At 33.8% G+C, this 72,089-nt stretch overlaps 1 protein-coding gene and 2 non-coding genes across 3 annotated transcripts; 2 read left to right on the top strand and 1 right to left on the bottom strand.

The window, feature by feature from the left end:
- Positions 1 to 16,687: 16,687 nt before the first annotated feature.
- LOC108465334 (uncharacterized) lies at positions 16,688 to 17,173 on the top strand. Its single transcript, XM_017765663.1, has one exon. It carries the CDS (start codon positions 16,688 to 16,690, stop codon positions 17,171 to 17,173), a length of 486 nt encoding a protein of 161 aa, XP_017621152.1.
- Positions 17,174 to 20,056: 2,883 nt separating this feature from the next.
- On the bottom strand, positions 20,057 to 20,163 carry LOC128283243 (small nucleolar RNA R71). Its single transcript, XR_008273585.1, has one exon. It is a non-coding gene; the product is annotated as a small nucleolar RNA R71 (small nucleolar RNA).
- Positions 20,164 to 35,428: 15,265 nt separating this feature from the next.
- LOC128283339 (small nucleolar RNA R71) lies at positions 35,429 to 35,535 on the top strand. Its single transcript, XR_008273681.1, has one exon. It is a non-coding gene; the product is annotated as a small nucleolar RNA R71 (small nucleolar RNA).
- Positions 35,536 to 72,089: the final 36,554 nt, after the last annotated feature.

The raw sequence follows: 72,089 nt of genomic DNA, 5'->3' as shown, positions 1-72,089 counted from the left end.
GCAGTCGTTTTGAGAATAGGGCATTTTGCCCAATAAGTCCTTTTTGTTTCACAGGTGTTTTAATTAGAACCTCAATTCAGTTTTATTTTTTTCGAAATTCACCCTGTAATCTTAATAAATTTCAAATCTAATCCTATATATATATATTATATTGTTATTTGTTTTATCTTTAATTTTAATTTTTACATTTTATGTTTTATATTTTATATTTTATAATATTATTTATTATATATTATTTTTCACTTAATTATTATTATTTTTTATTATTATAATTTCGCTTATATTATGTATATTTATTAATTATTTATATATATTGTTTTTACATATTACTTTCATTATTTTGTATTATATCTATCACATTTCCTATTTCCTATAAATTTAAAGCATATTTTATTATATAGCATTTATATATTTTCATTTTATATATATGTTATGTATATCATATATTATTTATGTTTATATTATTCACTATATTATTTAAATTTTTAAACTTGTAAATTAAATTATATTTTTAACTCATATTATATACATATTAATTTTTATTTATTTATTTGTTATGTATTATTTTATTTTAAAAATGATATTTTTATATTCTTTTATATACTCTTATTTTTATATTCTTTTAAACTAATATATTTCCTATGCATAATTATTATTCTATTTTTGTTATTATATACTACATATTATATTTTAGAATTATTAATATCATATTTTAATTATGTGTATATTTTGTTAACAATTATTAACTTTATTTTTATTAGTTCATTATATATTATATTGTAGGTATCATGGGTGTGTTAAATGTTATTTTTATAATTCTTATTATATGTTATATTTTGTAAACATGTACATTGGTATTGTTTTTATTTGTATGTCATACATTATTTAATTTTTGCTTATTTATATATCATGCATTATTTAATTATTACTTTGTATGTTTATATATTTTGTTTATTCATTTTCAATACATGCTATACATATCTTTGTATGCACGTTGTTAAGACTTGTTATATATTATTCTTATATGCATGTATTTAGTAAATGATTTTTTTGTATCATTGTCAATGTATCTTTTACATGTATGTTTTGTTCATTTATAATTGTAATATTCTATTCCATAATAATAATATGATTCTTTACGCATCATTATTTGTTTTTAAAAAAAAAAAGACTCCAAAGTTTTTAAAAAAATATAAAGGCAATGCTTGGTGTTTGGAAAATTCGAAAAAGTAGTGCCCTAACTTATTGGGTTGCAACTTTTCTCGTTGAGTTCGAATAATCAAGTACCCTTCTAAGTTTTAAAGACTTTTAAAATATAAGCGACTGTCTTGGAACAGCAAAGCGATATGTCCTAACTTATTAGATGTAGTGTTTTGTCAGATGTAGTGTTTTGTCGTTTCGAGATAGGGATTTCTAAAAAAGGCTAACTTAGTGTCAATACTTTGATACGAGTGAACCCAAATTTTCAAAAATCAAAATATTTTAAAGAGGAATATATCTTAAAATTTTCAAAATTTCCGACATTAAAGACATTTGATAATCAATTAGGTACCAATTCTTGGGCGTTACGAGGTTGCTAATCCTTCCTCGTACGTAACTAACTCCCGAACTCGTTTTCTAATTTTGTAGACCAAATCTAATGATTTTAAAACAAAAATGTCTTAAAGGTGATCCAATCGCACCTAAAAGGATTGGTGGCGACTCATGTTTTTGTTTTTTAAGTCGATTCCCATTTTTCCAAAACTCGATTTTAAAAATGGTTTCGACAATATATATAACACATTTAATTTTAAGCATGACTGTAAATGAAAATGTAACACCCCAAACCCTACCGAAGTTTGGCTCGAACTTGGCGTGTCACATTGAAGTGTTTTTCAAAACCATGTTTCCATTAAAACCCTTCTTAATAATTAAAACTTATACCCTTTTAAACCTTGTTAGAAAACCTCAATGAATAACATTCTTAACAACTTTGTAAAAATCTTGGTAGTCTGCGAAACTTCATGTAAAAACAATTGCGGTTACGTGATGTTTTGAATAACGAGAGTTGCTTTGGAAAATCGTGTTCTAATACTAGCAATTATAAGAACAATAAATAAAATTCCAAATTTGAAATCCGAGAAAATTACAACGGCTTTACTACAACCCACATAAAATAATTTAAAGGTAATAATCAAAGCGTAACATAAAGCAAGTGTGTGGCTTCCTCCGAGCCCCTAGCAACCCCGATCTATCTAAGGTGGAAATTACGAAGGTTAATAAACGGGTGAGTTTACGAAAACTCGATGTGAAATCCCTACTATAAAAAGGAACATTAGTCATCTAAAAGAATTAAAAGTCTAGCCTCACCTTACTTACAATTTCAAGTACCAATCGGTCTTAGCCCATTACAACAAAGATGCAGATGGACCTTAGCCCATTACGTATAAGAAACATTATCGAATTGGAACCAAAATGAGAATCGTAATCGAATCGAATGTAATCGAATCGAATCAATATTAGTAATAGAATCGTAATCGAATCGAATTAGGTGACGTAATTAGAATCGAATCCGTAACATAATCGTAATCGTAATCGAGATTAGTAACAAAATCGAATCGTAATCGAATTACGTGACAAAATCGTAATCGAATGTGAATGCAATCCCAACCGAATCCACCAGTATACACCCCGCATCAACCTTACACCATGTGGGAGACAACTCGACCCACCCATCCGCTACACACCACGTAATTTGCAGCATGGTCGCTGAATGTATATCGTGATGAGTCACCAGACATCTGAATATTGTGGCGAGCCACCGAATCGAATAATGTGGCAAACCCACCTAATGTAATACGTGGCACAAAGCCATAGATAATCGTAATAACTTCGCACATAGCCATCAGTGATGGTAATATAATTGGCGCACTGACCTTCGGTAAATATGATCGACACGTAGTCGTCAACAAATATGTTAGGCACATAGCTACTGTGTAAATACGCTTGGCACGGCCATAGTCAAGATGGCACAAAGCCATATTTAGGTTGGCACAGAGCCATTAATAACGGGTCTATAATCGCACGAAGCCCACAACAACAGCACACGACCTTGATGAGCGTGATCGGCACTTAGCCATTGATCGGTCAGCAGATATTGTGACAGAGCCACCAACATGATATTGTGGCGAGCCACTGCAGATATTTGTGGCATAGCCACCGTAACGCTTCCTCCGTACAAAATCCCAACCCATGCAACATGTCATGTATGCGAATGTCATGCCCATATTTGAATCAAGCAATCACAGTCAAGTCATTCATATCACCAACATATATTCACAATCAAACCATCAAACACACAAGTCCAAGTCACCACTTGCCCACAAGGGTAAAAGCAGGTCATTTAACACCCTAGGGGCAAATGGTAATTTTACCCCACAAGGGTATCTCGGTAATTCTACCCTACAGGGGTATTTCGGTATTTCTACCCTACAAGGGTATTTTGGTAATTCTATCCTATAAGGGTATTTCAGTAATTCTACCCTATAGGGGTATTTCGGAAATTCTACCCTATAGGGGTATTTCAGTAATTTCACAATCAAGGGTAAAACAGTAATTCTATAAATCGAGGGTAAAATGATAATTTTGTAAACTGAGGGTAAACTAGTAATTCTGTAAATCAAGGGTAAAACAGTAATTTTACAAATCGAGGGTAAAACGGTAATTCTGTAAATCGAGGGTAAAACAGTAATTCTGTAAACTAAAGGTAAAACGATAATTCTGTAAATCGAGGGTAAAATAGTAATTTTACAAATCGAGGGTAAAACAGTAATTTTATAAATCGAGGGTAAAATAGTAATTCTGTAAAATGAGGGTAAAAGCAGTAATTCGTAAATCGAGGGTAAAACAGTAATTCAGTAAACCGAGGGTAAAACGGTAATTCGTAAACTCAAGGTAAAGCGGTAATTTCAAATCGAGGTAAAAGCGGTAATTTTAAAAATCGAGGTAAAACAAGAATTTCAGTAAATCGAGTACTTTGGTAATTTTACAAGTCGAGGCATTTCAAGAATTGGTAAACTAAAGTATTCTAAACATGGATAACAATACGAATGGGCCTAAAGCCTATTCTCGGCCCAAATGGGCCCACACGCTCGTGTGGCCTTTTAGCCCAAACCTAGCCATAGATATTCGATTCACCTAGCCTAGTCCAATATTTACTACACAATCAAACAACTTATCCAATTGGGCCCGTTGGCCCATTGGGCCCACATGGCCCCTTTCGGCCCATCGCGGCCCGAAGTAGCCATCCAACAACAAGAGTAGTGATAAATGCACACCTGATTGGAGACTGGAGTTAATCCACGCTCCGAGCACTCTTAGCCGACGCCCAACCCAAACGAGCACGCCATAAAGCGAAAGGGATCACCAAGAAAGGTACCTTTACTCTCCTCATGGTTCTCTCTATTTAAAGCCGACTTCCCATCCACTCTTATGTTAGCTTCCGATGTGGGATCCTCCAACATCGAGTTTAAATTCAACACCAACTCTTGCCGCCCGTTAGCAAAATAAATGCTCTTTGCTTGCTATGGGATTGAACCCATGCCTCCCCTCAAATGCTCCACACGCCACTTGCCACTAAGCCATAAGGTTTTTGTGTCACAATTTCTCCAACAATATTCTTAAGGCCTACCTACTACACCTGTGGTTTGATTCACCTTAAACCAAATTTTTGCTAGAGTCCGTGTTTAAACCCAGAACTTCTCCAACACTTCTCAACACACTTAACCACTAAAACAAGCCTTCATTAACGAAATTTGCATACACAACAGAATATTATAAACTGCCTTCAACCGCTCCTGTGCTCAAGGCCCAAAACTTCTAGGCCCAAATTCAGGGTGTTACAGAAAAATACTACAATAAAAATTCACAAGTTATCATATCTATTTTAATAATCATTAAATGGAGTTAACTTGTATGTTAATGTAAGCAAAGTTAATATTTGTTAATTTTATTGATACATTTGGATGTAAATTTATTTTCATGGTTGTTTTTGTGGTTGATTTCGACCTACATGATACTACATTAGTTGTTAGAGCAATTACGATAGAATAGAACACAATTTAACCATCTATGTATACTAGTAAGTCTATTACACATTCATAACATGTTATATAATTATTTTTGGATCTTATACGAGCTTCCAAAAACTCTTTATATATGCACATCATACTAACATAAAACCATTTGTCTTATTTGTCACGTCAATAAATAATTTAAAATTTATAATAACAATTAACATTAAAAATATAAGAAATTCATAATAATTCAAAAATTAAAATGAAGTACATGTGAATTGTCATGCAATTTGCAAGTGTTTAAAATTAACACTTTAGTTAGTATTCTCGTTAAAAATCATTTTGATTTTTTCAATGGTTGAGGGCTATATTTAGAATGAAGTACACGTGAATTTAACATTATTTCTTATATTTCTATATTTTATGGAGATATAAATTCAAATTCATTAATTAAGTTCATTTACTTAATTTAATTATGCTAACATTCTTTTAATCTAATGGCAAGAACATTATATTAAAATCGGGAGCTTAATCAATTATAAGAAAAAATATTTAAATTAATATTATTTTAATAATTTTGATTTGACATATGTTTTAAATAATACATTTCATTACACCCTTAAGATTAGCATCTCATAATCTCACATGATGTTTCACATGTTATTGTTTCACATGTTATTCAAGTTTCCACAATCAATATCAATTATCAAATAGTATGTTTACCATATTCATAGTTATAACACATCATTTCTATATTATGTAACATGCCATACTTGTATTATAACCCCTATTAATTGAATACGATCTCAATTTCGAATTAATTCTCCATCGCACTAATATAAAATACACTCAGTGCTCATCAGTATGTTCTCACGGACACCAAGAACTACCAAAGCAATATACCTCTGATGCTATATATACATGCTCATCGGTACATCTGAAATAATAATAATATGTTTGTTGTTGAAGGTGGAGGCCAGAGTAGAGAAAATGATAGCAGTAGGACTAATATCAAATGCACCGCTGATTTCTTGTAGAGCATCTTTGGTTCCTCAAAATCTGATTTTGTGCTAATGCCAATGGCTGCTTCATCCGACTTTATTTATTTTGGAGGAGAAACAAGACTTTGGAAGTCAATAAAACATATTATTATTATTTTTACTATTAACAATTCCTCGTTGAAAACTCATTGATTTTATTATAATAAGCTTATTATTACTTAATAATAGTTATTGCACGATACATTTCACTACACGGATTTAAATTTTGTAAATAATATTGATATAAGATACAATAATAAAACGAATCTTAAAATAAGTATCGAAAAATAAAATAAAAATAAAAAATTTAAACATGATCGATTCTACAAATCTATGCACTTATACATCATAATAATCCTTAATATTCTTTTCAAATTTGAGGAAAAATACAAAAGAAAAAGGAAAAAAAACAAAACCGCGTTTTCTCTTGGTCACTCGTTTTCTTCCCATGCTCATCAATTTTAAATGTTCTTATTTATTTCCATCACTATTTTCTACCAACCTTACCTAAGTTTTATTACCGGGGTAATCCATATTTTTGGAACCTTTTCACATATATAGTTTACGTTTAGTTAAATTACACCCACATAAGATTATATTTTCATCATTCATTTTCAACAAAATTATAACATTATCACTAAATTATTTAAAATTTTCATTTAAGTCACTAAATTGTTCTGATTTGTGAACTATTGAATCAAATAAAAATTCGTTTATAAAATCACATAAAATCAAAGTTCATATATGACATTACATATTGAATCAAAATTCATATATAATTTTGATATTTATCTCAAAATAAAATTATATTTATATTAAAATTTTAATTATATTTATATTTTATCAATAAATAAACGAAGCTACTTAAATTCCAAGATTGAAATTTAAAATTAGTTAAACAAGTTTTTAATGGTAAATTGTTTTGATTGATTTCATTCTCTTGGTGGTAATGTAACACCAACAATTCAATCCATGTTTTCAATGGTAACTTAAGATATTTTTATTGAAATAACTATAAATTTAATTGAAATAATATTTCAACTTACATCCTTTTATTTAATAAAATATAATTAATAACTTTTCGTTATAGGTTACTTAAGTTATCTCACCAATTGGACTTGACAAACAATATAATTGTCCCTTAAACCAATTGTTAATTTTAATTTCTCAAAATATGAAGTATTATGATAACCTATAAGTTGTATTATCACATCATAATTCATCCCCATGATCCAACTTTGTATTAGTTAAATATTAGGTAATCTATGAGCCAATAATTATTTAGTTTTTTCTCGCTTTCTGTGAAAAACGATGAGGATGAAATACGAAAGATAATAATTTAACTATACAATTTTATTAAACTATCTATTCGAAAAATTATAAGCATTTATAACAGAATAACTACATTAAGGGCTCCAACTCCCAGCAGTCCAAATGTAATGGCTTCATACTCGAATTTTGAAAATAGTTTAGAAAGTTTTATATGAGGTATTGATAATGTTAGAATAATATATGAAAGTCATAAAATGTCTCAGATGTTTGAATGTGACATCTCTTACTCATATTTATTATCGAATTGGATAAGAAATGTCACACAACTAGCATAGAGGGTTTCGAGATCAATATTCCTTCCATCTCTTAAGCAAATCAACGATATGATCTTCATTTATTTCATCAAGTGTCTAACTTTAAATGAAGCATCGCTTTTGACTTACATCATCTTGTTTGATATCTATACACCTATGTATAAAAGGAAGGTCAAAAGAACTTTCCTTCTGACATATGGCACACAACCATATGTTTCGTTTGTTTTTTTAATATAATTAAATTTGATATTTAATCTATATATTTTATGTTATTAATTAGCCCAGTTGACACGTTTTTTGGGGTTTGCCTTTTGTTTTTTATGTTATAAGATAATAGTCAAAATTTAAACTTAACTCCTATATAATGGTAAAAATTTAAGATTTAACTTATACACTTTAATTTATATTTAATTTGATTCATCTACTTTTACAATTTGATTGAACATTATTTTTATTGTTACATGACTACAAAGTAATTTTTTTATTTTAAAATGTCATACTAGTGAGTTTAGTAGAAGATTTTAACAATGTTGACTATTGCTCCTAAATTTTAAATATTAAAAATATTTATAAGTTTTAATCTAATAATATCCATTTTTATATTTTATATTTTTTATATAATTATTTTAAATTTTAAAATTCTAATAACCTATTTTTTCTTAAAACAATTACAATTGTTAACATTTTGAATTGGTGGATTCTAAAATGCTAACTTTTTTATAGAATGAATAGAAGTACCATTAATCCTTTTGCAACTTTTAAATATGAGAAAAAAAAAGTACTTTAGCATGCTGACAAAAATAACAATGCCAACTAAATTAAGACTCAGTCCACAAACTACTAACAATTTTAAAATCTTTAAATTTAAAAATATATTTCTTCCAAATAATCACATAGCATCACTTCCTTAACATCTCATTAAAAATATTATAAAAAAAGTTTTGTGTTATAATCTAAAATGCTTTTTAAAGAAAAAATCAATTAAGTCTTTGGACTTAATTTAAAATTAATTGAGTTTTTATTGTTAATCTAAAAATTCAATTGAGTTCATCTGTTAATGGTTTTGATGATTAAAATCAGCTGACAAACAAGTGAGAACTTTAGATTTAATCTTTTAAATGTATCATAAAATTTTTAAAAAAATAGAAATATAAAAATTATAATAAAATTATAAAAATATCAAAAACGTAATTTTTTTTCCCCAATTGAGCTTTCAATTATAGGACCGAATAGTTGACGAATTAGCGAAAATACCTTCAAAGCTCGAAAACTGAAAAACATCGGTAAACCCCCTCCAAAACAAAAAAAAATTATACCATATTATTTTAACTAAACAAGTTGAAAATTTTCATTATATTTGAAGGTTTTTTTTTTTAAATCTGAACAATTTGAAAATTCGTTTCCATGTCTCTGTTTTCCTTTTTCCTATGAAATGAGAACTGGTTCTCCACACATATATTATGAATCTATAATATGATTTGATCAGTTCCACGTCTTAAGCCTGAATCATTTCAAATTACATAATATGTGTTGATTAAATTTAAACGGAAGCGTTTGAAGTCAGAAGTTAGAATTTTACTCCATATGTTGCATAATTGAGTCTAGTAATTGCCAAATGCTTAAAAAAAGAAGATTTAATAGTTGTTTCAATTAACTAAAAGAAAAAAGAAGAATTAATTAAATTAAGCAATTGTCTTGCTGCTTGGGTTTCTGTTTGTCTACTAGATGTGCAAGTTTGGTCATGTACTTGGTACATGTTTAGTGTCGAAACCATTTGTTATTTGAAAGGAAAAAATAAAAATCGACTTTTAAACAACATGTGGAGTCGCCATCAATCTCTTTGTTTAGGTGTGATTGGGTCACCTACTAAAAAGTTTTGTTCCACTTAAAACAATTTTGGTTCACGTAAAATTAAAAAATAGGTTCAGGAATCAGTTACGCATGAGGAAGGGTTAGCACCCTTATTATGCCCAGAAACTGGTACCAGATTGATTCAATGCTATCCTTATATCAAAGATTTTAAAAAGGATCTTTCGAAGTATGGTTCTTTTTAAAATGTTTGAGTAGTTCAAGTTGGTCGTCAAAATTCTCTCGTTTCAAAGATATGCAGCATCATATCCAACACGACTGGACACGATTCTTTATACCTTCAAAAATACGATTGATTTTTTACTTTTAAAAGCTCATACGCTAAAATTATAAAAGGATATCCAAATATTTAGTTCAACGAAAAAATCATACCCAGCTCGGTAGGCACGATTTCCCCAATTCCCAAATATTGGATATTGCCTTATTTCAAAATTTTTGAATAATAAGAAAAATTAGAAATTAGCTCAAAACACATTTATTTGTTTTAAGATGAAATACTTAATGTATTGTAATGAAACATTTGTATAGAAAATGGTTAATAAACATGAGATAATATGCACACATAAAGTACAATAAACCACAATTAAGTACAACGATTCTATGTAAAATGTAACCAAATTCTTAATCATGGATGGAGAACAATTGATATAACAAATAAAACAATGAATAAACAATATACAACAACAACAAATATGGCACAATATAAAACAATCCCCAAAACATGTACAAAATAAAATGGAAATTAGAAGTCAATGTGGTATAAGACATTTTCAAAATAATGATGAATTAATGAACACATAATATATAAGTTGACAAATTTGCATAAAAACTAGGAATATATAATTATTGGAATAAATATTATAGAATAAAATGTTTGAATCAAATAAAATGCAAAATATTTTAAACATAAATTCATTTAAAATTGACAATATACACGATAACTTAAATAATATATAAAATATGAAAGAATAATAAAAATACATGATAAGATATAATACACATAATAGATTCACAAAACATGCATATATAGATATATTTAGGAATAATTATTTGTAAAAATAGCGTGAAATTAATAATGCATATAAAATTAAGTTAGTCTATAAATTGTATACATACCATTATACATAAAAACATTTAAATGAGATACTATATAAAATATTAGAATAACATAATATAAAGAAGAATTCTAAAATAATAATTTTATAAATACAAAATGAAGTTCCTAAATAATTTTACATATACATAAAAACATTAGATGAATCTTAAAACAACGAGTATTTTAAATAAAATTCCATTAAAATAATATATGTACAAATATACACAAATAATATTTAAACAAAACTCTATGTAAATAGTTAAAATAATATAATATAGATACAAATCTCAAGATAATGATTTTATAAAATAAGGTATTAAAATAATTTGACACACATATAAAAAACTAAATGGATTTTCAAAATTCATAATGAGTAGAAGATTCAATAATATAAGTATGAGTATATAAGAAATTTGAATCAATTACTATGTCAAATGTTAATATTTTGTGATATGAAAAAACTTTGATATAATCATACAAAATAAAAAAATCAACACATAAATAAAAGTGTTAAATGAATTTTAAAATAATAAGTCATACAAATACAAACTTAATTAAAATTGAATTAAAATAAAGGGGAAATTTATAAATAAAATAAGTCACTTGAAATTAAAAAGGACCAGCATGCCACGCATGTGAATACTTAGGGACCAAATCTGGCAATATTCCCGATCCCAAAACGCAGCACTTAGGTGTGGATTAAACTGACTTCACTCGCAAATTACAGGGATAAATTAAACACAAAGGAAAAAAAACAAATAAAACCCAATTAAACTATAACACAAAATAAAAGGACTTCAGGTGCAAATATCCCTCCCAGACCTAACACGCGGATCTTGGCCATGCGTGGGTCAGGTCATCGGGTGAAAGCCACCATACCGCGTCGTATTTAGACCATTAAAGTTGGTCAAAACGGCGCCGTTTCCAGTCCTTTGTATGGACTAAATCAGCCGAATCAACATGACTCCTTTCTGTTCATTTTTCAAATCCCTAATCCCCCTTTCTAATTGCCGATTCATCTCCACCAGATGGTGCTCTTCGAGTCTGGAGGAATTTCAGCCCTGAAATCTTTCCTCAACTTAGATTTCAACGAAGAAAGGAGAAGAAATCCATGGCCTGTTTGCACGGTAAGGTTTTTCTTTACCTTCGTTTTTTTTAAAAATCAAAAATAGATCCAACCATGAATCATTCAAGAAAATAAATCGAATAAAGAAAAAAACTAAAAAAAACTTAAATCGGAGATCACCTCTAAATCTTGATTGATTTCTCTCTATTTGATTGGTATGCATATAGTGTGCGTAAAAAATACAGAGTACAAGTGAGGGCCTTTTATAGCCTGAATTTACAGAGTAAAGAACAAAAAATAAAATATTTTCCTACTCTCATTTTGCACATTCTACTCTCGTGTATTCTTTTGTAGAAACGACCGTACAGAGGAGTGGGGAGAGGCACGCGTGAAAGAGGCCGTGCGGGGAAACTGCTCGTGGGAGCCCAACCCTTGGCACTGTTCTGGCATGTTCCAGAAGCTTCTGGTGCTCTCGGCTGCTGAGATTCCTTTCGGGTTTGGGCCTTTTATAAATTGGGCTAGGGATTTTGGGCATTGTCCTAGTCTTTGAGCCTAAGTATATGTTTCGGCTGTTCGGGCATTAGGCCAAATGTAATTGGGTCGGATTTGTTTTTTATATTTGGGTTAGTATAAGTTTGGTGTTTATTGAAGGTTGTAAGTGGACGATTTGGGCTATTTTAATTTTGGTTTCTGTTTTAACTTATTTGGGTTTATTTATTTGCCTTATTTATTTATTGTAAATAAATTAAATAGGCCTGGGCAAAATGGGTTAGCTACATTTAGTATTGCTTCTTAATTAGTTTTTTTTTTTTTAGTTTTGTTCTTTATATGGATTCTTAGTTCAATTGGTTGCAAGAGGAGGATGGTGAGTTAGTGGTGGAGGCGAACGAGGGGTAGGAGGATATTGACTATGATATTTGCTTTGTGGGTCGATTTGTTTCAATTAACTAAAAGAAAAAGGAGGAATTAATTAAATTAAGCAATTGTCTTTATTAGCAACTGTAGAGCAGTTGCAAAATATTGAAGATGGGAATAAGTTGAAATAGTTAGCTTAGCTGGTTATGATTATGCTACAAATAGTTACAATATATTAAGCTTATGTTGAATTGTTATCTCAATGTCAAGTCCATATTGCCAACTCCCACTATTCCTTCAGAAAGTCTCCCTTTGGTTACCACTCTTCCAGTCCTGGTTCTCGTGTCTATTCCCGCCTTCATAGTACAAGTGTCCACCAATACTGATGATATAGTATCTTCACAATTTGATGTTGGTTCTAGTCATACTGAAAGTTTGAGGCCTGTTGATGTGGTTTTCTCTACTCGTAACAGTGATTCTTTTCCTAGTACACCGTAGGTCTCCAATTTTTCCTTGGCCCTTCAGCCTGTAGTTGGTAATACTCATCCAATGGTCATAAAGAGTGAGGTTGGGATTTTCAAACTGAAAACATAAGTGGCTACCATTAGCTCTGTCACTCTAACAATTATTCATGAAGCTATGGGCATTCTAGAATGGCAAGTGACAGTTCATGATGACCTTAATGCTTTAATTTGTAATAAGACATAGGAGTTGGTGCTAGTTCCCTAGGACAGATCACTCGTAGGTTGTAAATGGCTATTCAAGATTAAGAAAAATACAGACGGTCATGTACTTGGTACATGTTTAGTATTGCTTCTCAAGTAGTTTTTATAGTTTTGTTCTTTATATGGATTCTCAGTTCAATTGGTTGTTGTTGCAAGATGAGGATGGTGAGTTAGTGGTGGGGTGAACGAGGGGAAAGAGAATATTGACTACGATATCTACTTGGTGGGTCGATTTGTTGGGGAGAAGGTGGTGAACTTTACAACAATGGAAAGGACTCTTCTTTCTCTTTGGCGATCGCTTCAGAGGGCGAGTATTAAGCCATTCGAAGATAGGGGTAATATAATTTTTTTTCACAAGGTGGATTTGAGAAAGATGATTGCGCAGGGGTCTTGGTCGTTTAATAATTGTCAATCTTTTAAGGCTCAAAATATACTTGGTTCGGTCACTCACAAAATCAATAATTTGGCTATTAAGTCAATCCAATCAGCAAGTGAATTTATCGAATATAACATGATATTTAACATTTCCAAATAATTTTATGAGTTTAGGACCCACACCTTATTTTTCACTTCCTCACAGCACACTAGCAAATCTTCCAATTTTCTTTAATAATTCCTTAAACGAACCTAAACCAAAATTCAGTATAAATTCAATCAATTTACCACTAAACAGCGAAACACCCACTTAAAATTTTAAACCAATCATTGAAATTATAACTATTTTATGAATCCAAACTAGTTAGATTCTTAACACTATATTAATGTGAACCGTAAATCATTCTTCACCTTTACAGATGATTTGGGGATTTTGGGTCAACACCTAATTCAATAATATACTGGAAAATAAATAGTTAATTAATTATTAAATTCCTTCATTTAATCAATTCATAACCTTTACCCAACAACTATGTTGAAATAACAAACTAGTTATCCTTAATTGCACTTATGCTTCACTCTTTGTGGGATCCGATTGGTTAATTGATCAAGAACACCTCTTCCTAATTAAAATGTGATTAAATGCTGATTAGGAGGGTTCAAGAACACAATTTAATTCTATAAAAATTTGGGCAAGACCCCAAAAATAAAACAACCCCCTTTCTTGCACATAGGCGCACGCACCACCACCCATGGTGGCCAAAATTAGGGCTAAATTTTAAAATGGTTTGAGATCTCATTAAAATATGGAAAAATACTTTTGAAATCATTTAAAATCCTCCAAATTTCAGATCTGGATATTTTGGTTTTTAATTGACAAGATTAATCAAGAAATTGAAGAGAAAAGATATCTTACCTAAGCTAGTTGAGAGAAACGACAATGACACTTTCTTAGCAATGTTTGGGATCGATCTTGGGGTTCAAGATTTCAGATTTGATGCCGATTTTGATGAGCATAAATGGAAGCAATAGATTAAAGGAGATGCTGAAAAATTTTGATGCAAAAAGAAGAAGAAAGAGATGGTAAAATGGAAGGTGTAAGCAACGACAACAATGGAGAAAGAAAGAAAATTGAGGAGAAAAGTGGAGAGGAATAGGGTGAATGGCTAGGGTAGGAAAATTTTGAATTAAAAGCTGAAAAATAAAATAAAAATTTGTTTTTATACTTAGGGTTCAAGGGTATGGATGACACACACATTAAAAAAATAAGGGATTTTGTCATACTTAATTATTTCGTAAAGGAAAGGATTCGAATTTGGGACCTCATTTAATTTCCATGCTTTCTCATATTTCTTTTAACCATTAGGTTTTTTCCTCAATCTTAAAATAATTTTACAATATTTATTTTAAAAACAAGACATGTCACATACTTGGGTTTATGGCAAAATTTGCAAAATAATAAAAATGGTGAGAGAAAATGGATTTGAACTTGAGTTTCAAGGAATGTTTCACTAACACTTAACCAACAAACCAATACCTTCTTTATTTCCTAAAAATGCATAGATAATATAATAAATTAAGGCAAGACCACTCTCTCTCAATTCACAAACCCAATTCTACTAACCTCCAATTTTTGGGATGTTACATGTTTTGTTATTGATAATTTGACATGATAGATCATGATTTATGATTTGTTAAGTTTTATATCATACCTAGATTTACGATTCTATCAAGTGGTATCAGAGCCTCGTCATGTTGAATCATTGGTAATTGATTAAGGCTCTTTCTTCTTTCAATGATTGATTTATGAAATTTCATAGGTTTTATATTTCGGATATATATGTTGATCTTTGAAGGTTTATATTAAAGTATTTTTTTAGATCTTAATTATCTTTAATTCATATTAAAATTTTAAGGTTTTGTTTTAATTTTTAATTTGGGTGATTTTGAATCGATGGATTCAATATTTAGAGTTTGAAATAGAAATCGTACAAATTTTTATTTATATATCGAAGGTTAAATTCACTTGAAGTGTATATATATATATATATATTAATCGTGGGTTTTATTTTTCTTCATACAATTCCAATTTGCATGATCTGTGTTTCAATTTTAGTTCCTTTTGTATTTGCAAGTGATTTAATTAATATTCTTTAATCCTATACGAAATTTAATTAAAAAGAAAAGAAAAAAGGGGCTTAGTTCATATATATTTTATTAAATATACATATACAATATATGTATGTTGTTTTGGAAGTATATATTTATGATTATCTTTTAATTTAATTGAAAGATGAAATTGAGAAAAATATTTTGAAATAAATAAATTTAGATTTTGGCTTTGGGTTTTAACTAATGATGTCTAATATTTTAAATACATTAGTTGAAACAAAATGTCGCCAAATTGACCTCTTTTATGTATATTAGTTTTTTTAAAATATTAAGATGATTATATGTTTTTATGATTCATGCGTTTATTAATTGACCCAAAGGTAAGTTAATATTTGGCTGAATTTCAACGCTATCTATGGTGATAAACGTGTGACAATTATAATGTATTTTATGTGAGCAATAAGTTAGTCCAAAGATTAATTAATTTTTTGACATTATTTATTGTCAATGTTTAATTGCTACAACAAGAGCATCGCTTATTGTTAATATTACTATCCAAAGACTTAATATTAATGTTATGTTTGGTATCTTGAGATGTGATTAGTCATTATCTTAAATTTATTGTGTACTTATTAATACTGATGTGAGCTTGTTTTTATTTGTTTTTGTTCTATATTCAGCTAGTTCATCTTCTACTACCATAATATCTGCTAATATAAATTCTATACCCATACTTAATGGGATTAATTTTAAGGAATGGAAAATGCACTTACTTATAGCGCTTAGCTGTATGGACATAGACCTTGCACTAAGGGAAGAACAACATGCACCTCTCATCGTAGAAAGCACCCCGATGTTAAGAGGGATTTTGAGAGGCGGGATCGTTCAAATTGCATGAGTCTAATGATCATGAAACACAACATTTCAGAAGCCTTTAAGGGTACAGAATCTAAAGAGATTACTCAGGTCAAGGATTTCCTTGGCGAAATTGAGAAACATTTTGCTAAAAATGATAAAATTGAGATGACATCACTTCTAACGTCTTTGATTTCTATGAAGTATAAGGGTCAAGAAAACGTGAGGGAGTACATTATGGAGATGTTTCATGTTGCTTTAAGACTTAAAGCACTTAAGATCGAGCTTTTTGAGGAATTGCCTGTTTTTATGGTTTTGGTATCGCTTCCTGCACAGTTCAATCAATTTAAAATTAGTTATAACAGTCAAAAGGAGAAATGGACTTTAAATAAGCTCATTTCTCATTGTGTGCAAGAGGAAGAAAGGTTGAAGCATGATAAGTCTAAAAGTGCTCATTTGGCCAATGCCCCTAAAGACAAGGGCACGAAAAGAAAATATCATAATGAAGTTATTAAGGGTCCAGCTCAAAAGAAACAATAGTAAGCTACAGAGAGTTGTTTCTTTTGTAACCAGTTTGGACACATGAAGAAAGATTGTACTGAATATAGATGACGTCACGAACTAACTAAAATATGACAAAGGTAAGCGCACCCATCGAATGGTAGTATAGCTACAGTGAGTCAGGAATATCATATCTACGAGGACTAAAAGTATTAGTAATTATTATCTTTATATTATCTAGCCTATAAATTGAAGGAATTATTTTAAAATATAATTTTAACTAAACTAATTACTAAGCGACAATGAGCGAATTGGGAAAATAATCGAAGAAAACTTATGAGAGAGACAATACCCAAGAAAAAATCCACCTAGACTTCACTTATTATTCTAAATCTAAATTAAATGATTTATTCATTTGACTTGATCCGTAGAAATCCCTAATTATATTAATATCTCTTTCGAGAGTAAAAATAACTGACTCTAGGTTGATTAATTAAAATCTCTTTCTAATTAAAACCCCTATCGTCGTATTAACTCGATCTATGGATTCCCCTATTAGATTTGACTCTAATCCGGTAGATTTATGTCGTCCTATTTCAAGGATTGCATGCAACTCCACTCAATTATGCCAGATCTACTCTTAAACAGAGACTTTTGCTCCACTGAATAAGCAAATCAATCATGAATTAATATCCTGAAAACATTAAACATGAAGGTACGTAAACATAATTGAGATAAAGAACAAATATTTATCATGTAGTCCAAAAAAATCAAATAATAAGATCTGTCATAGGTTTCATGTTCCTAGGTATTTAGGGAATTTAGTTCGTACTTGGAAAGGAAAACATCTAAAATATAGGAAAACAACAAAACATAAAGAAACTGATAAACCGTAAGTTATACATATTTTTACCCCATATTTAATACATTTTATGGATGATTTTCCATTAGAATTGGTGAATTCGATGCTCCTAATGCTTTAATTTCATGCTTTATACTTAGGAGAGCATAGGAGAGCGAAAGGAACAAGAAATGGGCCAAAAACGGAGAAAATGGACCCAATACAAAATCAACACGGCCTGGACCTCCTCACACGGGCAGACCACACAGCCGTGCCATTCTAACAGGCTCGAAAATGGCCTAAAGTAATCGCACACGGGCGTGTCCCTGTCGAGCCCAAGTTAAGTCCAATTCAGAAAAGGCCACTTATGAGGGCATCTAGGCATTCCAAGGCCTATAAATACACCCTAGAAGAGGAGAAAAAGGGAGACAGAGAAGGGGGGGCAAGGAATTACCCCAATGAAGCCGATTGATCCATCTCAGAAGCCAGATTCATCATCAAGACTGAAGATCTCTTCTTAATTTCCCTTAATGAGTTTTGTGTTTTCTTTATGTTTTGTATTCTTTATTCTTCTAAGATGTTTTTTCTTATTTAGTTATGAACTAAATCCCCTAAATACCTAAGGGGAATGAAACCTAAGTTGAATCTTGTTTTTTTTTTTTTGAATCGTATGATAAATATTTAACTTGTTCTTAATTATGTGTTCTTAATTCTTGTTTTGATATCCCGGGATACTGATTCAAGATATGCTCTTATTCAGTGGAGGAATAGACCCTGTCTAAGAGTACTTTTGTCATAATTAAGCAGAGTTGATTGGGCGCCTAGAAATAGGGTGACAAGATTTTGCCGGATTAGGGTGAAACCTAATAAGGGGAACCATAGATCGAGTTAATGCAAACTTAGAATGTTAATTAGAGAAAAGTCTCAGTTATTCAATCTAGGGATTAGGCATTATTAGTCTTGAATAGGGATAATAACATAACTTAGGGATTTCTACGGAACAAGTTGAATGAATAAATCATCCGATTCGGAGCCAGAATAACAAGTAAAGTCTAGGTGGATTTTTACTTAGGTATTGTCTCAAGTCAATCGATTTTTCCAAAAGCAATTCCCCAATTCTTTTCTCTGTGCGTTCTTGGTTTAGATAATTAGTTAATCAAAACAAAACCCCATTATTCTTAGGCTAGATAATAAAAAGACAGTCATTACTAGTACTTTTGGTTCCCTTGGGTATGATATCCCGATCTTGGCATTACTATACTATTGTTCGATAGAAGCACTTGCCTACATCGCGATAATAGTTTGTTCAAGAACGAGTAATTATAAATATTTAAAACCTATCACGAAACCTTGCGATCAAGTTTTTGGCACCATTGTCGGGGAACTAAGGTATTAGGAACGCTCAATTTTTATTACTTTAGCCATTTATTTTTCTTGAAATTTAATTTAATTTTATTTCATTATTATTATTTATTATTTTACTTTTTCTTTCTCTTGGCAGGTTTTTATAGTTTATAAGAAACCCATCGGGACCATTACTTTTTGACGAAGAAATCGATCGCACAGTTCGTAGAAATCAAAGAGAGATAAGGCGCATCTTACGATACATGGAGAACGAGCAAGAAGATGATACTCAACCCCCAACCAAAGAGATGGCTGAAAACCAAGGCAATCAGCTACCTCCTGCAACTGCGACTAATCAAAATCCTGCTCCACTTACTATGTATAATTATGCTAAACCTTCTCTAACAGGAACTGAATCTAACATATCTAGACCTACTGTAGCTGCAAATACTTTTGAATTAAAACCTAACACTATTCAGATGATACAATAGTTTGTTCACTTTGATGGTTTGCAGGATGAAGATCCCAACGCTCACTTAGCAAATTTTCTGGAATTTTGCGATACATTTAAAATCAATGGCATTTTTGATGATGCCATTCATCTTCAATTATTTTCTTTTTCCTTGAGGAACAAAGCTAAACAGTGGTTGAACTAGTTACCACAAGGGTCAATTACTACTTGGGAACAAATGACCGAGAAATTTTTACTAAAATATTTTTCACCGGCTAAAACGGCTAAATTACGTAATGATATCTCTTCTTTTGTGCAGATGGATTTAGAAACACTTTACGATGCATGAGAGAGATACAAGGACTTACTAAGAAGGTGCCCTCACCATGGGTTACCGCTTTGGCTTCAAGTACAAGCATTCCACAATGGTCTAAATCCCTCGACTCGGCAAATGGTTGACGCAACTGCTGGCGGAACCATCAACAACAAAACACCTGAAAAGGCTTATGAATTCATTGAAGAAATGTCACTGAATAACTATCTGTGCCAAGTCATGAGGACTAAGCCAACAAAAACAGCCGGCGTTTATAACATCGATTCAGTTACTATGCTGTCAAATCAGGTAGAACTTTTCAATAAAAAGATTGATGGTTTACTTGGTTATACGCAGATACATCCAGTAATGAGGTGTAACTCAAGTGGAGGAGGTGTGCATATAGAATATCAATCCTTCAATCCCACAACCAAAGAGGAACAAGTCAACTATATGGGTAACAATAACTTTAGATCTCAAAATTACCCATACAGTAATACTTATAATGCAGGTTGGAGGAACCACCCAAATTTCTCCTAGGGTGGTCAAGGAAATCAGAAGCCACAAAATCCTCAGGGTTTTCAATAGCCACCTTATCAAAAAGAGAAGAAATTGAACCTTGAAGAGATGCTCTCAAAATTCATATCAATGTCAGAAACCCATTTCCAAAATACCGAGACAGCACTTAAAAATCAACAAGCATTGATCCAAAGAATCGAAACTCAGATAGGCCAGCTATCCAAACTAATCTCTGAATGACCACAAGGTAGATTATCAAGCAATACTGAACCTAACCCAAGGGAACAGCTCAACGCCATTAGTACTCAAGATAAAGAAGAATTCGTTGAGCCTAAGCCAGAACCGAGGCAAGACACTGTGGTGAGTAAAGATAAAAGTGAGGTAAGTCATAACAATATAGTGAATGAAGAATACAAACCTCGTGTTCCATACCCTAACGCGACAAGGAAAGACCGCTCAGACGAAAAATTCACTAAATTCCTTAAACTTTTAAAAAAATTACATATTAACTTACCGTTTATTGAAGCTCTGTCGCAGATGCCAAATGCAATGAAATTTCAGAGGCAGCTTTTAGCAAAAAAAGGGAAGTTGGATGAGGTGTCGCATGTAGAACTAAACGCAGTTTGCTCAGCTATTCTACAGAATAAACTACCCCACAAATTGAGAGATCCAGGGAGTTTTACAATTCCTTGCTTAATTGGTAGTTTAGATGTGAATCATGCATTAGCTGATTTAGGGGCTAGTATTAACGTCATCGTACAGAATGTTTAAGCAACTAGGTCTTGGGAAACCTAAACAAACTAGGATGAGCATTCAATTGGCATATAAAACTATAAGATTTCCTAGGGGTATTATTGAAGATATGCTAGTAAAAGTAGATAAGTTCATATTTCCCATTGATTTCGTTGTTCTCGACATAGAGGAGGATAATAACATCCCTTTGATTTTAGGGAGGCCCTTTTTAGCAACTGCTAAAACAATTATTGATGTTGGCACAGGTGACCTTACACTTGGTGTGGGAGATGAAACGATCACCCTTCAAGCTCGTAATTCTAGCATCACATCGAACATTGAAGCTAATAGTCCACACCAATCTACTAAAACTGACAATATGACTTTGCAGAAATTGAGCTTCAAAGAAGTTCACGAGCCATGTTCCAGAAAAGATAGAGGACACATTCATGAAGAACGAAGGCTATGGATAAAGGAGTAGACGAATGGCGAGTACACAAATCGAGTATATATGATAAACCGAATTTATGTCAAAACAAGGCCGATACCTCTCTGAATCAACTTAAGGTTGGCGATAAAGTCTTACTAGATACCGCAGATCCTTACATTGTCACAACCACACCGAATGAGGAAATCCCTCTTACGGTACTCAGTATTTTTCCATTCGGTACGGTGGAGGTGAGTCACCCCAAGTTTGGCACTTTTAATGTAACGCCCCCACACCCGAGACCGTTGCCGGAGTCGAGTATGAGGTGTTACTAAGCTTAATTTAACATATTTAGAACTTTGGATTATTTATTTCTACATTCACAGCTTTTAAGCTACTTGCATCACAGTCACAAGAAAAATCATATCTCGAGTTACAAAACTCGAAATCAAGATCTGTAAATTTTCCCTAAATCTAGACTCATATACATATCTACTAATTTTTTCCTAGAATTTTTGGTTGGGCCAATTAGTACAGTTTATTAGTTAAAGTTACCCCTGTTTCAGGACTTGACTGGTCTGACCTCTGTTTACTACGAACCACATTTCTCTCTGTAAAAAATCCATATGACTATAAAGTTTGTTTCTCCTGAAACTAGACTCAATAAGGATTCTTAGAATATAAAATACACTACCTAATTATATCTTTAAAATTTATGGTGAATTTCTAAAGTTGGAATAGGGGATTCAGAAACTGCTATGACCCTATTTCACTAAAATTCAAATATCCTGTAACATATAATTCCTTTACCTATTTCATTTGTTTCATGTGAAACTAGACATAATAAGCTTCAATTTGATATGTAGTCCATCACCAAGTTCAATTTCTATGATGTTTAGTAAATTTTTAAACTCGTGTCGTTGTTGTTGCAAAGATTCTATTTATGGCAAATTTCATCCCTTTTATGAGTTTTATGCACTAAGTATCTTAATAATTTTCCTTAACATCAAAAATAATCTAAACTAACTATTTTCATAATTTATCATTATCAAGCATTTCCTCAACCATTCCATCACCATACCATAAGATCATTTACACAAAAAGGTATATTGCTATACATGCCATACTTAAATTTTACAAGCCATTACCAAAAGTCTTAGGATAGTGTGGTGAGCCTTGACCTATCCCGACTCCTGAGCTGGCTTGTCCAAAACTACAATGAGTAAGAAGGAGGGAGTAAGCATAAATGCTTAGTAAGTTCATATGCAAATAATAAGTAACATAACAAACAGTCATACCAATCAACATTAGCATGTATCACTAAAACACATATCACATTTTTAATCATTTTTCATCATCTTATTACCTTATCGTGGTTGTATCAATACTCAACCCGAGGGTTAAATACATACCTGTCCAAAATATCCATTTCACATCACTTACCAATACGTCTCTTTACATCTCGAATATTCCTCCATTTGAGTAGAACTTTACCCGTTGAACACATCGGAATATAATTCGGATACATGGATAACTTGCACATAAGTGCCATATATGCAATCAAGCAATCATGTAACCCACCCATAAGCGAACTCGGACTCAACTCAATGAGCTCGGGCGTTTGTATCCATAAGTGAACTCGGACTCAACTCAACGAGTTCGGATGCCTAGTTACATCTCACGAACTCGGACTCAACTCAACGAGTTCGGACATTCGCATCCATAAGTGAACTCGGACTCAACTCAACGAGTTCGGATGCTCAACCATCCTAGTGACATGTCACTTGTATCCTAATCTATTCCTAAGGTTCAAACGGGCGTTTTCCTCGATCACACATCTTTGCCGTCTTCCACGGAATATCGAAACCGATACTCGGTAGCAATTCATATTTATCAAGTAGTAAACATAATTTGCATATTACTCAACATTAACCACAAAGCATAATATTTCACGATTAAAAATCAGCATATCATATAATTAACATTAATAACTTAAAAATAACATTTATGCTACATTATTTACACATGAACTTACCTTGGTACCAAAATACAAAGATTTTGCAATTTAGTCCACAATCTTTTCTTTTCCTCGATTGAGGTCGATTCCACGTCTTTCTTGATCTAAAATAACACATTTAGCTTATTTAATACTCACATTATCAAATTAATCCTTAACTCAAATTTTGGCAAAATTACAATTTTACCCCTAAACTTTTGCATATTTACATTTTTTCCCCTAGGCTCGGGATTAAAATTTATTCCTTATTCTTATGTTTTACAACATGCTGATCACTTTTCTCTTCTATGGCAATATCAAATTCTCACTCTAACAAGTACTTGTGACTATTAGGTATTTTTACCGATTAAGCCCTTTTACTCGTTTTTGCTTAAAATCGAGTAGTACAAGTTGTCTAACATAATTTAAAACTTAATATTCTATCATAAAACATCAAAATACACAAATTTCACCTATGGGTATTTTTCCAAATATAAACCCTAGGTTAAATTATTGCTAACATAAGCTTTATCGAGTTAAGGGATCTCAAAAAGTAAAAATCATTAAAAGCGGGCTTGGAATCACTTACTATGGAGCTTGGAAGCTTGAAACAAACCCTAGCTATGGAGAACCCTTGAAATTTCAGCCTAATGAAGAAGATGGACAAAATTGGCTTTTAATTTTGTTTTTAATTCATTTTAATAACTAAATGACCAAAATACCCTTACTACTAAACTTTCCAAAATTCCTTCCATGTCCTAATTTTGTCCATGAACTTAAAATTGGTCAAATTGCTATTTAAGACCTCCTCATTAATATTCCAAAACAATTTCATACTAAAACTTCTAGAATGCAAGTTTTGCAACTTATTCGATTTAGTCCCTACTTTCAATTTAAGCACTTTAGGCATAGAATTTCATCACGAAATTTTCACACAATCATGCAATCATATCATAAACCTCAAAATAATTATAAAATAATTATTTCTATCTCAGTTTTATGGTCACGAAACCACTATTCCGATTAGGCCCTAATTCGGGATATTACATTTAAGGTAAACAACACCCGATTAAAACCCTATTTTGATGAGATTGATAGTAGGAATGAGGAGTATAAACTCCTCGAACCACCCTGACCATTCACTAGAGAGGTAAGTCGAGCTTAGACTATAAATAAGCGCTTCTCGGGCGACAATCTGAGCATTAACATATTTTGATTTCTTTATTTTTAATTTCTAACACTTTGAATTATTAACGTTGTCTTTGAATTGCAAAGTTTTTTAGCACACACGGCCAGACACACGGGTGTGCCTAAAGCCGTGGCCAAACAGGGGAAGAGACACGACCGTGTGATACGGCTGTGTGGAAGTAGGACATGATTTCTTTAAAACACGGTATGCGATAAATCCCCATGACTATGTGACATGGCCGTGGGTGAACTTGATAGGTTGACACAGGCGTGGGAATAGAAAAACATGGGCGTGCCAGGAGCAAGGCTCGATTCTATTTTTTCGATACAAGCGTAAGACACGCTCATGTCGTTAAGCTGTGGACGACAATACACGGGCGTGTTACCTTAACACATGGGCGTAAGAGAAGCGAACAAAGCTAGACATGGCCGTGCGATATGATCACGTAGCGACACGACCTAGATACACGGGCGTGCAATAAGACCGTGTGGCGATATCTTAATTTGCGACAAACACGACCGGGCCAAGGCGCACACGGGCGTGTGCCCCGGCCATGCCACTTTAAAAATTAGAATAATTATCTTATCTTATTTTTCTTTTATTAAGTTTTTAATACTCAATCGTTTTTTAGATTCATTTGTTTTCTTTTTCAAAAAAAAAAAGGGCTTACCTTCAAAGTCAAGCTTGCCATCCAGAGTTATCTCCGATACTCGATTTGCTAATCCAGGAATATCATCCATTCTTAACACAGGAAGTTTCACGCCTCCCCCTATCTTATTTTTGTACTCTAATATCTATCTTCGTACATTGAGGGCAATGTACATCTTAAATGTGGGGGGGTATTTATTAATGATTTCCTTGTTCTCTTGAAAAGTTCTCATATCATATTTAGGATAAATTTTGATTGGTTTATGATTTTGATTGATATATCTTGAATTAAAACATAGGGATTTATGCGTTGATTGTTTAAACTTTAAGTCATTAGAGAATCAAGCATGATAAGTTGATTTTTAAGAATTCAAAATTCTAGGTTGTTTTCCCCAAGTCTAGGTATTACTTTCAATTGGAATTCACGAGTCTAAACATCAAAAAGCCATATTTTTTATGAGATTTTTGAGCCTTTTGAGCATCTATTCATCCTTTCATGCTCACTTTTATTATTGTTTTGAGTGTGTCAGTATTAAACTGTTATTTTAGAACTTTCTTGATTATACATGTCGAGACCACACCATTTGATTTGATATATCAAAATGATTAAGGCACTTAGGATTAACCCACTCATGCCATAAAAAGCCTACCTCCACGATTAAACCCTAGTAAACCCCATTGAGCCTAACAAGCCATTCCTTGTATTAACTTCAATATTAACCCTTAACCTATTATTGTTGAAACCCCCTAAATTAATCCCTATTTTTGTCGAGATTTGAATTGAATAAATTGTTTAGCTATGCCTTGTTCTTAATAGTTAGTCTATGTTATTTGACTTGTTCTTAAAAAAAAAAAACTATGTATGCATATCTGTAATTTCATATTCTGAGAAAAACTCTTTTGTACGCAAGTGAAGATTAACTCTTTTTCTAGTTAGACAATTTTTCAATTCAATCTCGATTCTAACCCTTTCTTTCAGCTTATGACCACACCCCCCTAACCAAGCCTCACTATAACCCTCTAAAGACCTTTTGATTGATGAATCATCTTAAATTATAGTGGTGGAGATTTGATTTTCATGCAAGCCTATTGCTAATGACTTTTTATTATTGACTATTGAGTGCTTCATTTATCGTCTTTAAACACTGCGAGTGATTTGAGTGAATCTTTAGTGAGGATTTGAAACTCTGTGATATTTTGAATTAAGGTAATTACTTAGATACGGAGAGACACCTATGTTTGCATGATTAAATACTCAACTTGGAATGCTTGAAAATTTTATGTTCTTTTAGTTGAATTCTCAATGTATGATTACCTATGGATTATTTTGAGATATTATCGACAAGAACTATAAGTTAAGGAGAATTTATTTTTATTATGAGTTGAAGATTTTGCTTGAGGACAAGCAAATGCTTAAGTGTGGGGGTATTTGATAAACCGTAAATTATACATAAATTTACTCCATATTTAATCCATTTTATGGATGATTTTCCATTAGAATTGGTGAATTCGATGCTCCCAATGCTTTAATTTCATGTTTTATACTTAGGAGAGCATAAGAGAGTGAAAGGAAAGAGAAACGGGCGAAAAAATGGAGAAAATGGGCCAAAATACAAAATCAACACGGCCTGGACCTCCTCAAACGGGCAGACCACACAGCCGTGCCATTCTAACAGGCTCAAACATGGCCTAAAATAATTGCACACAGGCGTGTCACACGAGTGTGTCCCTGATGAGCCCAAGTTAAGTCCAATTCGGAAAAGGCCACTTCTGAAGGCTTCTAGGCATTCCAAAGCCTATAAATACACCCTAGAAGAGGAGAAAAAGGGAGACAGAGAAGGGGGGGCAAGGAATTACCCCAATGAAGCCGATTGATCCATCTCAGAAGCCAGATTCATCATCAAGACTGAAGATCTCTTCTTAATTTCCCTTAATGAGTTTTGTGTTTTCTTTATGTTTTGTATTCTTTATTCTTCTAAGATGTTTTTTCTTATTTAGTTATGAACTAAATCCCCTAAATACCTAAGGGGAATGAAACCTAAGATGAATCTTGTTTTTTTTTTTTGAATCATATGATAAATATTTAACTTGTTCTTAATTATGTGTTCTTAATTCTTGTTTTGATATCCCGGGATACTGATTCAAGACATGCTCTTATTCAGAGGAGGAATAGACCCTGTCTAAGAGTACTTTTGTCATAATTAAGCAGAGTTGATTGGGCGCCTAGAAATAGGGTGACAAGATTTTGCCGGATTAGGGTGAAACCTAATAAGGGGATCCATAGATCGAGTTAATGCAACCCTAGAGTGTTAAGTAGAGAAAAGTCTCGATTATTCAATCTAGGGATTAGGTGTTATTAGTCTTAAATAGGGATAATAACATAACTTCGGGATCTCTACAGAATAAGTTGAATGAATAAATCGTCCGATTCGGAGCTAGAATAACAAGTAAAGTCTTGGTGGATTTTTCCTTAAGTATTGTCTCAAGTCAATCGATTTTCCCAGAAGCAATTCCCCAATTCTTTTCTCTGTGCGTTCTTAGTTTAGATAATTAGGTAATTAAAACAAAACCCCATTATGCTTAGGCTAGATAATAAAAAGACAGTTATTACTAGCACTTTTGGTTCCCTTGGGTACGATATCCCGGTCTTGCCATTACTATACTATTGTTTGATAGGTACACTTGCCTACATCGCGATAATAGTTTGTTCAAGAACGAGTAATTATAAATATTTAAAACCTATCACGAAACCTCGCGATCAGAAACTCAAAAAATTTTAAAGAAATTGAATGGAGATCTTGTTTCTGAGTTGAGTCTGTCAGCAGTTTTCGAGAAACCTATGCGTTCTACTCTATGTGATCCCCAGGGTCTTCTTCTGGTGTGTTTTTATAGAGTTTAGAATGCTTAGAAACCCTAAAAATTGTCTTTTTCCATGTGTTCAGGAAACAGGGAGCGATATCAACACGAGCTGCCACATGGACGTGTGGCCAGCCCGTGTGGCTCACATGGGCGTATGCTCAACCCGTGTGGGAATGGTCTTGGTCGTGTGGATCCTTAAATCAGCACGTTTTGTCCGTTTTTGGCCCATTTTTCGCCCCTTTTGTTCCTCTATGCTCACCTAAGTATAGAAACATGAAATTAAAGGATTAGGAGCATCAAATTCACTAAATTATATAATAAATCATCCAAAAACATGCTAAGCAGGTGGTTAAAATGTGTTACTTTTATGGTTTATCCAATATCCCCACACTTAAGCATTTACTTGTCCTCAAGCAAAATCCTCAACTCACAATTAAAATTAAACTTTCTCAATTCATAATTCTCATTAATAATGTTTTAACATAATTTACAAATAATCACACATTGATAATTCAACTGAAAGAGCACTAAAGATTCACACAATCCAAGTCACACATTTTTAAAGCATGGAAACATAGGTATTTCCCCTTATCTAAATAATTTCCTTTAATTTAAAACTGACAAGTTTTGACATCCTCACTAAAGATTCACTCAAATCACTCAAAGTGTTTAAGGTTCAAAAATTAAGCACTCAAAAGTCAAACATGAAAAGTTATTACCATAGGCTTGCATGAAAATTAAATCTCCACCACTATAAAATTAGATGATACACAAATCAAAAGGTCTTTAAAAGGGTTTTAATGGGGCTTGGGTTAAAGGTATGGATAAAGCTTGAAAACGAAGGTTAGAATCAAGATCGAATTGATAAATTACCTAACTAGAAAAATAAACTAATACTGAATAATTACATCAATCAAAATTACAAAAGAATAACACAAGCTTCTTCTCAGAATATGAAATTTTAAGCTCAAACCAAAGAACTAGTAATAATCACATAAATGTATATAAGCATAATTTTTTTTTTACTTTTTTTTATCAAATGGATAATAAGAGAAAATTTAACAACTGAAACAAAAGAACATAGTTAGGCAACTAATCAAATCAAATCTCGATAAAAAGGGAATCAATAAAACAGTAACAATGAATCAAAAATGAGTTATGGGTTAATATTAATAGATGAATCAAGAAATGAATTGTTAGGCTCAAAGGGGTTCACTAAGGGTTAATTATGAAGGTAGGTTTATGGGACAAGTGGGTTAAAACCTAGGTGCCTTTATCATCTCAGTATATCAAATCAAAGGTGTGGTCTTGACATGTATAATCGAAGCAAGTTCTAGAACAACAAATCAATATTGACACACTCATAACCAATAATAAAGTGAGCAAGAAAGGTGTATGCTCTAAAGACTCAAAATCTCACAAAAATTACAATTTTTGATGTCAATCTTGCAAATCTCAAACTTCAAGGTAACACTTAAATTTAGGGAAACAACTTAACAAATTTTTAATTCTGAAAATAGACTTATTATGCTTGATTCTCTCATGTCTTAAAGTTTAAACAATAGATGCACAATTACCTATGAGTTTTATCTAAACACATCAATGATAATTACAAATCAATAAGAATTCATTCTAATAGTAATATGAGAAAATTACTTAAACACAAGGCATAATTCGGAGATTTTCAAATAATCATATAAATAACCTCCCCACACTTAAGATGTACATTGTCTTCAATGTACAAATAAAAATAATCACAGTAGAAACAGAATATCATAAGAGAGGGAGATAATTGGAACTGCCCTAAATATTGGATGAAATTCCCAGAATAGTGAAAAGCGAAATTGTAGATAAATGTAGTTGTGTGCAAGATTCTGAGCAACTGATAAGAAAATAAACACAATGTTGAAGAAGACTAAAGGGCTACTCATTAAGAAATAACCATAATAAATAAAATGATAGTTTAAACTATAAAAGCGAAAGGAGTTTAATAAAATAAAAATAAACAGAAAATTAAAATTAAAATTAAAATAAAGATAAAGATAAAGATAAAATAAATGAGATGGACTCAATGGTCCTCATAATCAGACGCGTGAGTCGTCAGCGCTAGAGGAGACATATGAAAATGCTAACAAATTTGCTGCAATGTCACATCAATATTGTCGAATCGCTTGGCATAGTACTGACGGAAACTAGTGAATTCCTCGTAGGATACGTCTCGGGATTTAGCAACAGAATGAACAGGTCTATGACTCGAAGGTGGTGGCTGAGGTGGATCCTCGTGATGGAGAGGGACATCATCAGTGAAGTCCTCGAAGTCATCCTGAACGTCAGAATGAAACAATCTATACTGAGGAGGATCCACTCCACGTCACTGATTGATCATCCTCATGTGGATTATGCTCAAGATGCCTTGAGGGGACATCTAGACAACAACTGTAAGTGTCGAGGATTACTCCAATGTGTCAAGAAAACCGAAGTGTCGAGCGAGGAGAGTCACGTAAGGGCCTAAACAATGGGGCCCCTCCTATGGCAGTCAGTTTGATAGCGGAAAGATAAAGCAATGAAGTATGCCAAGTCGATAATATGGCCATGGGCCATGCTCCATAAGAAGTAAGCATCGTGGGTGCTAACGTCTCCAGTGCTTTCTCTCTGTTCTGTTAAAGTGTGAGCGAGGAGTGCATGAATATACCATAGGGCTGGAGAGAGAGAAGTCGCTTTCAAGCAGCTCGCATTGTAAGGTGTCTGGCTAGCTATCAGGTTGGTACAACAACACGATGGTAAGTGATGTACATGTCGATGAAGTTGAAGGAAGTCCTCAGTGCTCATGAACTCCTTAGAATAAAGTCTCATGGTAGCACATACTCTGGGACGATCATGTATCGCACCAAACCACAGTGGCAAAAAGTGATGGTGCCTAGCTCATCGTGGACCGTTATGACTCATTGCACTAAAAATGAATAACAAAACTCCAAGGTAAGCTTCGTGTAGGTAGGTTTGATGATGGCGAAAAACCTATCCCACGGAGTTGTGGCAATAATGGCGTGCATGTCATCAGCAAGTCAGACCTGCTCTAGCGTGCCCTAATCAATGCAACAGCCCAGACCGAGTGGTCACACTCGATGAAGTTGGTATAAATCTTCTTAGGGACCCACTGAAAATCGGAGATAGGGATGGCGAGCTTTAGCGGATGCGCTCGAGGAGGAGGTCGCTCCGGGCCCGTTCCACTTTTTCAAAGTGGGGACAGCGATCTTGGTCTTGCATCGTGTGTTTGTCATGGTGTGCTTAAAAAATAGAACATTCCAATATTAGTAAAATAGGAATAAAAATATCACCAATCAAACACATCGAGAAGCTTAGGAACAAAATATGACTTGAAAGACTCTAGTGTGGTAAAATAAAAGTGGCTGAGATGTAGAATGTAATCCTATATGCACTAATACCTTAACATGCGAAGACTAGCAGTATATGAATCAAAACTAGCAGCATATTAAACTAATTAGCAATGATAATAACAAAAAGGGACAAGCTAAGGCACCTAATAATGAAAATAAAAAAATACTAAAGACAACCCTAACATCATTTAACGACTGACCAAGTCCACAAAAATATCAAAAGAACCGATGATTAGAACAATGAGTGAAGTGAATGAAAAACAAGAATCAACACCGTAAGATCCCAAATCCAAACTGTTAACAAGAGGCACAAATTACCAAACGAATAATAATAATAATAATAATAATAATAATAATAATAATAATAATAATAACAAAATTATAATCAATAGTAATATAGAAAATGACAAGAATCAAAAGAATTAGTAAATCAATAAAATAAAATAATGGAATAAAATAAAATATTGAAAATAAAGAACATTGAAAATCGACTGTTATGGTCGAGCGAATGGCTGCTAGGTGATCGGCGGTAGTGGATTAGGGGTAGGCAGCGGTGGTTTGCATAAAGCGGGGGTGAAGGTTGAGATGGGGTTGAAAGGGATGAATGGAGGTGCATTGGGATGGTGCGGGCTTGTGGTGTTGTGTGCGCAAGGGGGAACGGACTGGTGGGGTTCGGTCAAGGGAGGGTGATGGCGGTTTAAGGGGAAAGAAAAGAAATGAAGAAAAGGGATGAATGGGGCTAGGACGGAGGGAGTCGTGCGACGAGGGTATGGTCGAGGGAGAGGGGATGGAGGAGAGTGGCGTGGCTAGTTCGGGAGAAGGAAATGACGTAGGATAGGCTACTGGCTGAATGGTCGGGGCGTGGGGTTGTTGCAAGGACTAGGGTTGGAGGAGTTGGGTAAGAATACAAAAGAGAAAAGAAAATTTGGGGCGAGGAATTTTAAGGGGGACATGATCATATGAGGCCCGTGTTGGGCTACACAGCCATGTTACATGCCCGTGTGGCCTTTGTTTAGCTCATGTGTGTTAAATACTTTTAACCCAGTCATCAGATGGCCACAGACACGCCCATGTATCCAGGCCATGTAGAAGACACGGCCTTGTCGCATGGCCGTGTGTCACATCCTTCATTTCTCTCACGCCCGTGTGATGTCCCACACCCCCATGTACTCGCACACACAGCCTTATACCTTGCCCGTGTAACTCTCTGACTTGTTTTAATATTGGACATTAAGCTCCAGGTATCACACGGTCAAGGACATGCCCATGTGGACTATTTTAGGCTGTGTCTCTGTCGATTTTTGAGAAAATTTAAGGCCTAGGCTCTACACGGCCAAGGACACGCCCGTGTGTTTCAGCTGTGTGGGTTAAACGGATGTGTGGATTAAAACTAAGCCAAATGACCCACACGGCCAAGGACACACCCATGTGTCCAAGCCGTGTGGGTTTTAAAAACTCATTTTTTTTCATTTTTTAATTGATTTTTAAAAAATCATGAAATAAAATTAATAAATTAGTAATGTTTGCACTCGAGTTGCCTCTTGAGAAGCGCTTATTTAAAGTCTAAGCTTGACTTACCTCATATTCGCACGGTCACGGTGGTTTGCAGAGTCGAAACTCCTCCTTCTCGCTATCAATTCTATTATCAACATATGGTTTGATCTGAGTAGTATTTACTTTAAAAGTGCCGAATTTAGAATAATTTACCTCGACTGTACCATATGGGAAAACATTCAGTACTGTAAAAGGAGTTGCTTTGTCTAAAATAAGCTCTGAAGTGGAAATTCAAGGGTCCTTTTCATCTAACAATACCTGGTCCCCAACCTTAAAGTGGTTCATTACATCCTTAAGCTCGTCATTGAGTCGCTTTGGTTCATCGTGTATTCTTGTTTTATCTTTGACGTGTGTCCGCCATTCATCTAGTTCATCAATTTGTAGCCTTTGCTCCTCATGAATTGTTCTATTTTTGTCACTTGAGCTGGACTGTGGCTCTATCACCTTTTTTCGAGAAATTTCCTGCAAAGAAGTTGAGCCACAAGGTTACTCACATTAAAAGAACTCGTAATATCATCTCGATCACTAGATATCCTAACAGAATCATGAGCTTGGAGTTTAATCATGTCATCACTTACACGAAGTATTAAATCACCTATACCAATATCTATAATATTTCTAGCAATTGCTAAAAAGGGTCATCTTAAAATTAAAGGTACGTCACTATCATCATCCATGTCTAGAACAATGAAGTCAATTGAGAATATAAATTTGTCAATTTTAACAAGCATGTCTTCAACAATACTCCTAGGAAATCTAATAATTTTATCTGCCAATTAAATGCTCATCCTAGTTTGTTTAGGTTTCCCAAGACCGAGTTGTTTAAACATTTTATAGAGCATGACATTAATACTTTCCCCTAAATTAGCCAAAGCATTGTTAACATTTAAACTACCAATTAAACAAGGAATAGTAAAAATTTATGGATCTTTCAACTTATTGGGTAGTTTATTCTACAAAATGGCTGAGCAAACTGCGTTTAGCTTCACATACGATGAATCATCTAACTTTCACTTGTTTGCTAAAAGCTCCTTTAAAAATTTTACGAAATTGGGCATCTGTGAAAGAGCTTCAATAAACGGTACGTTAATATGTAACTTTTTTAAAAGTTTAAGGAATTTACTGAATTGTTCGTTTGTGTGGTCTTTCCTTTTCGCATTTGGATATGGCACATGAGGTTTATATTCCTTACTGACCGAATCTTGCTTATTTTGGCTTACCTCAACCTTACCATTACTGACCACAGTTTCTTGCCTCGGTTTTGATTCAGCTAACCTCTTTTTATCTCGAATAGTAATCACATGAAGCTGCTCTCTTGGGTTAGTTTCGGTGTTGCTTGGCAAGCTACCTTGTGGTCGTTCTGAAATCTTCTTAGCCAATTGACCGATTTGATTCTCAAGCCTTTGAATCAACACTTGTTGATTTTTTAGTGTTGTTTCGGTGTTTTAGAAGTGGGTTTCTGACACCGAAATAAATTTCATCAATATCTCTTCAAGGTTCAGCTTCTTCAACTGCTGGTATGGTGGTTGAAAGCCTGGAGGGGGTTGTGGTCTTTGATTTCCTTGACCACCCCAAGATAAATTGGATGGTTTCTCCAACTTGCATTGTAAGTATTACTATAGGGGTTATTCTGAGGTCTAGAATTATTACCCATATCGTTGAATTATTCGTCTTCTCTGTTAAGGTTGAAGGATCGATTTCTAGATGTTTCCCTCCTCTATTTGTGCCGCATTGCATCACCGAATATGCTTGCATAGAATCATATAAGCTATCAATCTTTTTATTCAAGAGTTTTACCTGGTTCAATAACATGGTGACTGCATCAACGTTAAAAACACCGACTACTTTTATCGGCTTTGTCCTCATAACTTGCCACTGATAATTATTCAGTGACATCTCTTCTATAAGCTCGTAAGCCTCCTCAGGTGTTTTATTATTCAAAGTGCCACTGGCGGCTGTATCGATCAGTTGCCTAGTTGAGGGGTTCAAACCATTGTGGAAAGCCTGAACCTGTAGCCATAGAGGTAACCCATGGTAAGGGCACCTTCTCAATAAATCTTTATACCTCTCTCATGCATCATATAGAGTTTCTAAATCCATTTTCACGAAGAAAGATATATCATTCCTCAATTTGGCTGTCTTAGCCGATGGAAAGTACTTCAGCAAAAACTTTTCGGTCATTTGTTCCCAAGTAGTGATGGAACCTCTTGGTAGGGAGTTCAACCATTGCTTAGCCTTATTCCCCAACGAGAAGAGAAATAACTGTAGCCAAATGGCATCATTAGAAACACCATTTATCTTAAAAGTGTTGCAGAATTCTAGAAAGTTAACCAAATAGGTATTTGGGTCTTCATCCTGCAAACCATCGAACTGAACAAACTGTTGAATCATCTAAATAGTGTTAGGTTTCACTTCAAAATTATTTGCAGCAATAGCAGGTCTAACAATACTCGATTCAGACCCAGTTAAATTGCACTTAGCATAATCGAACATAGTACGAGGAGCAGGATTTGGATTTATAGGATTTACAGCAACCACAGGGGGTAGCTGATTATTATGACTTTCTGCCATCTCCTCAGTATTAATAACACTATCCTCTTGCTCTTCTATTGTACTTTGTCGACTTTGCCTCGCTTCTCTACAATTTCTACGAACTGCACTTTTGATCTCACTGTCAAATACTAGAGGTCTTGACGGGTTTCTTCTCGTCATAAACTAAAGGAACTTGCCAAAAAATAAAGGAAAATCTAGTAAATTAAAATAAAAACAAAAATAAAATGCAATAAAGATAAAAAATGGCTAAATTAATAAAAAATTAAGTGTTCCTAAGATTTTAGTCCTTGGCAACGGCGCCAAAAACTTGATGACATCATGAACTAACTAAAATACGATAGTGGCAAACGCACCTATCGAATGGTAGTATAGCTACGGTGAGTCGAGAATATTGTATCCACGAGGACTAAAAGTACTAGTAATTACTATCTTTTTATTATCTAGCCTATAAATTGAAGGAATTGTTTTAAAATCTAATTCTAACTAAACTAATTACTAAGCGACAAAGAGCAAATTGGGAAAATAATTGAAGAAAACTTATGAGAGAGACAATACCCAGGAAAGAATCCACCTAGACTTCACTTATTATTGTAAATCTGAATCAAACGATTTATTCATTTGACTTGATCCGTAGAAATCCCTAAATTATATTAATATCTCTTTCGAGAGTAAAAATAACTGACTTTAGGTTGATTAATTAAAATCTCTTTCTAATTAAAACCCTAATCGTCGCATTAACTCGATCTATGGATTCCCCTATTAGATTTGACTCTAATCCGATAGATTTATGTTGTCCTATTTCAAGGATTGCATGCAACTCCACTCAATTATGCCAGATCTACTCTTAAACAGGGACTTTTGCTCCACTGAATAAGCACATCAATCATGAGTTAATATCTTGAAAACATTAAACATGAAGATAAGTAAACATAATTGAGATCAAGAACAAATATTTATCATATAATCCAGAAAAATCAAATAATAAGATCTATCATAGGTTTCATCTTCCCTAGGTATTTAGGGAATTTAGTTCATACTTGGAAAGGAAAACATCTCAAAAATAAGAAAACAACAAAACATAAAGAAACCCAAAAACTTCTAAAGAAATTGAATGGAGATCCTCAGTCTTGAAGGAGGTCCTGCTTTTGACTTGAATCTGTCGTCGTTCTTCAAGTAATTTCTGCGTTCTACTCTGCATGCTCCCCTAGATATTCTTCTAGTGTGTTTTTATAGAGTTTAGAATGCTTAGGAACCCTAAAAATTTGCTTTTTCTACGTGTTTAGGAAATAGGGAGCGATATTGACACGGGCTGCCACATGGGCGTGTGGCTAGCCCGTAGGAATGGTCTTGGTCGTGTGGGTCCTTAAATCAGCCTGTTTTGTCCGTTTTTGGCCCGTTTTTGGCCCCTTTTGTTCCCCTATGCTCACCTAAGTATAGAAACATGAAATTAAAGGATTAGGAGCATCAAATTCACTAAATTATGTAATAAATCATCCAAAAACATGCTAAGCATGGGATTAAAATGTGTTACTTTTATGGTTTATCAAATATCATGCCTAGTGTGCAAAGAAAGGTATAATTCTTAATTTGGTCTGTTCTGAGGTTAATTTAGCTTCAATACCTAGAAATACTTGGTGGATATATTCTGGTGCTACTACTCACATTTGTGTTTCTATGTAGGGTTGCCTAAGTTACCAAAAGCTAAGTGATGGTGAAAGACAAATCTTCGTGGGTGATGGAAAATTGATAGAAGTGGAAGTAATTGAGCATTTTAGGTTATTATTAGGAACTGATTTTTATTTGGATTTAAAAGACACTTTTATTGTACTGTCATTTAAACGGAATTTAGTTTTTGTTTCTTGGACAAATTTGGATATTATTGTTCATTCGGAAACAATCAAATTAGTTTGTCTTTAAATTTGAATTTTGTTGGAACTAGTTATTTAAATACTTAGGAAAACCTTTATTTTCTAGAAACAGTTGCATCCTATAATGAAACCTTGCATGTGGAATCATGTGGTATTAAACACAAATTAAATAAGGAAAATTCAGCATCATTATGGCATAATCGATTAGGTCATATCTTAAAAGCTAGCATTGAACGCCTTGTGTTTGATGGTATTTTAATGTCCCTTAACTTTACAAACTTTGATGTCTATGTCAATTGCATTAAGGAAAAAAACAAACCAAAACTAAAAGATTAGGTGCCAACAAATCTTCAAATGTCTTAGAATTAATTCATACAGATATTTGTGGGTCATTACCTATAGCATCTTGGAATTGTCAACAATATTTCAAAACATTCATGGATAATTACTCACATTATAAGTACCTATATCTCATTCATGAGAAATCTCAGTCTCTGAACATGTTCAAAGCTTATAAAGCTAAAGTTGATAATCAACTCAACCAAAGGATTAAGAAAGTCAGATCTGATCATGGTGGTGAGTACTACGATAGATATGATGGCTTAGGTGAAAATTGTCCAGGGCCATTTGTGAAATTCCTAGAGGAATCCGGTATTTTCCCATAGTACACCATGCCAAGATCACCTAGTATGAATGGTGTAGCTGAAAGATGAAACAGGACTCTTAAGGATATGGTATGGAGCATGATTACTCATTCTACCTTACCTAAGTCCCTCTAGGGAGAAGCATTAAAGACATCAGCTTACATTCTGAATATAGTACCCACTAGAGCAATTGAAAAAAAACCTTATGAGCTTTGGATAGTCAAAAGCCCAGTCTAAAGCATTTTCACATTTTGGGATGTCCAATTGAGGCAAGGCCTTATAGGCCACATGAAAAGAAATTGGACTCCAAAACAATGAGTAGCTACTTTATTGGTTATTTTGAGTGATATAGGGGTTATTAGTTTTATGGTCCCATAATTAAGAATATTTTTTTAGGATGTTAAGTTTGGAGGGAGAAATAAGGTTAGAGATACTTTTGAGGAGGAATTAGAATCTAACTCAGTTCCTACTATCACTTTTAACGATGTTTAGGTTCTCATACCTATCATTGATCAAGAAATGAATCCAGAACCTCAACAAGATAATGTTGAAAAACTCCCTATTCAAGATGAGGTAATTGTTCCAGAAGAACAAACTCAACAACCTCAAGAACAATTGTCATTAAGGAGGTCCACTAGAGAAATGAGAAATGCTATTTTAGACGATTATGTTGTATTTCTCCAATAGCATGAGGATGATAATGGAATGATGGAAGATGATCCAATCAACTTTCATCGGCCATTAAAAGTTCTAATTCTTAAAAGTGGATTGATGCCATGAAAGATAAGTATAAGTCCATGCAAGACAATAAAGTTTGAGAACTTGTCCTATTACATGAAGATACAAAACCAATTGGTTGTGAATGGATATTCAAAACCAAGAGGGATGCAAATGGTAATGTGGAGAGGTAAAAGACGCATCTTGTAGCTAAAGGATATATTTAGAAAAAACACATTTATTTTACAGAGACTTTCTCTCCAATTTCATCGGAAGACTCTTTTAGGATAATCTTGATGCTTGTTGCTCAGTTTGATCTTGAGTTACATCCGATAGATGTTAAGACTGTGCTTCTCAATAGCGACATTGAAGAAACAATTTACATGGTGCAACTACAAAACTTTGAGTCGAAAGACCCAAAGAATATGCTTTGCATATTGACAAAATCCATCTATGGAGTCAAACAAGCTTCCTGTCAATGGTACCACAAGTTTCATCAAGTAGTTGTTTCATTCAGTTTTGAGATGAATATAGTTGATGATTGTGTGTATCACAAATTCAGTAGGAGTAAGTACATATTTTAGGTTCTATATATCGATGATATTTTGCTTGTTGCTAATGATATAGGCTCATTGCACGAAACTAAGAGGTTTTTATCTAAGCATTTTGAGATTAAAGCTCTTGGGGACGCCTCTTTTTTTAGGAATTTAGATGCATCGAAACCGATCTCGAGGTATTTTTGGATTGTTACAAAAGAGCTATATCGATAAAGTACTCAAAAGGTTTGACATGCAAAGTTGTAAACCAAGTGTCACCTTTATCGCTAAAGGAGACAAATTTAATCTTACTCAATGCCCTAAAAGTAACCTTGAAATTCGAGAAATGCAAAAGATTCCCTATGCATAAACTATTGGGAGTCTAATGCATGCTCAAATATGTAAATATGTATGCGTTCGGATATTGTGTACATTGTTGGGATGTTGGACAAATATTTAAGCAACCTTGGTATGGACTATTGGATAATAGCCAAGAGGGTTATGAGGTATCATCAAACAACAAAAGATTACATGCTCACTTATAAGAGATCAGACCATTTGAAGGTCATAGGATATTCTTGTTCTGATTTTGTTGGGTGCCAAGATAGCAAGAAATCTACATCAAGTTATATTTACCTGTTAGTTGGATGAGTTATATCCTATAAAAGTGTCAAATAGACACTTCTAGCTTCTTTCACTATGTAGCAGAGTTTGTAACATGCCATGGGGCATCAAACCATGGAATATGGTTGCAAAACTTGGTTACTGGACTACGCATTTTGGAGAATGTAGAAAGACCACTCAAATTATTTTGTGACAATAAGTCAGCGATGTTGTATTCCAACAACAATAGGAGTTTATCTAAGTCAAAGCATATTGACATAAAGTTCCTAGTTGTGAAGGAAAGAGTGCAAAATGGAGAAATATCCATAGGGCACATTGGGACAAACTCCAAGATAGCAGATCCTCTGATAAAAGCTTTACCACTTAAGGTCTTTTATGAGCACACTGCTCATATGAGTGTTACATTATTTGAGGATATCATGATTTAGTGGGAGTTTGTATTTTATTTACTTTATGTTTGTTTTCAAACATTTATGTGTTTGGTTGTTTTCTGATCAGAAATGAAGTATTTAGTTTATTCAATCTATTTTGTTATTTTGATATTGACCTTACTTAAGTTTAAAGAGGACCAGTTGGAAATAGACATCTTTAGATTATATTGCATGTAATTTCCATGCTACATATCCATACTTGATCTATGTCATTTGGTTGTGTATATATGATTAGGGATATCGTAACGAAAGTCTCCTTGGTTCGATGTTAACATAATTAATGGAAGAGATTGTTCGAAATAATTTTTGGATATGATAGTAAATTTTTGAGCTCATAAGGTTATATAATGACATGTAATTATAGAGTAATTAGTATATATATGTGGTCCAAGTGGGAGATTGTTGGAAAATATGGACATCACATATATAATAAGGATAATTGCATGTTATTATTTACTATCATGATAGGTTAGCCCAAATTAAAAGTGACCTAATTTGGTTAAGGTTTATTGGGCTTTAATTACAAAATAAAGTATCGGTCGAATATTTGTAGATACTCTAGTAACTAATTTCTAATTGATGATGGGTTGATTAGAAATTAGGACTAGTGTGCCAAAGTTATATATATTATGGTTATGGTCTCCAAATTACACACAGGGTAACTTTTCTAATATCCAATCTTTAGAAAAGAGAGATTCATCTTCTCAAGATTACTTGAGTGCTAATTTGGAAGATCAAATCCCTAAGACTTGAAAAATTTTAAGGAATCCATAGATTCAGGTACATTTTCGCATCTAGTTCTGTTATCCTTTTATTATATGATTTAACATGATAAATCCTAATTTATAATTTATTAAGTTTTATATCATATCATGATTTACTATTCTAACAGAATTTAGGGTCCGTTTGTTAGCCAAGAAAATATTTTTCGGAAAATGTTTTCTTGGTTTTACGGTATTTTTTTGCTTGAAAATAAATTACACGGGGAAAATATTTTCCAAAACATGGCAAATGAGATAGGTTTTTAGGAAAAATGTCTTACCGATTTTATTTCTGTAAGACAATTTTCAAAAAATCTTCCACCACTCTCACCATATTCTTTCTCATTCTTCCGTTCTTCATCTTCCTTCTCCTTCTTCATCCAATTCCTTTCTTGAATCTCAATCAAGATAAGTTTTTTATGCTTTTTTTTTCTGTAGTTCACCTGTCTGTTGAAGAATCTTCTTCTTCTTCCTTTTTTATGCTGATTGCAGATTGGCTCATCCAAGAGTACTTTTAACAACTAATAAAGATGCTGCTTTGGCTAAATTCCTCAAAAGGAAACTCCAAGATCCCAACGGCGTGTCTTTCATTAATCCTCAACTCCTTGAATTGGTTGTCAATAAAGCTAAAGCTACCATCTTTCAAAGTACTCTTTTATTCATTTCTTTTTCTTCTTTAATATGATTTTTTTTTTTAAATTTTTGCTTAATTTTGCATCACAGATCTGATCTAGTTCATAAGAAAATTAATTGTGTGCTAAAATTTGACCCTTTTTTAGCTTTAGTTTAAGTTTCTTTCTTCTTATTTGTAAATTAAACCATCGTTCTCAGCATTAACTTCTATTTTCTTACTGGTTTTACTTTTGCTTGTTGCAGCTGTACAATATGTCTAAAAAATTCTGTAATTTGTTTAATATACATTCAAATTTGCATCTTTTTACCTAAAAACGTATATATATATCTAAACTCTAATGTCTTTGTAAAAATTAGTAAACAAAATGAAAAAAAAGAAAACGAAAAAGAAAAAAGAAATTTGTTAGGGGTATTCATGATGCCAAAGCAATCCAATAACTTGTTGTGCATGTACTTTTTTGTAACACCGTTAACCCAGATTCGTCACTGAAATAAGGTTTCAAAGCATTACCAGTCAAATCACTACTCAAACAAACATTTGTTACTTTCCAAACTTCGAAATTCAATACTCAATAAATAAAATTTAGAAACTTTAGTACTGTTACAAACTATCACACAAACCACCTCTAAATCAATACACATGCACGTTTTAAAACCAATGAACATATTACACTATTTAATATCCACTCCCATATGCAGTATCTGTAATAATCAACATGAAAAAATATACTAATTTTCTTATTAGAAAATTTTGCACATATATATTTATCAATTGCATCATATTCAACTTCCCAAAATTTAAACACATCACCTTACAAAACATTATAGTTCTTTTAACCGAACTTATTATCTAAATATTATGACATTAAAACTCCTATAATAAATATTAATCACGTAATCAAACCAAGTCATCTTATTCCATCACCGAATATATACCTATACACATACATTAAAATAGTTCAAATAATCAACCAATCATTCATGACACAACTAATATTCCTTGTCCTTACGAGCATAATCACATGCAAACCCATCATATACATCATTTATAAATATATATTCAATTACTTATCTTTAGCGGAATATAAATGTGTACCATTTATCATTACAATAGTAATTAATCGTTTGCATGGGACCATATTAGTAGCACTTCATTTAGTGCTTTACACGTAATTATAATCAAACTTTAAACTAATCATATTGACATTAAAACAGAGTCACAAACAAAACATTTCATAAATTTATTTAAGCACAGTTTGCCCATCATTAGCCGAATATAAACATTATATTATACATTTTTAACTACTTCGTTATAAGCTAACCAAAACATGCCTAAATCGTGATCCTCAAATACCATTTGAAATTATACCTAAATAATTAACCAAAACAATTAAGTAACATATTCATTTCTTACCATAATTCATTTCTTACCTTCACTAATCGAACCTACTAGCCAAAACACTAACAATGGCATATACATTACTTAACTAACGTAATACACTTCACATATCGAGCATGCATCCATGCATTATCCCTTTACCAAGCTAAATTATAGGTCCAAACGTCATACCAAACCCATCAATGAAAAAACATACTTTCTAAATTAAGCTAATTTCAAGACTTAACATGCATCATGCCTTGCATTACTCTTTACTTAACACCAAAACCAGACGCATTAAACATATATATATATATATATATATATATATATAACCGAACTTGAGCATAATGGTTAAGCCATTTTCGCATGGCTTTTGATACATATCCAAAATCAACACTTCCAAACATAAGTTCCAGCCTATACATGCCATAATAGAAGTTTAAATATCTAAATACCGAAGCTGTAGATAGTGTGATGAGCTTGGCTGACAATTCCCGAGCTTGTAGCTTGACTTCAAAATCTAGAAAATAAAGTAGACATAACACAAGGAGTAAGCTCTCAAGGCTTAGTAAGTCATAAGCAAATCCACATCTCAATGATTTATTCGATTTAACTAATTTAAACTAGAATTATTACATCAATTTACATTCAATTCTAGGCATGAATACATCCATGTTTCTTATATATATAATCATATACATTTATATACAATTATATTATCACTTTATCCGAATACTTGTATGATCAAAATTTACAATTCACTATTTAACTTTTGAGGCCAAATAACCATTAAATTTTTAGTTCACATACTCATACATACCTAAACTCTTAGATTATAATATAATCTTAAGTACTTATATTAGTCACATAACCGAACACACATAAATACACATATGAAAAATTTACACTTATTCAATAATGTGCTATAGGCCGAATACACTTACCTTATTTTTGTCAATTAGCGAACTAACACATACCTGGCCATTTAGCTCATATCATACACTCCATACATGATTACCTTTGCCTGATGAACCATTCGGAATCAGATAGGATACTCAGATTTTCACATATATCATACAATGCCAACGTCCTAGACGTGATCTTACATGTAGCCACATATCGATGCCACTGTCCCAGATAGGGTTTTACTCGTAAACACATATCGAAAACACAAATCGATGCCATGGACTTACTCGCACACATATATCAGAACCCTATGTCATGACATATGTATCCTAGCTATTCCTAAGGTTCAAACGAGGCTTTCAGATGTCGTAACTCGGTCGAATCGAATTTAGAAACGAAATAACCAAGCCTTTCCATATTCAGCTATATCAAATATAAACTTCAACCTTTCATTACGGCATGTATATTTAATATTTATCTACAATTAAACACATCTATTTGCTTATAAACTTACCTCGGACGTTGTAAAACGAGACGGGACTGCTAGTCGACAACTTTCATTTTTCCTCGGTCTAAATCTGATTTCTTTGGTTCTTGATCTAAACATGTTCAAATTAAGCTCATTCCAACATTTTTTCATTCAATTTAGTCCAAAAACACATAAATGGGCAAATTACCATTTTACCCCCCACATTTATAGTTTTTACAATTTAGTCCCTATTGCACAAAACATAAATTATGCAAAATTTCAAGGTATCCATGCTTGGCCGAATATTCCTAGTGTTCATACAAGCCCATATATTTCATTTATTTAAAGTTTTAGTCCCTCAAATTATTTTTTTTTGCAATTAAGTCATAATTACTCAAAATCATCAAAAACTCCAATACAAAATATGTTAATCTAAAACATATCTTTAATTTTTCATCATCAAACAGCAAAAATCACAAGCTTTCAACAATGGCACAACTCAAAATATTCAGTAAAATAAAAAATTCAAGCATGGGTTTTGAAGATTACTAAGCAACGATCTCAGAAACGTAGAAATTATTAAAAACCGAAAAAAAAAATCTAACATTGATTGAGCTTTAAAAGTGTCGAACCCTAGCCTTTGTTTTTTTCTTTTTCTTTGTCTTAGTTTCGGTGTATGAACAAGGAGAAATGATATGAAATAAACTTATTTTTTTATCTTTATTAGATTATAGTTTATAATATTTTATTTCATTTCCAAATTTAACCTTAATTATAACATTACATTATTTCATTTAAATGCCCTTAGCTGTCCAACACTACATTTATAGGGCTAATTTCATCATAACCACTCTCATTTAGAAAGCCATCAACGATTAAGCCCTTTACAAAATAAACTATTCACTTTCAATTTACGCGATTAAGTCCTTTTATTTAATCGGAAACCTAAACAACAAAATTAAATTATGAAAATTTCACAGATATAAATTCACACAAAATAAACACAGAAAATAATTTTTAAATATTTTTTTGACTCAGATTCGTGGTACCGAAACCACCGTTCCAATTAGGGTCTAAATCAGACTATTACAACTCTCCCCCCTTAGGGATTTTCGTCCCCAAAAATCTTACCGTGAATAGGTTCGGATAACGTTCTCTTATTGTATCTTCTGGCTCCCATGTTCCTTCCTCAACTCCATGCTTATGCCACAATACTTTAACTAATGAAATCTTTTTATTCCATAACTCTTTAGTCTCACAAGTCAAAATACGAATCGGTTCTTCTTCATAGGTCATATCAGGCTGAATTTCAATCTCAGACAGACTGATCACATGGGAAGGGTCAGATCGATATCTCTGAAGCATCGAAACATGGAATACGTTGTGGATATTTTCTAACTCAGGTGGCAACGATAATCTGTAAGCCTATAACCTCATACGGCCCAATAAACATCGGACTGAATTTGCCTTTACGACCGAATCTGAGTATTTTCTTCCACGGTGAGACTTTCAAAAAGACTTTATCTCAGATTTGAAACTCTATTTCTTTACGTTACAAGTCCGCATAAGATTTCTGACGATCTGACGCTGCTCTCAAACTTTCACGGATCACTTTCACTTTCTGTTCAGTTTCTCTGATCTAGTCAACCTGTGTATCTTATTTTCACTGAGATCAGTCCAGTACAATGGCGTATGGCATTTACGACCATACAAAGCTTCATAAGGTGCCGTTTTGATACTCAATTGATAGCTGTTATTATATGCAAATTCAATCAGAGGTAGAAATCGTTCCCACATAGCTTCGAACTTGAGAATACAACATCTCAACATATCCTCAAGTATCTGAATGATTCACTCAGACTGGCCATCTATTTGCAAATGGAAAGTAGTACTGAAATGTAATTTCGTACCTAGTGCATCTTGCAGTTTCTTCCAAAACCGCTACGTAAACCTCGAATCTAGATTCGAAACAATGGATATAGGCACACCATGTAATCTCACGATCTGAGGAACATACAATTCAGCTAGCTTATCAAGTGAGTAATCCATACGTATCAGAACAAAATGGGTTGATTTAGTCAATCTATCAACAACAACCCAAATTGCATCTTTCTTGCTCGATGTCAATGGTAAACGAGATACAAAATCCATCATAACTCTATCCCACTTCCACTCAGGTATCATGATAGGCTAAAGCAATCCTGAAGGCACTTGATGTTCAGCTTTTACTTGTTGACAGACTAAACATCTTGCAACAAAGTAAAAAATGTCTCGTTTCATACCATGCCATCAATAAAGCTGTTTCAGATCATTATACATCTTTGTACTACCTGGGTGAACAGATAACTGACTGCTATGAGCTTCATTCAAAATCATCTGAATCAACTCTGAATTCCTCGAAACTCATATTTGGTTTCTGAATCTCAGACAGTCATCAGCATCAACTCTGAATTCTGAATCAGCATCCGTCTCACACTGAACTCGTTTTGCAATCAATTCATTATCAACCTTCTGGGCATCACATATTTGTTGAACAAATAACGGTCTTACTTTCAATTCATCTACTATCGAACCATCATCAGACATGGCCATATGTGTATTCATTGCTCGCAAAGAAAACAGTGATTTTCGGCTTAAATCATCAGCAACAACATTAGCCTTTCCTGGATGGTAATCAATCACAAGCTAGTAGTCTTTTAGCAATTCTAACTATTGGCATTGTCTCATGTTCAAATCTTTCTGAGTCATCAAGTATTTCAGGTTTTTATGATTAGAGTAAACATGACATTTTTCATCGCACAGTTAGTGACGCCAAATTTTCAATACGAACACAATGACTGCCAATTCTAGGTCGTGCGTCGAATAATTCTTTTCATGTGGCTTCAATTGTCTAGAGGCATAAGCTATAAATTTTCCTTCCTACATCAAAACACAGCCCAAACCATTCAAAGATGCATCACTATAAACAACAAATTCTTTACTCGATTCTGGCTGAACTAGCACTGGAGCTGCAGTCAAAAGGGCTTTCAACTGATCAAAACTTTTCTGACACTTCTCTGACCACTCGAATTTAACATATTTCTGCAATAGCTTCGTCATCAGAGCTGTAATCATAGAGAAACCTTTCACGAATCATCTATGATAACCAGCAGGTCCCAGAAAGCTCCGGACTTCAAAAATATTCTTCGGAGGTTTCCGATCAAGTATGGCTGAAATTTTACTCGGATCAACCTGAATACCTGATGCTAATACCCCGTCACCTAGAAAACTGACTTCACTTAACCAGAACTCACATTTACTGAATTTCACATACAACTGCTTATCTCGCAATGCCTGCAACACAAGTCTCAAATGTTCAGCATATTCAGCTTCATCACGAGAGTAGATCAAAATGTCATCAATAAACACAACCACAAATCGATCCAGATACGGTCTAAAGATTTGATTCATCAAATCTATAAATACAGCAGGTGCATTAGTAAGTCTGAATGGCATAACCAAAAACTCATAATGTTCGTACCTTGTTCTGAAAGCAGTCTTTGGCATATCAGAATCTCTAACTCGCAACTGATAGTAGCCTGATCTCAAATCTATCTTTGAAAATACTGTAGCCCCTTTTAGTTGATCAAATAGATTGTCAATCCGCGGCAATGGATACTTATTCTTTATAGTTACCTTATTAAGCTATCTGTAATCGATGCACATTCTCATAGTTCCATATTTCTTTTTCACAAACAACACAGGTGCACCCCACAGAGAGAAACTCGGTCGCGTGAAACCTCTATCTATCAATTCTTGCAACTAAGCTTTCAATTCTTTTAATTCTATAGGTTCCATTCTGTACCGGGCTATGGGTATCGAGTCATCCGCGGCATTAACTCAATACCAAACTCTACCTCCCAAATAGGTGGCAAACCTGGTAATTCTTCAGGAAAAACATCTAGATACTCACATACAACAAGTACTGATTCAATGTTCCTTTCGGCCACTTTATTGTCAAGTACATATGCAAAGTGAGACTCACAACCCTTTTTCACATATTTCTAAGCTAACATCAAAGAAATCACTGTTGGTAACCCCTTCAAATCACTAGATTCAATCCGAACAATCTTATCACTCTGACTTCGTAGATCAATGGTCTTTCTCTTACAGTTCACAATAGCATCATGTAATGTCAACCAGTCCATACTCAGAATTATATCGAACTAATCAAATGGCAGTAGCATCAAATCAGTCGGAAAGCACAAATCACGAACCGTCAAAGGACAATTCTTACACACTTTTTCAACCATAACACACCGACCCAAGGGGTTTGACACTCTAATCACAAACTCAGTAGACTCAACAGGTAGAGTCTTGCTGAATACTAATGTTTCACATACATAAGAATGAGTAGAACCAGGATCAATCAATGCAATTACATTAGTATCATAAATAGTGAATGTACCAGTAATGACATCTGGGGATAAAGCCTCCTCTTGTGCACGTATAGCATAGGCTTTAGCAAGTGCACGAGCCTCAGATCTATTTGCTGTATTTTTATTTGCTCTCTGACTGCCACTCGCATTACTCGTATTTCTCAGTGGTCTACTTCGAGCCGCAGTATTACCCAATCTCGAGTTCTGAACTGGATTCTCTTCAGCTAACCTTAGGCAATCTTGAATATAGTGCTCCGTCAATCTACATTTAAAACAGGCCCGATCATGTAACCTGCAACTGCCAGGATGTTGTTTACCACAATGCACACACTTAGATTGATTAGATCTGACATTACCCACACTAGTTACCGATGTAGCTCTCGAACTCACAGGTGGTCTGTCCTGATCTCGTCGAGAATAACTCGAAGTGGCTTTTGAATGACTGAAATTATCTCGAGACTTCTTTGATGTCGACTAGAATGACTTACCGGGTGTTCTTTTGCGTGCATCTCTAGCTTCAAAGTCAGCTTTTCTTTTCTCTTTCCCAAGCTCTTTAGCTTTGCAGGCTCACTCAACAAGTACCACAAACTCTTTTATCTCAAGTATGCTAACTAACAGTTCGATATCTTCATTCAACCCATCTTCAAATCCTTTACACATTATGGCTTCAGTAGAAACACACTCTTGGGCATACCGGCTGAGTCTCAAAAATTTTTGCTCATACTCCATCACTGTCATCCGGCCCTGTTTCAACTCTAGAAATTCTTTACGCTTCTGATCTATAAATCTCTGACTGATATATTTCTTACGAAACTCAGTCTGAAAGAATTCCCAGGTCACCTACTCTCTTGGAACTACTGATACTAGGGTATTCCACCAGTGATATGCTGTGTCTCGAAGTAAAGATATGACACATTTCAAACACTCATCTGGGGTACAGAATAACTCATCAAACACACGGATGGTATTATCAAGCCAGAACTCAGCCCGCTCAGCATCATCATCATCAGTGGCTTTAAAATCTTCAGCTCCATGTTTTCTAATTTTATCGACAGGTGGTCTATTCAATCGCAATGGATCACTTACTTGAGGTACAACAAGCATAAAAGATCGATTAATCGGCGGTGGAGGTTGTTGTGCAGCCGGGTTAGTCCGGATATATTGAGTGAACCAGTCATTCATCATCTGATAAAAGGCTTGTTTAGCCTCACTTTCTTGATTACTCGAAGTCGGTCGAGAATCAGCCTGCGCTTTCCCTTGCGCGAGAGCAGGCGCAACACTCTCGACATCATCAGCTATAGCTCAGTCGGGATCCATTTACTATATGAAAACACATTTCAAATGTCAGAAGTCATTACACTATCACAATATATTATTATGGCATGTATAACTAAACTCACACACGCTACGTTAGTCCTAGAACCGACTAAACCGTAACTCTGATACCAATAAAATGTAACACCCCTAACCTGAATCTGTCATCGGAATAAAATCACGAAGCATTACCAGTCAAATCACTACTCAAACAGACATTCGTTACTTTCCAAACTTTGAAATTCAATACTCAATTAAATAAAATTTAGAAACTTTAGTACTGTTACAAACTATCACACATACCACCTCTAAATCAATACACATGCACGTTTTAAAACCAATGAACATATTACACTATTTAATATCCACTCCCATATACAGTATCTGTAATAATCAACATAAACAAATATACTCATTTTCTTATTAGAAATTTTTGCACATATATATTTTTCAATTGCATCATATTCAACTTCCCAGAATTTAAACACATCACTTTACAATACATTATAGTTCTTTTAACCGAACTTATTATCTAAATATTATGACATTAAAACTCCTATAATAAATATTAATCACATAATCAAACCAAGTCATCTTGTTCCATCACCGAATATATTCCTATACATATACATTAAAATAGTTCAAATAATCAACCAATCATTCATGACGCAACTAATATTCCTTGTCCTTACAAACATAATCACATGCAAACCCATCATATACATCATTTATAAATATATATTCAATTACTTATCTTTAGCCGAATATAAATGTGTACCATTGATCATTACATTAGTAATTAACCGTTTGCATGGGACCATATTAGTAGCATTTCATTTAGTGCTTTACACGTAATTATAATCAAACTTTAAACTAATCATATTGACATTAAAACAGAGTCACAAACAAAACATTTCATAAATTTATTTAAGCATAGTTTACCCATCATTAGCCGAATATAAACATCATATTATACATTTTTAACTACTTCGTTATAAGCTAACCAAAACATGCCTAAATTGTGATCCTCAAATACTATTTGAAATTATACCTAAATAATTAACCAAAACAATTAAGTAACATATTCATTTCTTACCTTCACTAATCGAACCTAGTAGCCAAAACATTAATAATAACATATACATTACTTAACTAATGTAATACATTTCACATATCGAGCATGCATCCATCCATTATCCCTTCACCAAGCTATATTATAGGTCCAAACGTCATACCAAACACATCAATGAAAAAATATAGTTTCTAAATTAAGCTAATTTCAAGACTTAACATGCATCATGCCTTGCATTATTCATTACCTAACACCAAAACCAGATGCATTAAACATATATATATATATATATATATATATATAACCGAACTTGAGCATAATGGTTAAGCCATTTTCGCATGGCTTTTAATACATATCCAAAATCAACATTTCAAAACAATTCTAGCCTATACATGCCATAATAGGAGTTTAAATATCTAAATACCGAAGTTGTAGATAGTGTGATGAGCTTGGCTGACAATTCCTGAGCTTGTAGCTTGACTTCAAAATCTATAAAACAAAGTAGACATAACACAAGGAGTAAGCTCTCAAGGCTTAGTAAGTCATAAGCAAATCCACATCTCAATGATTTATTCGATTTAACTAATTTAAACTGGAATTATTACATCAATTTACATTAATTCTAGGCACGAATACATCCATGTTTCTTATATATATAATCATATACATTTATATACAATTATATTATCACTTGATTCGAACGCTTGTATGATCAAAATTTACAATTCACTATTTAACTTTTGAGGCCGAATAACCACTAAATTTTTAGTTCACATACTCATACATACCTAAACTCATAGATTATAAAATAATCTTAAGTACTTATATTAGTCACATAACCGAACACACATAAATACACATATGCAAAATTTACACTTATTCAATAATGTTCTATAGGCCAAATACACTTACCTTATTTTTGTCAATTAGAGAACTAACACATACCTGGCCATTTAGCTCGTATCATACACTCCGTACATGATAACCTTTTCCCGATGAACCATTCGAAATTAGATAGGACACTCAGATTATCACATATATCGTACAATGCCAACGTCCCAGACGTGGTCTTACATGTAGCCACATATTGATGCCACTGTCCCAAACAGGGTCTTACCGTAAACACATATCGAAAACACAAATCAATATCATGGACTTACTCGCACACATATATCGGAACCCTATGTCATGACATATGTATCCTAGCTATTCCTAAGGTTCAAACGGGGCTTTCGGACGTCGTAACTCGGTCGAATCGAATTTAGAAATGAAATAACCAAGCCTTTCCATATTCAGCTATATCAAATATAAAATTCAACATTTCATAACAGCATGTATATTTAATATTTAACTACAATTAAACACATCTATTTGCTTATAAACTTACCTCGGACGTCGTAAAACTGGACGGGGCTGCTAGTTGACAACTTTCGTTTTTCCCGGGTCCAAATCCGATTTCTTTGGTTCTTGATCTAAACATGTTCAAATTAAGCTCATTCAAACATATTTTCATTCAATTTAGTCCAAAAACACATAAATGGAAAAATTACCATTTTACCCCTAACATTTAAAATTTTTACAATTTAGTCCCTATTACACAAAACACAAAATATGCAAAGTTTCAAGGTACCCATGCTTGGCCGAATATTCCTAGTGTTCATACAAGCCCATATATTATATTTATTTCACATTTTAGTCCCTTAAATTATTATTTTTACAATTAAGTCCTAATTACTCAAAATCATCAAAAACTCCAATACAAAATATGTTAATCTAAAACATATCCTTAATTTTTCATCATCAAACAACAAAAATCACAAGCTATCAACAATGAAATAACTCAAAATATTCAGTAAAATAAAAAATTTAAGCTTGGGTTTTGAAGATTACTAAGCAACGATCTAAAAAACGTAGAAATTATCAAAAACCGAACAAAAATCTAACCTTGCTTGAGCTTTAAAAGTGCCGAACCCTAGCCTTTGTTTTTTTCTTTTTCTTTGTCTTAGTTTCGGTGTATGAACAAGGAGAAATGATATGAAATAAACTTATTTTTTTATGTTTATTATATGATAGTTTATAATATTTTATTTCATTTCCAAATTTAACCTTAATTATAACATTACATTATTTCATTTAAATGTCCTTAGCCGTCCAACACTATATTTATAGGGCTAATTTCATCATAACCACTCTCATTTAGAAAGCCATCAACGATTAAGCCCTTTACAAAATAAACTACCCACTTTTCAATTTACGCGATTAAGTCCTTTTATTTAATTGGATACTTAAACGACAAAATTAAATTACGAAAATTTCACAGATACAAATTCACACAAAATAAACACAGAAAATAATTTTTAAATATTTTTCTGACTTGGATTCGTGGTCCTGAAACCACTATTCCGATTAGGGTCTAAATCGGGCTGTTACATTGTTGGACTACCAATTATCCGTATCCATACCCATTGCTTGTCCTGAACTTCCCAAATTTCTACCAACTGCACCATTTAATAAATTTCATGACTTTCTTAAATACAAAGCTTAAAGCAAGGATCTTTTCTTTTTCCATTGAAATTCTGTTGCATGTTTAAAGTTGCTTGATTGTTGTGGATCCAGAAATGTTTTAATAGGAAACTTGAACAAAATAATGTAAAGAACTTAACTTGAGTTTTTGCCTAGTCTATGATAACATTTTCTAGAATGATTTTTTTTCTTTTACTTGTTTGCATTACTCTATAATTGTTTTGATTGAGTAAATTTACATACCTGCTCTTCTTTCAGTCCTAGAGTTATGATATATTGCCATATTGGTGGTTCATTTAATGTTAATAAAAAAATTTTGTTGGTCCTGCAGCTGGTTAAACGTGCCAAGTTTTGTGTAAAGGAGCTGGCTCTTAGTAACATGTAAGGCTTTTGAAACTTTAAATGTTTGCCTTTTATGCCTCTTTGTTTCATTGTTAAGGTTTGCTCAATTTGCATTTTATGTATTTTGCTGAATTTGGTTGTAATGGTTTCATATGCATTTGATTGAGCTGAGACACGGAGAGAAAGGAGCAAAGCCTCATCTGAATCCTATTTATGAATAGTCATCATGAACTTCCCTTCCCTTCCCTTCTCACCTCACTCAATGTTTGTTTGCTTGGTCATCATTTAACTTTTGTTTCTTATTGTTGTATAATTTATAATCTTGATTTCATTGGACAAAGGGCCTTCACTCGCTGTTTCTTGTTGTGTTTGATTAAAAAACAATGGCTTAGATAATGAAGCAGGCGAGTTGTGTTAATGTTGGAAAATTCTTCTACAGGGATAGTAAAGATAAAATTTTGTTTTTCTCTCAATTGGAAAAGTATAGGATTAATCAGTTGGAGTTTAACTGTTTTGGTCTTATGAGTTCCTATATATATATATACTGATCTCTATTTTTTTGGTTTCATGCGATGTTGATGACTTTTTAGAATGTACTTGTTGTTGTCCTGCTTTTGGTTCTGAAATTTTCTTTCACAGATTCTGGATGAAAATTAGAGATTTTAGTTTATTAAGTGCCAGGTTATGTGTATCTTTCCATAAATTGCCTGCTTTGCTTTTATTTTTTTAAGGAAAGTTAGGTTGCTATAATTTGTTTTCAAGTTGATGTATGAACAATTAGCCAGACCCTGATTATTAATGAAAGTCCTAGAGTATTTAAAAAAAAACTGATTTGTGGATTTAGTGTCTAAAATCCATTCAAATTCTGATTCATCAATCTGAATTTTATGGATCATAGTAGCTAAGTTTGCAGTAGTAGTAACTGAAGGCCTATTGTTTAGGAGTTCAAGGAATTTTTCAGTATATGTAAACTTATATATAAACTTCACCTATGTGTATATATATAGACTGTTCATCAACTAACAAGACAGTATTAAAAGGGTTAGATGTCGATTTAACTAGTTGGTGCTAGTTGATTTAAGATCCTTATTCCATCTAATAGATTTTTATTTTTAAAATACATAGTGAACCACAGAGAGAAGAAAAAAGCTTTTGGATTATTTTAAAATTCACATGTTATCTTAAATAATTATAATAGACATAAGCTTTATAATTAACAAAATACAGTATTTTAATTTCAATTTCAATATAACAATTATAAATAAAACTTTAAAATAAATATTAATTAATTAAACTTTCAATTAAATTTTACTAATATTTGACTAGATATTTATGGAAGGATTAAAAGAACCAGGTAAACGAGTGAATAATACTAATCTATACTATTAAAGTTATCCCATTGAAAGAAAGTGCAGAATTTGAATTTGGAAAGCTTTAAATTTCTGCCACATATACAATGTCTTTTGAGTTAAAAAAACTAAGTATTGTCATTACATGGATTGAAAAAAGCTATTTAATGTTACTTGTAGTGGAATCTTTGAGGTAAGCATTGCAAAATAAAAACAACTCTGTGAATCATGTTTGTTTACTTTAATCTAAGCAACTGCCCAATATATATTCTTAGAAAAGAATAAGGCTGAAGATTCTTCTCTTGTTTCATTGTTTGCACAGATCAGTGCTGGAATTGATTTATTAGTTTCCTTATTCATGTATGTATGCATTTTAGTTAACTTTAGTCATATATGTGATCTTATGAAAATCTTGTATTTTTTTTGTAGTGATCAAATATTTGTGTGGCATTATTTTGTGTAGATGGATCCTAATCAAGATCAAAATGCAACTGTTGGAGTCGTGGCTTCAGTTTTAGCTTTTGGGACTCTTTGGATTAAAAAATTAAAAACTAGAAAGGAAATTGCTTCTCACCCTCGTGTGAATCGAGATTATGAAAGTGAAAATTATATTAATAGTACTTTATATAGTTGTGACCAGCATTGTATTGATGTAATAAGGATGAGACCGATTGCCTTTTTTAATTTGTGTGATGTTCTTAGTAGCAATAATTTGTTACAATCAGCTAAATCGGTGAATATTAGGGAGCAAGTAGTTATATTTTTAGATATTATTGGTCATAATGTAAGGTTTCGAGTGATTAGATCTATATATTATAGATCAATTGAGACAATTCACCATTACTTTAGGGTTGTATTGAGAGCTATTTTGAAATTGTATAAACTAGTTATTAGATTGCCTGATGAGTCAACTCCTAGTGAAATTAGAAACAATCCAAGGTTTTATCCTTATTTTAAAGATTGTATTGGAGCATTAGATGGAACTCAAGTTCGAGCATCCGTTCCAGTTAGCATTCAAGGAAGATTTCGTAGCCGTAAAGAGGGGACGACACAAAATGTATTGGTTGCCATTACATTTGATTTGAAATTTTCCTATATTCTAGCTGGTTGGGAAGGTAATGCACATGATTCTCGTATTTTAAGTGATGCACTTTCACGCTCAAGAGGATTAAGAATTCCGGAAGGTAAGAATTAACATTAAATACCAAATAGTTCTAGTAAGCTCATAATTTGTTAGTAATAATTATGTTTTGTAAAATTGTAGGTAAATATTATCTTGTTGATGCTAGATATGGCATCTGAAATGGATATATTACCCCATATCGTGGTGTCCGATATCATTTAAAAGAGTTTAGTGCTCAGGGGCCTGAAAATGCAAAGGAACTCTTCAATCTTCATCATTCATCATTGTGAATCACTATTGAACGTGTTTTTTGGATTTTGAAGAAACGGTTTCATGTATTAGATGCTAAACCATTTTGGAATTTTCAAACTCAAGTGGATATAGTTTTGGCTTATTGTATCATTCATAATCATATATGGGAGTTGATCCTAGTGATTTACTTAATCAATGATTATACGAGGAGCCTGAATCTGATTTGATAATACCAACTCTTACGGAGCGAGAAGAAAGAGAAGAAGCAAGAGAATGGTTTGCTAAGAGAGACGAAATTGCACATACTATGTGGACTGATTATATGGCTAGAAATATTAGGTAGGTTTAGGGCTTAGGGTTATTGTTTCTATGTTATGTATGTTTTAGTATTAAAATTGTTTTTTTGTTAATGTTAGTTGGATAATGATATTGAAATTTTAGTTTGTTAGATTTTGAAATTATTATGTCTTGAATTTGTTAGATATTGAATTTATTATGTTTTAAGCTTGTTGGATATTGAAATGATTGACAATGACAATTATTAATGTAAAATGGATAAGGGTAACAAAGAAGGGACCTTTAAGCAATTTAGGTGGACAAAACCGATGGAACATCTTTTTCTTGAAATTCTAGCAAAGGAGGCCCAGAAAGGAAATAAGCCTTCTAACACTTTCAAAGCAGTTTCTATTAATCGAGTTGCCGAAGCTATTTCTGAAAGATTTCAAGTCCAATGCGATGCGAAGCATGTGGAAAATCATTTGAGGACTGTAAAAATCAGTGGCAGATTCTATGCACAATTTGGGGTGAAAGTGGTTTTGGATGGGATGATAACATGAGAATTGTAACACCCCCGTACCTGAGACCATCTTCGGAGTTGAGCACAAGGTGTTAACGGGCTTAATTCATTAATTAAACAGCTCAAACAATTTATTTTTAAAATTTCCAGACAAGCTGGCTAACTGCGTCACAGTCGCTTAAAAATTCATATCTCGAGTTCCAAAACTCGAAATTAAGATCCGTAAATTTTTCCTGAAACTAGACTAATATATTTATCTACTAATTGTTTTCTAGAATTTTTTGGTCAGGCCAATTAGTACAGTTTATTAGTAAAAATTTCCCCTATTTCAGGGTTCGGCTACTCTGACCCCTGTGAACTACGAATCAAATTTCTTTCTGTACAGAAATCAAATGACTATGTCGTTTGTTTCACTTAAAAATAGACTCAATAAGTAATCCATAAATATAAATTTTGAGTCCTAATTATTTTTACACAAATTATGGTGAATTTCTAAAGTCAAAGCAGGGAATCTAGAAATTGCTCTGACCCTGTTTCAGCAAAACATAAATATCTCATATCTTTTACCTATTTTGTTTCTTCCACATGCAAATAGATTCATTAAGCTTCAATTGCATATTTTATTCATCATCTAATTCTATCTATACTATTTTTAGTTATTTTTCAAACTCACGTCCTTCTCTTGTGTGATTACATTTTATAGCCAATTTCACCATTTTACGGATTTCCATAGATTAGTTAGCACATAAAGCATACATGTTATCAAATATAATCTCGATTAGCCACTCCAATAGCTAATCATTCTCAAACATTTCCATGCCATCCATGAGCTATATCATAAGATTATATACACAAAAGGATTATAATGCTATACATGCCATATTCCCAAAATATACAAGCCACCATACCAAGATGGTCCATTGATAGTGTGAGCGTGCCTCCGACCGTCCTGATCTCCAAACCGGCTTGTCAAAACTACAAGGAATGGAAGGGAAGGAGTAAGCATAAATGCTTAGTAAGTTCACATGAAAATAACAAATAACTTAACAAAGCAATTATACCAACCAACATTAGCATAATATCACCAAAACATATATCACATTTCTATTCATCATTCATCGTCTTACTACATTATTATTGTCGTATCAAGTCTCAACATGAGGGTTAACTACATACCTATCCAAAGTGCCCATTCCACAACACTTACCAAAACGTCACTTGCATCTTAAGTATTCTTCCATTTCACTAGAATTTTACTCGTTGAACACATCGGAATATAACTTGGATACATGGAAAGTTTGCACATAAGTGCCACATATGTAGCCAAGCTACCATGTAACCCGCCCATAAATGAACTCGGACTCAACTCAACGAGCTCGGATGCCTAGTTACATCTCACGAACTCGGACTCAACTCAACGAGTTCGAACGTTCGCATCCATAAGTGAACTCGAACTCAACTCAACGAGTTCGAACTCGGACTCAACTCAACAAGTTCAGACGTTCGCATCCATAAGTGAACTCGGACTCAACTCAACAAGTTCGGATGTCCAAATATCCTAGTCTATTCCTAGGGTTCAACGGGACTTTCCTCCTTCATACTCCTTTATCATTCTCCTTGGAATACCAATGACGATACTTCGGTAGTCTTTCACATTTTTCACATAATTCATAAAATTTTTGCATGTTGTCCAACAATGACCACAAAGCATAGAATTGCATGATAACAATCATAATATTGTATAAATAGCATTAAATGATTTAAAATAATAGTTATATTACAATATTTACATATGAACTTACCTCGTATGAGAAAATGGTCATTTTCGAGCTCCAAGTTCTTTCTCTCGAACTCTTGCTTCATAATTTCTAACTCCAAGGGCATCACTTGCAAATATTCCTCTATCGGTCGAGCTCCTTCCACGCTTGGCTTAGGGATGTTATCAGTAATCCTTCTGCCTCTCCATTCAACATACTCCGGAGTCGTAGCAGGGTTAATAGCTACTCCTTTTAATCGAAAAGTCTTATTCCAAGCACTAGAGATCTCACTGACTTTCCTCTTGTAGTCAGCTCCTCTATACACGAACTCACTTTGAGCCAGCCCATGAGTTGCTGGTACGAACTGCCTCAATCCAAGCTGCCTCAACACAAGCAAAGGGGCATAACCAATGGCACCCCAAATTTCCAACAGAGGAACCTAATCAAAACTGTCGCATCGATAAAGAATCTCACCAGGAATCATCCACGGAGCCCTCCACTCAACATCTTTTGACTGAAGGTTCTGAAGTAGCGCTATCCAATTCTCTTTCGGCACATCCACTTTCCTAGATGAGGCTACTATATCTTTCAACGGTGAGTAATCCTCGAAGAAGACCCGACAAACCATTTTGTCTATCAATCGGAAGTGACTGTAGAACCAAGCTAAAAGTGGCGAGCACAACCAACAAACCTACACCTTGGCCCTCCTACATGCATTCAAGGACACGAATGTCTCGCCAAGATTGCGAGGAGCAAGTGACCTGTTTTCTAAGTCGATAGAAGAGATCCGTGGTTGCCTCGTCTACATATCCCAAGGCCCTGGGAAAAACCATCAATCCGTATAAGCTTAAGGCAAAAATGTCTACCCTTTTCGCCTCGTCTGGATGCATCTAGATTAGTTCTTTCAGAGCCCCCCACGGAATGCATTTACTCTTGCCCTTTTCCTTGATTCTAGCCATGATCCACTACTCACTCATCCCCGTAATGGTCATCAGCTTCTTACCAAAGGCTGGGACTCAAGCAGCTCGAGAATAAATCTTATCACACTGAAATCTAGGACACCGAAGTAAGGCGGTGTACTCCTCCACAATAGGCACTAAATCCACCTCCCCAAAGGTAAAACAACTGTATGAAGGGTTCCAAACCTGAGCTAGAGCTCGAAACAAGTGCTCATCAATCTGAATATCAAGTAAGTGAGGTAAATCTCCGTAATTATCGTAGAATGACTGTTTAGTCTCATTGCCCCACTGATCCCAAATCTCTTTAAGCTCCTGCAGATTATTCTGTGTGACACTGATGCGAGTGTAGTCTGACAGCTCCGACATATACCCCATAGCTATACTATCTTGAGTTTGGTCAGACCATCTACGGACGTTAGCGTTACCCTCCACTCTATCAAGAAGTCCGTTCTCTATAATAAAACTTCCTAACTTAGAAACTGATCGTGAACTGATACCTTTGTAAATGCAAAATGACATGCAAACAAAAGAAAAGAAATAGTCAGTATCACATGATATCAATAAATCTCAACGATAGTTTATATGGGTAATATCTAAAGTTTAACTCTAACTAAGTTGGACTCTTACGGTTTTTCTATATGAGGTTGTTTCTAAAGTTTGAGGTACCCGAACCAGTAGATTCCTCGATTCTCACCCATTATAGGCTCATTTGAATCGAGTTCAGTTTAGGGAATACATTTCCCTATGGCTACGGAGATGAAAATCTCACGAAACCACAGAATACAGATGTATCCGAAAGTGATCCACTATCACCTTGCGGAGGCAAAAACCTCACGAAGGCGTAGTTTCTCACTCCCACTTAAGGGTGTGACCACAACGATCATGCAAATGCAATGCGTTTCAGAATATAGCAACATATGCAATAATATAAACACATGTAATGCAAAGAGGATTAAATTTTAAAATTTTTAGTTTCTGACATTAAGACAAGAGATAATCAATTACACGGCTTGACTTTCTTATTTTTCCCCAGCGGAGTTGCCAAGCTGTCGAGGCCATTTTTAAAATCAAGTTTTAGGAAAATGGGAATTGACTTTAAAAAAACAAAAAGGGGAGTCGCCACCAATCTTTTTAGGTGTGATTGGATCACCTTTAAAACATTTTGTTTTAAAATCATTAGTTTTGGTCTACAAAATAAAAGAACGGGTCTGGGAGTCGGTTATGTACGAGGAAGGATTAGCACCCTCATAACGCCCAAAAATTGGTACCTAATTGATTATCAAAATGTCTTTAATGTCGAAAATTTAAAAATTTTGAGATGCAATCCTCTTTTAATATTTTTGATTTTTGAAAATTAGGGTTTACTTGTATCAAATAAATCAAAATATTATATCTAATAAGTTAGGACACAATATTTTTAAGATATTTGACACTAAGTTAGCCCTTTTTTGAAATCCCTATCTTGAAACCACAAAACGCCACATCCAGTAAGTTAGAACACAACGTTTTGAAATTCCAAAACAGTTGCTCGTATTTTGAAAATTTTTTAAAAACTTAGAAGGGTGCTTGACTATTCGAACTCAACGTGAAAAGTCGCAACCCAGTAAGTTAGGGCACTACTTTTCTCGAAGCTTCCAAACACCAAGCATTGCCTTTTTATTTTTTAAAACTTCGGAATCTTGTTTTTTAATTGATGCATGAGGAATCACATTATCATTATGGAATAGAATATTGCAATAATAAGTGAATAAAACATGCATTTAAACGATACAATGGCAATAATACAAAGATCATATACTAGATACATACTTGCTTAAAATTACATAACATCATATATACAAAGATATACATAGCATATATTGAAGATGAATAAGCAAAACATACAAACATGCATAATAATAATCAAGAAATGATGCATGATACACAATTTAATATAAAAAATAGTAATATAATATCAATGTACATGTTCATAAAATATAACATCAAATAATAGTTATAAAATAACATTTAATACATAAATGATATATACAATCTAAAATATATAAAAGAATTAGTATATATAAAAATATAAAATAAAGTGAGTAATTGTTAACGAAATATACTTATAATACAAATATGATATTTAATAATAATTTTAAAATAGTATTTAATATACAATATATAATATGTAATAACAAAAATTTCACAAAATAATAATAATTATATATAAAATAAAAATATATTGGTTTTAAAAAATTAATATATAAAATAAAAAGTATGTAAAAGAATTTATAAAATAATTATATAATATATAAAAATATCAATTTAAAATGAAATAACACATAATAAATAAATAATTAATTAATATGTGAAATATGTATATAATATGAGTTATAGATATAATTTAATAATAATAATTTACAAATTTTAAAATTATGAATAATATAATGAATAATATAAAACATAAATAATATAACGAGATAATATCGATATACATAACATATAATAAAAAATAATAAGTAATATATAATAAAAATATAATAAAATATAATATAAATATATAGGAAAATAATATATGATAAATAAAAATTTTATATAAATATATAAATAGTACTTTTAATAATAATATATGTATAGTTTTTTATAATAAATAAATTATATATATAAAAAATAACAAAATTTAAAATAATAAAGAAATGGCTAAAATTGAATAAAATTATAAGGCTAATTTGCAAAATAGTAAAAATTCGGGCACGATTTGCAAGAATTAAAAACATCGAAGGACTCATTGGGCAATTTGCCTAATCCTAAACGACGCTTAGTTTTACGGATTTGGTTTTAAAATCACTTATGGGACCAAATTGAAACAAAATTAGAATATTAGGGCTAAATTAAGAAATAAAATAAGATCAAACTAAAATTCAGAAAACACGGAGGATCAATCGGGCAAATTGCCCATTTTCCAAAAACACGCGGATCCTCCCCGGGTCACGGGTCAACGCGAGGATCCTGTGCCTAGAAACGACGTCGTTTTATGCTTATCAAATTAAGCCAAAACGGCACCGTTTCAATTATGCTATATAAGTCAAACTTTTAATTTTAAATTCATTAACAACCCGAGTTTAAAAAAAAAACTAAAATTCTCTCTGAAATGAGAGGGGAGAGAGAGAGATCTAGGCTCTGGTCTCCGTCGAGCCGAGCCCCGGTCGTCGGCCTCACGCGCCCACACACCCACGTGTCGTCATCGAATCCTCCCCGTACGGTGGTTGAAGGCCCAAAGTCTAGATTTTCAACGTGATTTTGACGGTAAATTTATTTTATTTTAATGGTATTTGCATACATGTAGAGAAGACGAAGAAAAATGAAACAAAGTAAGAGTATATCACCTCTTAAAGAAACTGCTTGAACCCTTTTTATGAATAAGTATATGTATTTCTCTTTTTTTCAAAAAAACTCGGATCCTTTACATTGTTTTGATTCGGGCTATAACACTGTTGTTATTACATTTAGGGAAAAAATCTTTTTATCTCCTTCCATATTTGTTTTGATTGCTGCGGTTCCTTTCCTTTTGCAGATGCTTACGAGAAATCTAGTGGTGACGAGGGCTTGACGATGGTTTATCGGTGGCGTTGATCTCGGCGTGACTCGGGGCCTGGAATAGTGGCCTTGATGGAAGGTAGCTGGAACGACGGAAACCGAAGGGTCGTGAGGCTTGGCTTCTAGAACCTTCTGTTTGTGGAGCGAGGAGAAAGGGAGCTAGGGTTTCTAACCCTATCTGAAAGTCATTTGGGACCCTGCTATTTGGGCCTTCGGGTTTGGGTCTGCTGTAGGTTTAGGTTAGGTTTGGGCTTGAAAGTTATTTGGGTTAAGGTTGTAACTGGTATAGGGTAATGGGTCTGCTGGGTAGTTCTGATTTTGGGCCTACTGTTTGGGCTTTGTAACCTGGACTTTTAATGGACTGTTAAATAAATATTTATTTATTTATTTCTTTTTGTTTTATTTAAGTCCGGTCAAATTTGGGCTGCTATAAAGTGCTCATTGCTATTATATACTTGTTAATTTGTTTTATTTCTTATATATTTTCATTACTATTATGTATTTTCATTATGTTTATTATTTTTTCCTTTGGGTTTAGAAATGTTGCTTTATAATTTTCAATTCTTTAAAATCAATTATTTCATTTTATTTCAAATAAGATTAAGGCGTTTTGAGCTAGTTTATAATCATTTTTTTAAAAGTTTTTTTTAAAACAATGCAATGTTCAATATTTGGAAATTCAGAAATCGTGCCCTACCGTGCTGGGTTTCGATTTCTCGTCGGACTAAATATTTGAACATCCTTTTGTAATTTTTAACCTAAAAGCTTTTGGAAGTCAAAAAATCAATCGAGTTTTCAAAGGAATAAAGAATCGTGTCTAATCATGCTGGATGTGATGCTATATACCTTTGAAACGAGAGAATTTTGACGACCAGCTTGAACCACTCAAATGCTTTAAAAGGAACCATATTTTAATTTTTTTAAAAAACCCTAGACATAAAGATAGAACTCAATCAATCTGGTACCAGTTTTTGGGCGTAATGAGGGTGCTAACCCTTCCTCATACGTAACAGACTCCCGAACCCATTTTTAAATTTACGTGGACCAAAATTGATTTGAATGTAACAAAATGTTTTAGTAGGCAATCCAATCACACCTAAACAAAAAGATTGGTGGCGGCTCCACATTTTGCTTTAAAAGTCGATCCACGTTTTTTCAAAATATAAAAAAATGGTTTCAACAATTCTAATTGTGTATAATATCTAACAGGCACACAAGAAGTATGAACCATTTTTGAATAAAAGCATTGATCATTATGATGAAATTATGAACCATTTTTGAATAAAAGCATTAATCATTATGATGAAATGCCTTTGGTTGTTGGTAAAGATATGGCAACAAAGAGTTTTGCCAGAACATTTGCTGACATAGATTTGGATGATGGTAACCAAGATTCAATGCCGATAGACTGGGGCAATGAAGAGGTAAGAACAAAAGTATCTTCATTTGGCATATCCAAACGTAAAAGAAAAAATGCTCAAGAAAGTGTTGTTGATGAGCAAATTAAATTTGTGGGTAAACAACTTGGCAAAATTGTTAATGCTTTGGAACAATTTACTGTGGATAAGACACCACATCTTTACGAAGAAGTGATATCGGATGAGGTAGAAGGATTTGATGATGAAAAGGATTTGATAATGACTTCCTGTGTTCTGTGTTTGATTATCTAGTGAGTCATGAATCTGAAACCAAAGCTTTTTTAGCTAAAAGTAAGAAGTATTGAAAAATTTGGCTTCAAAAATTTTCTCAAGATTGAAGATATTGATACTCTTGATGTGGTGTAATATTAGTTATGCACTTGGACAAAGTTGTTGTTATCATGTTGTGTACTACCAATTATGCATTTGAATAATCTTATTAATTTTTAGTATTAATTGTGGTTTGGAAGCTAATTTATAATTATTCAATCGTTTTTTTAATTTTTTTATTGTAACGCCCCAAAAATTGGGTCTAAAAATATTGGGTTTGGAGACCGAGTTCGGGTGGAAGATGGCTCGAATTTAGTATGTTTAGTTAGTAAGAATATAAATTACGAAGGGTTTATGGTGTGGGAAAAAGTCTGGGGCTCGACCCATAGCTTTAGCAACATTATTAAATTTTGCCTCTTAAGGAAATCAGGGCATACGGCTTTAAAAATAAGTTGGGTAGAAGCTGGGCATAAAGGAATGCCTGGCCCAGTGGTTAACACGCTAGGCGTGAGGAAGGAAGGTGGGTTTGATTCCAGTGCATGCATAAACATGTTTTTAAGTCAAAGGCTGTCGCAGGCAGGCCTTAAGAGTTGTTGGGGCTAACTCATGTCACAATAAGGAACTCAGCCCAGTGGCAAGGGACGTTAGAAGGCTAAAGGAGACCCCAGTTCGAGGCACGAGGCGCGCGAGACGTTTATTTTTTAAGTAAACGGGTTGCACTAAAATAGGCTTTAAAAGAATTCGCGAACGGAGTATGCCACAAGGAGCGCCTGTGGCGTAGTGGCAGCAGCGTGCTAGGCATGCTGAGAGGATGTGGGCTCGATTCTAGGGGAAGGAAAAATTTTGATTTATTTTTAAATAGCCATGACTACAACAGTAAACCTTAAAATTAATTGTGAGAAGATTATGTCATGAAAGGAACTTCGGTGTAGTGGCAAGCAGCGTATGTGTGTGTTTAGAAGGTCGCAGGTTCGAGATGTATAGCAGGCAAAATTTCATTTTTATTTCGCAAGTAACCTAAGCTTCAGCAGGAATAGATTAAGGTTAATTGTGACCCTATTATGGTGTAAAGGAAATATTGGTGCAGTGGCCAGCAGCAGGATGTGGAACGCAGGGACAGGAGGAGGTCTGGAGTTCGAGCTACTATGCGCGCAAAGGACCAATGTTGCTGCTCGAATGAGGAAGGAGTTGGAGTCTGATCAGGACTCTCTTAGTAGCATGCTGAAGCGGTGCAAGGGGTGGATAAGGTTGCTAAACGGTGGGAAGGAGTATGAATGAAATTCAAACTGTGCTAAGGGCTAAAATTAAGGAGCAAAACAAGGAATTTGAATATGAGAAGGACGGTGGTGCCGAAATAGAACTCTTCCGGCTTTGGGCAATTAGATACCGAAATAGCTCTCAAATTTTGGCTAGGATGAATTGTTTGTTTATTTTTTTCAGCTCCAATTCTCCTATTATATTTATTTTATTTTATTTTATCAACATTCATTCCTTTTAATCCATCTTTCTTTTCTTCACCGAAGCCTAAATCTTCTATTGCTATTTTTAAAATTCTTTCCCTTTTCTTTTTCTTCCACCGATCTCTCTAAAACCACTGCTAACCGATTACCCTTCGAAAAGCCGAACCACACTAAGTGATAGCCGACTTTACTCCTTAGCCGAATCCTCTATTCTTTTTCTTTGTTATTATTCTATTTTCTTTTTAAACCGAATTAAGCATACCTCAGAATAGGTTCTAGAAGTCGATTCATTAGATCTGTTCTCTCTTTGTATTTTGGGGATTTGATCTACAACAAATCTGGAATAGGAAGGTACTTCGGAACGTTACTGGCAAGTAGATCCTCATGTGGATTTAAGGACAAGCAATCAATAAGCATAGAAGGTTGACACTATTGGAGCATCTAGATCTGGTAGTTGGAGATCGATAAAAGCTGCCCGTGTGTGGAGCTCATCAACGTTTCGTCGAAAACAGGTGTGTAAACTACACCCACTAGTAGACTAGATCGGCAAAAGCCGAAAAGTCGAAATGCCTAAAAGCCAGTATTTCGAGAACTTGCGAGTGTGCGAGTGCTCGTGGGATTGTTTGTATTGATAATTTTGGTATCTTCAACGGTAAGATTGCAAAGTGCGCAATTTCGTGCACCTCGGTGAATTTGGGCTTCGATGGGCTAAAATTGGGTAATGGGCAACGGGCCCATTTTGGTAAAAACGTCCGGTAAGTATTCTGAAGACACGTTAATAATTGTAATGAGTATGAAACCTTAAAATATTGATAAAATCACTGAAATACCTCTGTAAGGTAGAATTACCATAATACCCCTAAAGGGGTAAGTTTACGATTACGCCCCTCGAGGGTAAATAACTGTTCTTACGCTATAATCTGACTATCTTTCTGAAGCATGCCTTGTTAATTTTATATATATATTCTGCATACATGTCATACTACATGGGGTTGGGATCTGTTATGGAGGAAGAATCCGTTCTGGTGGCTGTGCCATATATTCTAATATAAGCAGCTTTGCTGCGGAATATAATTAGTGATGCAACCTGTGCTAACACTATAAGTGTAGGGATGGCGTGGATGATTTATTCCTCAGAGGAACTGTAGGGATGGACCGAGGCCAGTGCAGGGCTGGATGGGGTTATCATGCATTAATCGTATGAGACTATTTTGTTATGGGCCAACTGTATTGAAATGGGCCCAACTATGTTAATATGGGCAAGGCCCAATATATCTCAACTTGTAATAGGACTACGGCCAAGATTGATACTGATATGGGCTAGGCCCAGTATACTCTGATACTGTAAAGGGCTATGGCCCAAATTAATATTGATATGGGCTAAGGCCTAGTTAACTCTGATTTCTGAATAGGGCTTAGGCCCAGTAAAGCTTGAACTGATTTGGGCTCTGGTTGGGATACATTATACACTAAGTTTTCCAAACTCATCCCGTCTTTTATTTTTTTCAAGTGATCCGTAGCGTCAGTGGATTAGGGCTGCGAGGGACTTGGAGATGGCCATACGATTACTTGGACTCTAATTCTGTTTTAAATTCTGATTTGGGTTTTAAATTTTGTAATAAGGCCTCTTTGGATTTTGTTTTAGTTTGGGGATTTTTAGTTGTTACGTTTATTATCTGCTTTAAGTAGAACTCAGTTTTCTAGAAACATTAATTATTTTTTTTATCAGCACGTTTTCGCGAACTACGAACTTTTATAAAGCTTCCGCAACGAAAACGTTTTCAAAATTAATAACCTTTCCAAATTGTTTTAAACAAATTGGTTTTCCATGAACAATCACGCAATGGTTGTGTGCATGTCTAGGATTAGATCCGTGGAGAGCTGGGTACTTAAGCAGTCTAATTGACTCACCTCTTCTTTTTTGGCATCCTACCTGGTGCACAGCTTCTATTCACTTTAATCTATAACGAAGATATTCTTTAAACACTAAGAAAGACTTTAGATAAAACATGACTTTTCTAGTAACGCTTCAATGTGACACGCCGGATTCGCTCATAACATCTGGGCTAGGTTTGGGGTGTTACATTTAATGGTATCAGAGCCAGGTTGTAACAACTCAGCTGTCGAATGGGTTTCTAAATTTTTGGATTTTTATTAAATATGTAATGAGTTCTGAGATGTTCTTTCTGAAAAGTATGGCATTTTGAGTCTCCAGCGCCGATTCTGTAAGTCACTCTGAAACTGTTACTTATTTACATTGAAACACAGTAGATAGAATAATGAGACTATTGTAGTTATACCGAAACTCTTTAGTTAGAGTTAACTGAAAAAAAAAACCCCAGGGTATTAAGACTGTAGAAAGCCTGCGGTGGCGAAAACAGGCTCTAAATGTTTGCTCTTCATAAAACATCTACTTAGTTAATGAAACTGTAAAATAATATGCATAAAACTCTTAATACAAACAATTTGATAGATACAATGAGCACATGTGGTACTCGTGGACGGGGTACTAGGGGCCGTGGTAGAGGCCGTAGAGGGGCTCGAGCTGAGTCCCTTGCTTCTAATACTATACTTGTGGTGGACGCTAGTGAGACACCAGCATCGCCTACAACGGATAGTGGGACAGGACCGTATGATCGTACGGCTGGGCATGACGTACTGTCCTAAGCCATGCTTCGTATTCTGGAGAGGGTCGCTAGACCCAACACTGGTATCGGAGGCCGTGGGTCAGTTTCGAAACGTCTCCGATCGAATGGAGCAGAAGTCTTTAGGGGCATTTTTGGAGTAGCCCTGAATGTGGCTGAATACTGGTTGGAAGCCACGGAGAGAATAATGGATGACTTAGATTGCACGGCTGAACAAAAGCTGAAAGGGGCGATATCACTACTTAGGGAAGAAGCTTACCAGTGGTGGTTGACTGTGAAAGAGGGCGCCCAACTTGAGCGGATTACCTGCGAATTCTTTAAATCCACATTTCAAGGTAAGTACGTTGGGGCAAGCTATGTAGATGCCCGGAGGAAGGAATTCTTAAACTTAACTCAAGGGGATCAGTCTGTGGCTGAGTATAAGGCAGAGTTTTCACGACTTAGCTGATATGCCCGTGGAATAGTAGCAATAGAGTACGAACATTGTGTTCGGTTAGAGGATGGCCTCCGGGATAGTCTACGAGTAGTAATAGCTCCACAGAGGGAGTGATATTTTGCGGCATTGGTAGAGAAAGCTAAGATAGCTGAGGATGTGAAACGCGCTGAGCGCCAGAGCTGGGAAAAGAAAAAGAGTAAAAAAAAAAGAGATTTAGGGCCCTCTAATTCTGATAAGAGGCATAGGAAAAGTGCAGGCAGATGGGCTGGTCCGAGTTGAAGCCCCTGTTGCTGTTGTTAGATTGCAACCTTGTGTTGATTGCGGGAAAAGCCATTATGACGAATGCTGGAAAAGGATTGAAGCCTGCTAAAGATGTGGATCGATGGAGCATCGTTTCAGAGAGTGTCCTCAGAGACCAGATTATGGACAAACTACTGGTATGGGTTATATAAAGCCGCCGAGTGGTGGTTAGCAGCCGGCAAGAGGCCGTAGCAATGGAATGGGTCGTGGTCATGGAGCACCAGACAGGGGTATGGGACATGTTGAGGCGAGATAGCCAGCTTTGGTCTATGTAACATGTCGTCGTTAGGACGAAGATGCTCCAGAAGCAGATGTTGTACGTACCTCTCTCATGGTGTATTATTTACTTAATTTACAATTAGAGCTAGAGTGCGCAGCGGTAGCATAGCGCAATAGTCGGTATTAGACAACTGATAGCTGGATGGAAAATTTCGAGGACGAAAATTTTTTTTAAGGGGGGTAGAGTTGTAACGCCCCAAAAATTGGGCCTAGAAATATTGGGTTTGGAGTCTGAGTTTGGGTAGAAGACGTCTCGAATAAATGAGATGATTTAATTTTTATTATTAATATTTAGTATGTTTAGTTAGTAAGAAAATAAATTACGAAGGGTTTATGGTGTGGGAAAAAGTCCGAGGCTCGGCCCATAGCTTTAGCAACATTCCTAAATTTTGCCTCTTAAGGAAATCTGGGCATAAGGCCTTAAAAATAAGTTGGGCAGAAGCTGGGCATAAAGGAACGCCTGGCCCAGTGGTTAGGCACGCTAGGCAGCAGGAAAGAAGGCTGGGGTTCGATTCCCGGCGTGCGTAAACATGTTTTAAAGTGAAGGGCTACCGCAGGCAGGCCTTAAAAGTTGTTGGGGCTAACTCATGTCACAATAAAGAACTCAGCCCAGTGGCAAGGGACGTTAGAAGGCTGAAGGGGACCCCAGTTCGAGGCACGGGGCGCGTGAGAAGTTTATTTTTTTTAAGTAAACGGGTTGAACTAAAATAGGGTTTAAAAGAATTCACGAATGGAGTATGCCACAAGGAGCGCCTGTGGCACAGTGGCAGCAGCGTGCTAGGGATGCGGAGAGGATGTGGGTTTGATTCTAAGGGAAGGAGAAATTTTGATTTACTTTTAAGTAGCCGTGACTGCAGCAGTTAAGCCTTAAAATT

This window comes from Gossypium arboreum, chromosome 10 (assembly GCF_025698485.1).
Source record: "Gossypium arboreum isolate Shixiya-1 chromosome 10, ASM2569848v2, whole genome shotgun sequence".
NCBI lineage: Eukaryota > Viridiplantae > Streptophyta > Magnoliopsida > Malvales > Malvaceae > Gossypium > Gossypium arboreum.
The sequence above is the reverse complement of the archived record's forward strand: the minus strand, read 5'-3'. Positions and strand labels throughout refer to the sequence as shown.

Bases quoted from the DNA above. Each gene is read 5' to 3' on its own strand.
- LOC108465334 (XM_017765663.1), top strand. From the start codon at position 16,688: ATGAAACACAACATTTCAGAAGCCTTTAAGGGTACAGAATCTAAAGAG.